Source organism: Lactuca sativa, chromosome 9 (assembly GCF_002870075.4).
Source record: "Lactuca sativa cultivar Salinas chromosome 9, Lsat_Salinas_v11, whole genome shotgun sequence".
NCBI lineage: Eukaryota > Viridiplantae > Streptophyta > Magnoliopsida > Asterales > Asteraceae > Lactuca > Lactuca sativa.
Window position 1 is genome coordinate 189,857,936 of NC_056631.2, and position 72,089 is coordinate 189,930,024.

The 72,089-nt window shown below is 37.1% G+C and overlaps 3 protein-coding genes and 1 non-coding gene across 6 annotated transcripts; 2 read left to right on the top strand and 2 right to left on the bottom strand.

Moving 5' to 3' along the window:
- The first annotated feature begins 5,875 nt into the window (after positions 1–5,875).
- On the top strand, positions 5,876–6,752 carry LOC111889748 (F-box protein SNE). The gene has a single exon (XM_023885904.3). The coding sequence runs from the start codon at positions 5,993–5,995 to the stop codon at positions 6,494–6,496; it is 504 nt and encodes a 167-aa protein (XP_023741672.1). The 5' UTR covers positions 5,876–5,992; the 3' UTR covers positions 6,497–6,752.
- Positions 6,753–21,667: 14,915 nt separating this feature from the next.
- On the bottom strand, positions 21,668–24,603 carry LOC111889755 (uncharacterized). 2 transcript variants are annotated; one of them, XM_052767413.1, is made up of 6 exons: positions 23,568–24,603; positions 23,225–23,432; positions 22,886–23,069; positions 22,585–22,791; positions 22,231–22,422; positions 21,668–22,051 (listed from the first exon to the last, which is right to left on the bottom strand). In XM_052767413.1, the coding sequence occupies exons 2-6, from the start codon at positions 23,305–23,307 to the stop codon at positions 21,920–21,922; spliced, it is 798 nt and encodes a 265-aa protein (XP_052623373.1). In that variant the 5' UTR covers positions 23,308–23,432; positions 23,568–24,603; the 3' UTR covers positions 21,668–21,919. The 2 variants fall into 2 exon arrangements, with proteins under 2 accessions (XP_052623373.1, XP_023741677.1); XM_023885909.3 differs by having other exon boundaries at positions 23,225–24,603.
- Positions 24,352–24,439, bottom strand: LOC111889814 (small nucleolar RNA snoR109). Its single transcript, XR_002849636.1, has one exon. It is a non-coding gene; the product is annotated as a small nucleolar RNA snoR109 (small nucleolar RNA).
- A 3,033-nt stretch (positions 24,604–27,636) lies between the features above and the next one.
- On the top strand, positions 27,637–30,640 carry LOC111889743 (uncharacterized). 2 transcript variants are annotated; one of them, XM_042898034.2, is made up of 3 exons: positions 27,637–27,827; positions 27,920–27,998; positions 28,595–30,640. In XM_042898034.2, the coding sequence occupies exon 3, from the start codon at positions 28,634–28,636 to the stop codon at positions 30,431–30,433; it is 1,800 nt and encodes a 599-aa protein (XP_042753968.1). In that variant the 5' UTR covers positions 27,637–27,827; positions 27,920–27,998; positions 28,595–28,633; the 3' UTR covers positions 30,434–30,640. The 2 variants fall into 2 exon arrangements, with proteins under 2 accessions (XP_042753968.1, XP_023741669.1); XM_023885901.3 differs by having other exon boundaries at positions 27,638–27,827; positions 28,614–30,640.
- The last annotated feature ends 41,449 nt before the right edge of the window (positions 30,641–72,089 follow it).

A 72,089-nucleotide genomic window follows, 5' to 3' on the forward strand; every position in this document is an offset into this window, starting at 1 on the left:
GTGTTTGGGAGGGTTTGGAGAGTGAGTATAGAGAAGAAGAATATGTTTAAGGTGTGAAAAATGAAGGAACTCTGAGGTGGTATTTATAGGCTGAAAGGTGATGAACTCGTCGAGTTTCTGGCCCAACTCATCAATTTTCTGTCCCCCAACTCATCGAGTTGCTGGTCTAACTTGTCGAGTTGGTGCCACGTTTCGTCATCTAGTGGGGAATAAGCAATGGCTAAGATTGCGCCACGTCACCCACTTCGTTGTAGCACCCTTTCGACTTCTAAACCTCGTAATTTTCGCATACGAGCTCCGTTTTCAAAGTTCTTTATATCCACGCGTAGGTATTGACCAGATCTACAACTTTCCTTTTGACTCCATCGGCTAATTCTTGGTCGATTTTAAATTTAACAGTATGAGAGTATTACACTATTTAACGACCATGTATAATTCATAACTTCTACATATGGACTCCGTTTTCGACTGTATTTTTATCTTTGAACTCCTATTAATGAGATATTCAATTCTCATTTAGGTTGTGTCGTCTAAAAATTGTTTGATCTAAAATTCGAACTCCAAGCTGCACATTGTTATGTCAAATCTTAGAAAATTCATAACTTCCTCATACGAAGTCAGATTTGGACGTTCTTTTTATGCACACTCTTGGTTTAATGTATACTACGACTTTATTTTAGATCGCTAAGGCTAAAAATAACTTTATAGTAAACTCATTTTTTATGTCACACAGCGGCGTGCTGGTTTTGTCGCGAAACTTCGACAAGTCATTACTTCTTCGTTACAACTCGGATTTCGGCGTTCTTTATATCTTCGGAATCCTTGTCACAACCACTACAACTTTCTTCATAGATATCGGGTTTATCAATATTTTTATTTTTGGCGCTTATTTTCATTCTTAATTTATTATATCTTATAATTAATTATAATGCACATAAAATCACGTAATTCACATAATATTCAAGTAATTTCTCTTTATTACTTCAAAATGAGTAACAATTATTGACCCTAACTATTACATCATCATATTAATGATTAGCCTAGAAACGCGGGCGTTACGTTATCCAATTAAAGATTAGGGAGTACCACCCAAATACTTCAATTTGAAAGTGTAATCACAATTCTCACAATTCCAAAGTGCTATTTCTTAGCCCATAAGTCTAATAGCTTAGGCTTATAAGAAGGATACATGTCTTTCTTGCTTACAACAATACCCCATATTTTCTATCTAAACTCCAAGAATACTCTATATTTGAATAGAAAATAAGAGAATTTTGATATTCAAATAAGGGAAATAAGATATGAAATGCATCTGAAAAAGTTTTGTAAAACTTGAACCTTTTATAATGAATACTACTTGGATGTACTTTGTGGGTAGTGAACTAGAGTCTTGAACTAACCACTTTATGTAGTAGATTCAAAACAAGAAGAATCACACATATCATATATAAGCATATATTAATTCTTACCATTGTGTTCATTTTGGTCATGAAAAATCCTTTCTTCATGAGACTTTTAGAGAGCCTATCCATGTCAGCTCCCAAAGATGAGACCTCACATCTATCTCATGTAGGTAATGCTAATTTGGAACAATCCGTACTATTCCACTATAAAAACTATCAACATTTTTAAGAATAAATATTCATCATATATCATCAACGGAAAACACAAATAAGTACGTATTATAGGAGTGAGCATACCTTTGTGTTAGTGCTACTTTGTGTCTTCCTCAACTAGTTTCCCTAATGAACCTAGACCATGGGATCTTCAATGTTGCTAGGTTAGGTTTCTGCCAGGTGGTGTCTCATTTTGTTGGCTTTAAGTTTATTCCCCTCGATGTGAAGAGAACTTGTTCTCTGCTAATGCCTTTTGTCAAAGGATCAACTATATTTTCCCTTGACTTTATATAACTAATGGAAATGATTCCATTCCAATTAGGTTAACCCAATTAGCAGGATACTTTATCCATATTGATAAACTAGGAAGGTTTAGGCTCATAAGAAAGATAAATTTCTTTCTTGCTTCCATTGTAGGACAAGTCCCATAATGCTCATTTTACTAACCAAATTTCCAACAAACTTAACATTATGACATCTAATGTTGAAGTATTTATTTATTCATCATTTCTTTAAAATATGTCAATAGTTTTTTATTAGTATAGATTGAAGTACTTTCTTGTTCATCATTTCGGTCTTATTTATTCTGAAAGTTTACTTTAAAATGTTTAATGTTTAGACATTTTCATTTAACTTTTTTTTAATAAAACTCGTATAATACACGAGTCTCACAACAACCAAGCAATAAAACCTCTAAAGCATTCCAAAATACGCATTTTAATCGGTGACGTACCTTAGTGGGAGGCCAAACTAGCTCGTGTTATCCTTCAAATTTTTTGGCGTAGGGAAATTGTTTTGAGAATTTTTTCGTTATGAAGCAATTTTTCCGACCTGTTACCTCTAAAATTAAATGAGCTACCTCTAACATTTTTTTCTGGACCAACCACCGATTTTAACATCTTAACTCATAAGTATAAAACTTTGAAAAATTCTCTCTCTATAGGTGTCTCTAAACTCACAATACTAAATATTAAAATTTTCATTTCTCTTTTTCTAAATGATGTATGTATCCATACAGATTTTTTCACCAGATTATACTTAATTATAAAATTTAACAAAACAATCAAAGGACGGGAAGCACAAAATTCATGGGAGTATCTTTAGATCGATCATTATATAAAAGGTAAACAACTTTTATCTGTTTTCGCATCGACTGGTCTTTTTCACCAAAGATAGAAAGAGGCTCAGATTCCAATTTCCGATTGAATTGGAATTAAATATTTGGCTTTGAATCCTTGTTTTGTTTCCCTGCTCTTCCTTTTGTTTACCTCTTTGTCTCTTGTTTTGTTCTTTTTGTTCACTCCACAGCCTCATTGACAACTCTTAATATATATATTTTCCATATCTTTTCTATTTAATACTTTAATCATCTCTGACTTTTTCTTATTATTGCCTTCGTTTTTTTCTATTTTGGGATTTCATGTGAAAACTACGCCATGCATCTTTTATCTTTTTTCACTTAAACGTTATTTGTTTGTTTATTAGCATTGTTACAAAAAACTAGATGTGCTAATTTAAGTATATAGAATTTACTTCATTTACTTGAAGCATAATCTATAATATTATTTATAATGTAAAAATAAGTAAATAACCATATATAATACCAATAAATCAAGATGAAACCATACCCACCTAAAATAAGACGTTGTACTCGATCCAAAAATTGGTTTGTGGCATGGTTGAGTTGGAAATGGTCCCAACTTGATTATTTACTTAAGTTTTTGCTTATGATGTTTAGTTAGGAAATTAGACTCTTCTTGATTCTCGTATTGTGAATTTTTAGTTATGATTCATTCCAACCTGGTTTTCGAGTGTTTCAGTGTTTGAGTGTTGTATAGACTAAGACTGTTAATTACTAAATAATCGAAACAAAAATACAAAATTGACGTGGATCGATTCAGTATAACTTTGATTTCAAATCTTATTTAATCAGATATAATCTAAGCTTGTTATAATTTTAAATATGTGCAATGATAAAGATGTCATTTCAAGTTTAAAAAAAAAATGTTTAGTCTTAATCGATCTAACCTTGGGTGATGGGTCTAAAGTCTAAACATATCTCATAAATATAGTGGTGTTTAAAAACCCTATGTTATGGGACATATTTGTGAAGTTCAATCACACACATGCACACCCACACACATGGAGTTTTTTTTTTTCTTAAATTTAAATAATTAACCCTTTAGATGCCCATAAATATAAATATATCTCACGAAAAAAAAAAGCAAGCCTAGTGAATCCGAGAAATCCAGAAAATGGTGAGTAGATATCGAAGGCATTTTGTCCCGTAGGATTTTGTAGGGGCCAAAATCTGAGCACTTTTGAATTGAAAGCAACTTAACCATGATCATTAGTTTTCTTTTTTTGGTTGGATCTTAACCAACATTATTCTTCTTGTGTCGAATGCATTTTTGTTTTATCCTTCTTTTATACAGTAAAACTACTATATGTTATCCTCTCAAAATATTATACTATATAACTTTTCAAAGTTTTTAAGAGTCTTGTTTAATCGTTTTTAAGAGAAAAAAACTCAAATTAAAGATGGAAGCACAGGTTTAAAGTTTTATTTTAAATAAAAAACTTATAATTCAAAAGTTTTATCAAGTATTTTTTTGAAGGTTTTTTAAAGTTATATATATTATGTTATATATCAATTTACATCTTTGAGAAGTTTATAACTATTTTACCAAATATTTATATATAAATAAAAACTTCAGCTATCTATATCAGTTACTTTTGTTAAACACATCTCATATATATTTGTGTTTGGTAGCTCTTATAATTTGTATATAATTAGTTTTGACCCGAAAATAATATGATAAACAAAATGTCTAGGAACATAATTTAGTAGCTCATCATGTTGTGGTTGATATCAAATTATCAATGCTTGGGAATGCCAACTTGATCTTTGTTCCTCATGGGTCAACCGTGAATGTTATTTGGCGGATCATTATGTTATTTATATGCATTTCTGTTTTTATGTAAATTTTCGTAGTGGCGTAAGCTTTTGGACATTTGTTATTTTCATAGTAAGGGATAATATTGTAATATACATTTGTTTACATTAATGAAAAAGGAATATAAATATCTCCAAACGATCGTATTCCTCATTTTCACCTCAACGGATCAAAAACAAAGCGTTGGAACCTGAAACAACGTAATGAAAAACAACAACAAAAGAACAATATATTCACTTTCCCCATAAACAAAGAAATTGACTATTTTCATTATTTGAGGATTTTTATCTCTCTCTCTCTCTCTCTCTCTCTCTCTCTATATATATATATATATATATATATATATATATATATATATATATATATATATATATATATATATATAGGTTTAGGTTCAATGGAAAATGAACAATTAGGGCAACATATGCTGGAACCAATGATCAAGTGACACGTGTCCATTTCTTTATTTATAAGTAATGTATTATGGAAGTTATTTATGTAGTTATTCCAAAGTGATGTGTTGTCATGCTTTCATTGGTTCTAACATGTGTTGCCTTAATTGTTTATTTTCCATATAACCATTCCCTATATATATATATATATATATATATATATATATATATATATATATATATATATATATATATATATATATATATATATATATATATATATATATATATATATATATAACTTTAAAGTTCAAATACAGTGGAAAAAACATGTTTGCCGTTGAACATATTTAAAGTCAAAATTATGTATTTTGACTATGTAAAAATCTATTTGATTTAGAAATATTCTAAAGCAAAGAGCTGCCAATTTACCTACTCCAAACTCAATGTTTTCTTTTAATAGTTAATACTTAATGCTACCAAAAGTTTGAAAAACAATTATAACTTCTTTAAAGCCTCTAAAACATAAATTTTTATGTATAAAAAAAATTAAATAATTTCTCAAAATAATGTTTTGTCCGCATATATGATGATGTTGGATGTTAATTTTGAAATATACATCTATCCAAAATGTCACATTCAACTTCACGTCTAGTAACTCTTGTCTCAACACAAATCCAACAATTCAATATAAACTTAATCGAGTCCGAAATTTAACATTCCGTACATAATTTCTGGAAATTACTAAAACATTGGTTATTTAAACAAATATGTTAACATTTATGATGTTAATTCTTTTGATAATCCATGCATATAAATGATAAAATGAACTTAACCCTATTTATTAAATGTAAAACACACCCTAAGAAATTGTCACTGTTCTCTCACGCCCCATTGGAATTTTGTGGGTTGTCATTTCCTCCATGTCCCATCGATACCCTTCTTCCTCCTACAAATACCCACCACCCTCAAATCCCAATCTCCGAAAACCCACAACTGTTTACTTTTGCTTCCTAATTAATCATCAATGTCGCAGATTCATGACAATGAAGATATACAGAGAGAAACCAAGAGGCAGAAGCAGTGTTTTCCCATAAATGATCACGTCGATTTGTTGATAGAGGTGTTGCAGAGGCTCGACGGACGGTCGTTGGGCGCGGCGGCGTGTGTGTGTCGCCAATGGTGTTCCATCGTCCGGAACGACTCGTTATGGGAAAATCTATGCTTCCGACATGTGTCGCCGCCGTCGGTTGGAGTTAGGTCGGTGGTTTTGGCTCTGGGTGGGTACCGGAGAATGTACATGGTGTGTGTTCGACCGGTGGCGAGTCGACTGAAGAGGAGGAGATTCTTTAGCGGCGAGTCCGAGGTGGTCCGGCGAGTGTGGAACCGGCATGAGGTGGAGCTTTCGTTGTCGCTGTTTTGTGTGGAGTATTACGAGAGACTGTTGGGTGGTGGCGGAGGGGTGGTCAGCGGTGAGTCGCCGGCGAAGTCGCTCAAGTTTCTATGCAAGGCCGTGAACGTTAGCTTCTGACTGTTATGAGGAATGGCTTCGTAAGAAAATACTACACAAACGACGGAGTCAGATTTTGATGTTACATTTTTTGTTCTTATATATTTGTTGCAATTCTTAATAAATTATTATTCGAACATCTTATAAAAAGTACTAACAGTTATTTCTATTTTTGGTTGTGGTCTAATATTAATCCACAATCTTGTAATCTCATTTATTGATTCCAGAGTAAATTACAAAAATGTTGCTTGTGGTTGGCACTTGCATTTTGAGTCCATGTTTAACATTTTGAGGTTATGGTGGTTAACTATCGCGTTAACAATCCAATCAAATTTAATTTTTTTATGAAAAATTAATTTTTTTTTCCACCTATACAATTTAATTTTTTAAATTCATTAGCAACTCAATTCAATTTATTTTATATTAAAATTTTATATTTATAAAATTATATCAATATTGGTCAGTTTTTTGTAGAGAAAATTAAATTAAGTTTTTTGGTATATTTTATTTTATTTTCTATTAGAGTTAAATTTTCCTTTTTAACAAAAATCGGTTTTTGGTATAGAATTAATTGATTTCCGTATAATAAAGTTGGAAGCGTACACATAAAGTTGTTACACAATCTCACGCCACGGAGGCCATGGCTTCAAACTAGCTCACGAATGATTGTCTAATTCTTATTTTCTTAATATTTTTTTTGTCATGAGCGGCTGACTAGGAACCCCCAATAGATTGGTAAAAATTGCATTGATGTTAAAAACTGTATTGCTTGTCCTAACTCTGATTTTACCAACACACATCTTCTTAAGACTCGTAGATGTAGTGTCATATATGTCACGATCCATATCAACGTCACATCATATTTGTCACACTGTTTGTCACATTTGCAATTTAAAAGGCATAGGTTGCCACATTTGTAATTCTTTTTTTTCTTAATTTTTTGTAAATTAATTATATTAAAAATAATTAATTTAAACAAGTTATTTTAAAACTAAATAGTATTATAATAACTAACTTATACTTTTGGGATATAATAATAATTACCTTAAATAGAAGGGATTTATTTAAATTAATATTGAGTATTGAACATTAAATGAAAGGAAATAAATCTGAATGTTAAGTTTTATAAAGTTAAAGGGTAAATATAATATTTTTATTTTAAGTTTGGGGTAAACGGTGTAGCAGAAAAGAATTTTTAGGGACCAATATTGTAACTTTCAATTCAAAAATGTTTCTCTCCTATCGGTAGATATATACCGAGTTATATTGCCGAGTTTTGTTTGTCATGGCCACGGCGCGGTCCGAAGCCATGTCCGCTTTGCCGAACCACACCCACCTGCCTACTGTGTTATTTTTAGTCTATTTTATAGGACAACCAAAAGTATTTTCGTGTATCTTTCTTACTAATTTTTCATATTCTAACAGTTTTTTGGATTTTAAATAAAAAATTATCTTAGAGTTTCAATAACAAGTTTAAAATCTCATAAATAATTCTGAAATTTCGAGAAAATATTTATTTTTGTTGAAATGGAACAAAAATCAAAAAAAAAAAAAAAACATTGCAAATATACACCACAATGACTTCAAATAAAACATTTGAACGAATATCAGTCATATTTGAAACTACGAAATGAACATTTCGGATATAACTAAAGAAAGCTTCTGAAAAAACTTTTCATGCAAACGAGGAAAGAAAACCACTCACTATAATATTTTTTTTATTAGTCCGGAATCACTCATATAGAACAAAGTGGTTATTTTTGCAAAAATATAAAACATAATTGTTTCTTTTTTGCAAAAACACAAAAAAAAAAAAAAAAAAAAAAAAAAAAAAAAAAAAAAAAAAAAACTTAGGTGTTTTTGTTAAAGCATTATTATTAGGGGTTAAATTCTAACGTCTGGTTCCTAGTACGTATTTAACTTAGATTTATTCCATTTTATAGAGCAACTCGACGAGTTGGGAACCCCAAAGTCGTCGAGTAGAGATCATAAGGGCCGCCTAACTTAAGTAAGATACTCAACGAGTTGGGAGGCCTCAACTTGACGAGTAGGCTGGCAGAGATGAAACCCTAATTTATGGGGTTTGCACCCTATTTAAACACCTTAAACCTTTCATGTTGGCCTCATTTCCAGCCTCCAAGTCCCAAACCCTAAATCTCGAAACCCTAATGTTATTGTGTGTGTTTGTGAGTTATTTCAATTGTTTTAGTCTGCGTTTTGAAGCCATTGGAAAAAGGAGAAGCTTGAGGACACAAGAAGAAGTTTGTAAATCCAGAACCCTTGCTTCCTCCATGACATTTTGCTGGTATAAAGCTTGAACCTTGCTTTGTGGTCAATAACACTTCAGATCTAGGGCCTTAAAGGGTTTTCATGGCATAAATGTGCCAACTTTATGGCCAAGGAAGTCTCATGCAACCTTTAGACCATCATTTTGGTCTTTTGAAGCTTTTATGGCCATGCATGTGGATAAAGTTTAAGACTTTACATGATCATTTAGTCCCTAGAGTCCAGATCTATAACCTCATGGTCTATCTTGTAGTTTTGGTGGTCTTTGGATGAAGACTTTGGCCTTTTGTGTTAAGGGTTGAGCTTAATCTCATTAGGAAGGGTATTGATGGGTAAAGTTGGAAACTTTACCCTTCTAAAGGCATTTCCAGTCTAGATCTAGAATATGAGATTTGGATTTGAAGAATAAGGACTTAATGCAATAAGAAGGGTTGACAGACTAATGAACTCGACGAGTCCATAAGGGAACTCGGCGAGTTGGTTTGGAAAGTTCTTGTTTCTGTTGAAAATGATGGAACTCGACGAGTTGTACTAGGAAAGTCTCGATTCTGTTAAGTAGGAGGAACTCGGCGAGTTGGAGGAAAACTCGACGAGTTGGATTGCGATTTTCACGATTCTGTGATTTATGGGAACTCGACGAGTTGGGGAGTAAACTCGACGAGTTGAGTCAACTCGGAGCGTGACTTTGAATTTGACCTAGACTTGACTTTGACCATAGTTGACCCTAAAGGGTTATGAGCATGAAATGGTATCTAAGGGGTTACTTTGGTTCAGGGAGTAAGTAGAGCTGATTCCAGACAGAGACGTTTCAGTTATCATCTGACATTTGAGGTGAGTTTCCTCCTATATTGAACGGGTCGAAGGCACCAATGATGTCCTGTGTATGCTATGTGTGATTATTAGTAGCTAAGTGTAGCCAGGGACTGTATCTTAGCATTAAGTGAGTATGTATATGGAATGGATTGGTAGATTTGGTTATACTTGTTGTCTGTGTGATACTTGTATGTGTTATTATTTAGTTGAGTGTGGGCGGGGCCCGAATCTCACTGTTAGCTGAGTGTGGGCGGAGCCCATATATCCTAGATAGCCAAGTGTGGGCGAGGCCCGTATCTCCTAGATAGTCGAGTATGGACGTGGCCCGTATCTCCTAGATAGCTGAGTGTAGGGGAGGCCCGTATATCTTTGAGTGTGGGTGGGGCCCGTATCTCCTAGTTGCATGTTATGTGTATGGTATGTGGTAGTTTGGGGAGACTCGCTAAGCTTCATGCTTACATTTTTCAGTTTTGGTTTCTGGTACTTCCGGTAGCAAAGTGAAGAGATCAGGATGATTGCATTGCACACACCATGATGTTTAGCCTGGGATGTTACTCTGATATATTTGACATGTGTTTTAATATGGATATACCAATTATGATATTTTGAGATACTATGGTTTCTGTTTTGATAAGATGATTTTAATAACTATGGTTTATTTAATGATTTAAAAATGAAATTTTTGTTCGTGATTTTTGGGATGTTTCATAAATAAATATTATAAGGATATTGATTAAGCTAACAATTATAATAAGAGAAATTGAGTAATCTAACCACTTTTTAATGATATTTCAATAATAATAATTGATGGGTTTTGAGCATTCTAACACTTCCTAAGTGTACATGCAACCCTAATAACCTTGAATCTATGTTTTCTCTATATACATGCAAATTTCTTTTTCAAGGTTATTTCCTAACTAGCATGGCATGGGGAATATATGAAACATAAAAACTAGTAGAAATACATACCTTGTTGTTGCTTGGATTCCTTCAAGACTTTGTGAGCCTAGCACCCCAAATGTTGTGCCTCAAATGCTTCACACAACACCACAAAACTTGGAATAACTTGAGAGAATACTTCTAGCACTCAAAATCGGTTATGCCCTCTCTAGTAACACTAGGTCACGATTTTGCTAGCCAAAGGGTTCCTTTTATAGTGGTGTCACAATTAGGGTTTCATTAAGACCCATAATTGTCATGACTCTTCATTTCTCATGACCCATGGGTTTGTAACTCCCATGGACTATCCATGGAGCTCCAAATGGTTACATCCATAACCCATAAACCATGGATCATTAATCCACCATAAAATAATTGATGATTGTCATAATCAACCCTGTCTATTTAATTAGTCTCACTTTGATCACCAAATTAATACTAGATTAATACTTGATCAATACTAATTAAATAACACTATTATTAATATATTAGAACTTATAATATATTAATAATCATAAGTGTCATATTCTCTCATTTAGTATATCCAAGTATTGCAATGCCATGCAACCCAAATGGACCATGCCGGGTCGGATCAAGTACATACCAAATAAAGTTATGGACTTAGACACTATATCCAACAATAATAACCATTTTTTTAAAACTAGCCACGTGGTCTGGAAAGGGTCTTTTTGGACCCAAAAACCGACCCAAGCTCAACACTATAGCCCAATGGTATATATATATATATATATATATATATATATATATATATATATATATATATATATATATGAGTCTCACACACAAAAATCTGGAATACATGTTCCAAAATTTGCAAATCTAAAGCACGATCTACAGGCATTTCGGACCTAATTTTCAGTATGGATTTGTTAAACCAAGTAAGTTTTACTCTTTAAGTTACTTTGCATTTGATTTTATAAACGCATTTACGTATTTCAGAATGGTCTGGAATACGAGGAACGACTCTAGAATATTATGATCGAATCAAAATTACCCTTTTTATGTTTTTCTCGTTGTACATGTATGTATCTCATGTAAGTATAGTGTAGTGTATTTCAAATCTTTTCTTTTAGTTCGGAAGTAGGTTTTATAGGGATTCCGGAATGGTATGGTAAGTCCAGAACATGAAGAATGTGGTCAGGAACCCGATGCACCTAACCCTAAGAGAAAGGTTCAGCCACCACCCTTATACCTCCCTCTCGGCGCCATTTCTCCCTCTTCAGCTTCCGGCCACCACTGCCTAACCGAGTCCCACCACCATAAGAATCATCCTCAGCCACCGTTGTCGTTTTCTACCTCGTCGGCGGAAGTTCGTCTCCTCTATTGCTCCAGCCGCCATGCGTAAAGTCGGCCGCCACCACCTCTCTTTCGTTTGCTTTTCCGACCAAATAGGGACACCTGCTGCCTCGCCAACGAGCACCGTCGACCGCTACACTTTGTTGAAGGTCGCCATTGCGACGCTGCTGTCGGATAACTGCTGAGAGTCGATGAAACCTGTTGTTGCCTTCGTTTCACGTTGCCATCGCCGTTTTGCGCCACTAGATGGGGTTGTGGGCTCGTCTTCGATTAAGAAGAGTGTGTGTGCGCGTTCTGATGGTTGGTGTGTGTAGCTACATGTTTGGAAACCAAAAAAGACCACTGCCACCACCTTACGGTGGTGGTTGCCATCGTGAGTCAACCGCCGCCTACCGTCGTGAGATTTTCGATGCATGTATGTGTGCTTCCGGGTTCAGCTCTTGTGGTTGCATTTTTGTGTTGTTGTTCTAGGTTGGTGTGCCTTGGCCGGAAACCATGGAAAACCCACCATGGCCGCCAACCATGGTGGCTGCCACCTTCTACCACCACCAACCACCACAGTGCGGCGGTGTGTGTGTGTGTGTATGTGTATGTTTATTCTCTTAGGTGTGTGTTTATTTTGGGATTAAAGATTATATAATGTAATTAGAAAATGGAATAATAAAAGAAAGCTCAAAACCACCACCATATTGTGGTGGCTGCCGCCACCGGCCGCTGTGTCGGGTGGCGGTGTGCTTTGATTGCGTTTGGACCTCGTTTGGGGAATGTTTGGACAATATGGGACCAAAGAAACCCTAGTGGGCCCAATGGAACCCTAATAGGCTAATAAGGCTCAATGTGACCAAAAAGCCCAACCAGTGGACTAATAGGCTAGCATTGGGTTGGATAACCCTAATTAAGGTTTGGAAAACCCTAATGGCATAAAATCCTAATTTTGGGGATTGATCGGGACACATGTAACGCCTGTAGATACGGGCTAGTCAATTTAGAGGCAATAGGGGTTGAAAACGACTTTCCGACAAAAGATTATTAAGAATAAATAATCTCAACCAAGTTTTAGTATATGTTACAAGGTTTCCGTACATATAAAGATCGTCGAAATCCGAGTTATAACGAAGAAGTTATGATCCGTCGAAGTTTCGCGACGGAACCGACACGATACCGGGAGGCGTAAATAGTGAATTTGCGATAGAGCGAGATTTAGCCTTTGCGATATAAATGAAAGTCGTAGTATATGTTAAACTGATAGTGTGCATAAAAAGAACATCCAAATTTGACTTCGTATGAGGAAGTTATGATTTTTCTAAGATTTAGCATAGCAGTGCACAGCCCGAAATCTGAATTTTAGATCGGTCGATTTTTAGCCAAAATAATCTAAACGATAAATGAAGATATCGTTAATAGGATTTAAACGATAAAAAGACAGTCGAAAACGGAGCTCGTATGAGAAATATATGGACGAAGCTTAGTCCCTACTCTTCGAGCGTTGCAAATTCGATACAGTTTTGTAAATCTGAGATAGAGTGAGAATTAGCCGACGAGATCTAAATGAAAGTTGTAGTACTCGTAAATACCAACACGTGGATATAAAGAACGTCGATAATAGAGCTCGTATGCGAAAGTTATGGACGAAGCTTAGTCTCTACTTTTCGAGCGCGGCGAATTTGATACAGTTTTGTAAATCCGAGATAGAATGAGAATTAGTCAACGAGGTCTAAATGAGAGTTGAATATCTCATTAATAGGAACTCAACGGTAAAAATACGGACAAAAATAGAGCTCGTATGCGAAAGTTATGGACGAAGCTTAGTCTCTACTTTTCGAGCGCGGTGAATTCGATATAGTTTTGTAAATCCGAGATAGAATGAGAATTAGCTAACGAGGTCTAAATGAGAGTTGAAGATCTCGTTAATAGGAACTCAACGGTAAAAAGACAGACAAAAACGGAGCACGTATGCAAAAGTTACGGACGAAGCTTGGAGACTACTTTACTATACAATTCCTATAAATAAGAGATGAACTCTTCATAATTTCCTCACACCTTCAAACCTTTCTTTCTCTCTCTAACTTCTCTCTAACCTCCCTAAACCCCTCCCAAGTCTAGGGAACCTCCCTATCACGAGAAGAAAGCCCCGGAGCGCCCGACGGCTCCGAGAAGAAAAGCTTTCGGCTCGAAAACGCTGCTCCAGCGAAGCCCGGTTTTTAAAAACCCGTTGTAAGTGAGCTACGTCTATACTATATTTAATATAGATTTTATTTAATTATAGTAACATTATTAGGACCTTAAAATAATTATTTGGGCTATTATTATGAGTTATATTGAGTGTTGTTTAACGCTTATATAATAGTAATAATAGCTAGACTATTAAATTAGTCTCGTCAAGCGTTTGACTAAACTCTAGTGGTAATGATACTAGGTTTCGTCAAGGGATAAGTGTTTTAAGAGTAACGAAGTGTTGTCCGAGTGCCGACTCACCACCTTTCAGGTGAGTGCATAGTTACTTTCATCTTACACATAGATATGAAGTATTTTATATAAATTACATGCTAAGTGTGCATATTATTTGAGTACTTGTTGTCTATGATGGATGAACGTTTTTATGCATGTTTTAAAGGATTTAAACTATATACGTATTTTATATATACGAATATGTTGGGTATGACATGGGTAGATGAACGATGAGAGATAAAAGATGATGTGAGTAAACATTGGCAGCTATGGACTTAGTGCCTATTGGACAAACACCGGTAGCTATGGATTTAGTACCTGTTGGGAATTGGTAGCTATGGACTTAGTACCTATTAGATAAACACTGGTAACTATGGATTTAGTACCCGATGAATAGACTATATCAGCTATGGAATTAGTGCTTTACGAACGAACATTGGCAGCTATGGACTTAGTGCCAGTCCTATAACCCTGGAAGTAAGGGACTTCGGAATAAACGAATGCAGGATAGATGACTCTTAGGTTAAATCCTTAAGAGTAAAGAAGATAATGGAGATGGGTAAACTGGGTTTATTGTTTGATTGTTTAAACATAATAATTATAATATTGTGGGTTGAAAACCCTATGTACTCACCAGGTTTCCCAACCTGACCCACTCAGTTTATTTATATCACAGGTGTTGATACGAAGTCACATTACACTAAGAGATTAAAGAGATGTAGATCACTAGTGTAAATAAATGTAATTTCCGTTTATGCTTATGTTTCTGTATTGACGATGACATCCCAAACATTTTAAAATGAATAAAATACGTTTCTTTGAAAATGTTTTGATAACGTATTTATTGTGTTTTTCTAGGAACAAATTCCGCAACATTTTTATGAAATGAAGTACTCTGATTTTTATAAAGCATAAATAAAATCGGTCTTTTCTGGCCGTGAAAATTGGGGATGTCACAACACACACGGGAATTATTAAATAACCTAAAATAATAATTAACAATCATTGCAAATTAACCTTAGATAATATGGGACTTAATGAATTAAGCCTTAATGGGTTAAGTAAGAAACACTTAACCCTAATTGTTATTTCATGTGGAAACCCTAATCTTACTCGGGCCTTGAATTGGGTCTTCCTAGTGGGCTTTGGTAATTGGACTATTAATGGACTAAATAATTATATGGGTTTTAGGATAAGGCCCATGTGAGAGTCTTGGGCCCAATTTGGAAAATTGGGCCATAAATGGGCCTTTATGATCATGTGCTATTGGGCCATGGGAATTGGATTGGGATAATTGGATGGGCCTTAAGGAAAGACCATGTATAGGTCTAGGCCCAATTTGGAAAGTTGGGCCATATGTTGGGCTTTGGCCCATCATTTGGGCTATTGGGCTTTTTATAGTGTGAGTTGAACCTTGGGCTTGTAACCTAATTATTAATTGGGTATTGTTTGATGTTGACAGTTCGGGAACCTGTCTACCAGCAACTGGAGTTTTATCTACGGGACTTCAGCAATGTCAGGCGAGTTATCCTCACTATACTAAGGGGTCTAAGGCACCAAGGCCGGCCCATTGGATGTATTATCCTAGCAGTGTTAGATGTTAATCATGAGTTAGTATTGCATGCTAGTGATGTATGTCAGTTGATATGCTAGTTTGGTAGGTCTGCAGGACTACCTGTGATATTGTTTGATTTCCTGTATGTGTATTTATCTATTACATGTCGACATGTTATGTGGGATGGGTTGAGGTTGTACTGCTCCGTGCGGTAGCCAACAAACCCTAGAGTATTCCAGATATGAGCTGAGGGCCCGGTAAGCATTCCAGACTCATACTGAGGACTCAGGAGCATTCCAGATACGAGCTGAGGGCCCGGTAGGCATTCCAGACTTGTACTGAAGGCTCGATGGCATTCCAGATTCGAGTTGAGGGCCCAATATGCATTCCAGAGTCGTACTGAGGGCCCAGGAGGTAAGCCAACTTGTAAAGTTGTGGACCCATAGCATGTTGTTCAGTTGTTATGATATGTTATTTTTTTCATGTGTTATTGGACTGTATGTGTATCGGTAGTTTGGGGGATACTTTGATGTTTAAACTATTTTGAAACCAAACTATAATAACTTAACGATTCTTAAATGTATTAAAAAGTTTTAAATTAGCTTCAATTTTATGGGTGTTACTGTAAAACCCCGTTTATTTATTAAACAAATTAATTAATTAATTAATGTATGACTCGTAGCCCTAAAATTTATAATTATATAGCAAGGTGTTGATTTTAGGAAGCCAAATGTCATAAGTTGGATTATTCGGGGGTAAAATGTAAGTTCAGATTTAAATTGTAAGTAATTATGAAGGCAGGGACTAAATGGTAACTTCTAGGATTTCATTTGAAGTGATTTTGAGGCTAAGGGGCTGTTTGGTAAATTTGGGATCAGATTTGTGAGGAATTATGGAAGCAGGGGTGAAATTGGTAAATTCCGTACCTAAGTTGTAATGAATTTTTAATGTTGGGGTTTAATGGGTAAATATAGGATTTGATTGGAAAAGGATCCTATGGGGAGGGACTAAACTTGTATTAGGAGCAAAGTTTTGAGAGGAGCGGGATTTAAACCCGATGTCCTTCCTTCCCGTTTAAAACATCGCTACCAAAACCCTAACCCAAAAACGTGGAGGCAGCCGTCATCTCTCCCAACAGCCACCACCTTTACACCTTGTCCCTCCGGCCGCCACTCCAATTGCTGCGATGTACGGCCGACGCCTCCTAGCCAACCGGTATCGCCATTGAAACCAATCGTCAAATTGTGCAGCGTCGCGGTTGCTGTCGTTGCTGTAGAAGAGGAAGTCGCCGACGAGGACAGATATCGCCGCTTGCCGTCATCGGTGCAATCGGGGAAAGCTGCGGTCGTTGTGTTTGACCACGTTATCCTCCGCCGTTAGCTGTAGCGTTGTCGACTGCTAGAGCTGCTGCTTCACTTCATCTTTTCCTTCTTCCTTAAATCGTCGAGACGCCACCAGCCATCGTCGTCGCGCCGCCGCTAACTTTGTTTCTATGGTCACTTCGTTGCGCCACCATCTGCCGCCCTCCGGGATTCCTCCATCAAGTTTCCACTAACCACTGTTGTTAGGCGATGCATGGTGTGTTAGTATTTCATGTGTGCCTTAGCTTCAGTCAATCATTTGGTGTTAATAGGTGTTTTTGGTGCTTTGTTTAGCCGGAAATCGCAAGGCCGCTGCCATGCGCCACCGCCGGCCATCACTAGGTGGCTGTGTGTGTGTTTTTATTTAGATTAGGATGTGTGCGTGTGTTAATCAGATTGGCAATGTAAAATGTAAAAAAAATGGAATAATGGAAAGAAATTCATAACCACCACCGTGAGGTGGTGGCTGCCGCCACCGGCCGCTGTGCCGGGTGGCGGTGTGGTTGCCTTGTGAGTTGATTCATTTGGGAGGGGTGCTTGAAACCCTAATGGGCTCAAAGGAGCTCTAATGGGCCCAATGAAGCTTAATGGACTCTAATGGACCCAATAAAACCCTAATGAGCTTATTAAGATTTTAGTGGGCTTAATAGGCCCAATAAAGCCCTAATTGACATAAGAGGCCAACAAATTGATAAGTGGACTAATATTTGGATTGGAAAACCCTAATGCCAATGAAAACCAAACTTTAAGAATTAATCGGGTCACACACACAAGAATTATTTAATAACTTGAGATATTAAATAATAAGCTTTGGCAAAGATTAATCTAAGCGATAATGGGCTTAATGGATTAAGTCCTTAATGGGTTAAGTAGGAAACTTAACCCTAATCATCATTTTATGTGAAACCCTAATTTCACTTGGGTTTATTGTTGGGCCTTTCTATTGGGCCTTGATGATTTGGGTTATTAAATGGACTATCCAAGATCAAGCAAATGGTCTAGAGTAATTTAATGGGCCTAGGGTAAGGCCCATGTATGGGGCTTGGGCCCAATTTGGAAAATTGGGCCATAGATGGGCCATAGCTTAGGCCTTAATGATTATATGATGTTGGGCCTTAGAATGAGACCATGTATAGGCCTAGGCCCAATTTGGAAAATTGGGCCATGTGTTGGGCTTTGATTCCTAATTGACTTTGGGCCTACGGATTGGGCCTTGGGCTTGAATAAGCCAAGCGAGGGGTAATGTAGTAATTACCCAAAGAATGTACATATGATTATGTATTGGGACCCAAGCCAGCAGCTGGGGTCGAGTCTGCGGGACTTCAACAAGTGTGGGATTGTGTCTTCGGGACTTCAACAGTGTGAGGTGAGTTACCTTCCAGTAGCGGTGGGTCTACGGCCACAATGCTGGCCCACCAATAAGAGTTGTATGTTAGATGATTGTCTTTGTGATATCATCTAGGTTTGCTACTACCTGATATGTTATATGCTGGCATGACATGTTATATGTGATAGTAGTAGAGTTCGGTTGTTAGGACCGAAGGGTAGGTCAGACACCCCAGATATGTCTGACAGTAGGTGATGATATGTTTATATGCTGGCATGATATGTTATATGTGATAGTGGTAGTAGGAGGGGAATAGTCCCCAAGTTCGGTTGTTAGGACCAAAGGGTAGTTCGGACACCCCAGGTATGTCTGATAGTATGTTTGTGTTATGATATATGTGATAGTAGCTGAGTGTGGGTGAGGCCTGTATCTCAGAGATAGTGGAGTGTGGGCGAGGCTCGTATCTCCCAGTTAGTAGAGTATGGGCGAGGCTCGTATCTCCTAGCTGAGTGTGGGCGAGGCCCGTATCTCCATGAGTGTGGGCGAGGTTCGTATCTCCTAGCTGTTCATTATATGATTATATGGTATGTGGTATGATGGGGGAACTCACTAAGCTTTGTGCTTACGGTTTACAGTTTTGGTTTCAGGTTCTCGTTTTCAAAGGAAAGGAGTCGGCTTGATCGCAGCGCATCACACTATGTTTTCCTCACATGAGATCCTTGGGGATTACGCTCTGATATGGTTTTATAATACTATGTTTTGAATTACTGACACTTGGTTTTTGACATGAGACGTTATTATCAATGTTTTTATACAGATGGTTTTATGTAATAACATAATTAAAACAAAATTTTTGGCCTGTATTTTTGGGATGTTACAGTTACATATTTTTGTTGCTGTGAAATAAAAATAAAAAATAAAAAAATTTTTAAAAAGACAAAGAATGGTAGGTATGTGCATCTGATAACACAAAGAAAAGAAAGAGATAAAACGAAGCATAAAACCTAAAAGAGGATAAGTTAAAGCGGAGCAACCCAATACAACCCTAAACCACGGGAAATACGACAGAATAGAAGAACATAAGACAAAGAAAAGAAGAAAGTCGGAAGAAGAACTTTCAAGATGGTTGTTGTCGGGGTCGGCAGCTGTGTCGCACGCCCTTGAATCATGGCACAATTTTGTTTGGTCCTGCTTCAGTTCAATCGACTGCACAGAAAAGGAAACCAATTTTGGAAGGCGGATTATTTGGAAATTAAAAGTTGGATGGTAATCAGAAGCCGTTGTTCCTTGTTGCATAACGAAACCCTAGACAGAGAGATGAAAGAGGTCACAAAAATTCTAAAGTAGAACCCTCCATTAGACGGAGCATCGGCTCCAAATTCAGAGATAGAAAGAATAGATGGGTGATGTCCGGTGGGGCGCTTAATCAGGAAGGAGGCGCACCATTTCCAGCCCGCATCGACTTCACCCTTCCAATCGATTTAAAGGCGTTGGGAAGGGAAACGATGGAAGATCGACATCAGCGTGTAATCGAATTGGATGTTGTCGGAAATCAGAAGCCGACGATGAGGAAAACGGAGAATCAAAAAAAGAATATATATATATATATATATATATATATATATATATATATATATATATATATATATATATATATATATAGAGAGAGAGAGAGAGAGAGAGAGATTAATAGGTAGGTTTGGAGATGCTTCCATGGAAGACAGCTGGAGTAGATGTGAACATGTAGTGGGTGGGAAGAGGATTGAAGCTATGACAATTGGCCAAGGCGAGGTGGTGGATAGGTGATTAAAGGTGGGAATTCCAAAGAGACAGCGAGCTGGAGTCGTGTTGTTGTGGTGGAGTAATTTGATTGGGTAAAAAAGCGGTGAAGCAAAGCAGAAAGAACACGTTCGCACGATCAAAAGAGATAACGACATAAAATGCCCCATTGGAAAGAACAGCCACAAAAGAGATGGAATTAAAGGAACGTATATAAAAAGGACTAGTTTTGCCAACTTGTTAGGAACTTTATTTGTTCCTAACTTGAGAGATTTTTAATATATACTAGGTGGTGAACCCATGCTATGCATGGGTTAGAGGGGTTTCATTTTATTTTTTTGGGGATTTGTTTGTTGTTGGGATGAAAAATGAAGAAATAGATAAATATACGATGTTATAATTCACAAACAAATGAAAGTGCATCTAGTTATGAAAGCAATTTAGTCTTCTATTATAGTTGAAATTGATAAATTACATATATCGCATTTTGGTATGTACTTTGTGAACTGTCTGTGTGAACAGTAGTAGCTTTTGACAAATATGTCATCTTATTTGCATTGTTTAATTTATAATTAGTTAGTTTATAAATTAATATGGCAAAAACTTAAATATGCAATACTTATTGAAACATTCGATAATAAAATTCATATCGCCAGTAAAAGTTCCAACATTTTAGCAACAAAACAAAATCAATCATATCTTAATCTTAGAAGATTACTTATGCTCAATATAATGAAAATTATAATGCTTCTTACACACAGGAGTATTAGTCGCATACAGTTTGTGTTAACACCTCTCTAGGAAAAAAGTCACAAGGACTTTCCCATTCTTAGAATATGAATATTACAACTGAAATTTCATCGGATCACACAGCAGAAGGCAATCTCTTCATGAGCATCATCATTGTGTCTTGTTCATTCATGACCATTGTGACCATACCATTCATCCTTACAACTTTATTTACACTCTCCCTTTTAAAAGGTTTGCATACTATAACCTACAATCATCAATCTTGTTTCTAACTTATGCATGGTTTTAAAAGACATAATAACGATTTGCGTTGCAGAAAAGAACAAGAGGAATATATATATATATATATATATATATATATATATATATATATATATATATTCTTTCCAACATTTTATCTTGCACCTATTCTTTAATGTAAATTCTATTCACCCAGAATCTAATTTATAAATTTTCTACCTTGTTGATGCTTGGTATTCATGAATCACCAGAAGTTAGATTATACACCATTACACACACTAAATAAACACGTAAAAACACTTGTATCTATTTCTTTTGTCGATATCTTTCTTATACATAACCAAATACCATCTTAAGTACAAATTTGATGGAGTACATAATAGAAACTTCTCAAAATTCATTATTTCTTACAAATAGGATCACATACATATCAACTTATAATTGATCATTTCTTTTTGTTCAAGGCACACAGTATAACTTTCATACCAAATAATATTAAAAAAAATAAGACAAGTTGCAGGAAATAGCAACATGTGTTACTTTTTATTTTTTTTACCCATAACAACGTACTTACTAACATATCTTTACCCATAACAGCAACATACTTATATTTCTTCACACATTAACCCTCACTTCATTTTCTCAATCATATATGTTTCTGTGTTCTCTTTCCATAACCCATTTTCAAGATGCCTTTCATAAAAGAATACTTCACCACTTGCTTTTACAGCCAATGCAGAAGTACTTCGTGTACCATAGTCCTGCATATCACCAACATTCAGAATCAAATATAAGTCTTAAGATCTTGAAATAGCAGCCTATTGTTGACGTGGCATCCACACGGGTATAAACCCAATATGTTTTCCCATGTCAACGCCACGTCAGCACCTTCAAATCTTGACAAAACGGAACAAAATAAGAAAGTTGGGAAAATTGTTACCTTTGGAGGTACTGGATTAACAAATACAGAACTCAACTCATACTCAAAATCTAGATCATAGATTCCGGGAAGTATGCTGATGTCATCTTTTACAACGTTTCTCATAAGTTTATCAATCAACTTAGTAATTGGAATTTCACCTTCACCATATTCATCCAAAACATCTTTAAAACCATGTTCCAATCTTTGAGCCTAAGTACAGAATTAGATAGATACAATACATATTAGGAAAAAAAAAAAAAAAACATTAACCTTTATGCAACACCTTTTCTTTTTAAGGCCACAATATTGTTGCATAAATAGACTAAAGAAGTGAAAATATGTTGCATAAAATAGGCAGCTGTAGTTGCTAACCTTAGGCCATGGAGTGTTTAGACTTGCATTTGATAGGACATGGACCCCAGGTGAAACTGAAGTCACATAGCACTTATCTCCTTTCAGCCTGTTGGTTACATAAACCATATTCATGGACAAAAGATCAGCAATTATCAAATTGAATCCATTGTATTCATCTGCTTCCTTTGCAATTTCTTCTGCAAACTCCATGGCGTTTTTCTTGCTCTATAATCATCAAAATTACCAAAATCATACCAACAGGAAAAAACACAAACAGTTGGTGGGCATGATTTAATACAATGTAAACTTAAAAACCAACCTGCAAAAAACGAACTGGAAGATCACCTCTACTCTTTGCAGCAGATATTGAGTTCAATTCACGAACGTTAGTAACAAAAGCCACCCTTCCTTCTCTGCTAGAGGCCAACCATGTTCCGTCGGCTGTCACATCTCTGCCACCCAATATTTTCCCACCTTCCCACCAATATAGTGGCTCCGTTGGTCTTACATATATAGCAAACCAATTAGTCAGATGTATTCATCTCCGATCATATCATATTTATAACAAGTAGTTAGCAGAAAAAACTCATCTGCCAAAGTTCAAGTATATTGGAACAAAATTGAGTCTGTAAATGGTTGAATTTCAAATTTAACTCACCGTATATGATATTCATCTCGATTGAGCAATAGAAGAAACGGGTAGAGTGGATGAGCTTGCCATAGAAACACTGATATACACATTTTGTCGTTTACACTGACTTAACGGTGATAGTAAAGGCTTTATATAAGGACATAGATCTGGTTTCGCGGTATTCACAGCTGTCAACCAGTGGCAAAGCCTCTAGGTCAACCAGTTTTAATTAGCCCGCCTCTTTCAAACAAATATAGTAAAATATAACATTGACTATTGAGTAAATCACACGCTTGATCCATGTGCTTTCACAGCTTTGTTACTGTTTTTATAATAAACAAAAAGAGAACAAATTACAATAAATTACACGCTTGGTCATGTGCTTTCACACTGTTTTTATAGTAAACGAATACAGTAACATATAACATGATTTCCTTCATTCTCCTCTTAATCTCTATTTCTCGATCCCTTCCTTCATCAACCTTCTTCGTTAGCAACAATCGAACAGACAAGCACAAAAAAATCGATTTGTATTTTTTGTTTCTTTCCCCTCTATCGATCTCTCTGTTTCAGTGGAAACGTGAAATCATAGATGACATGGTACCTTAAGTTTTTTCTTTGATGGAAGATCTATTGCACAGAAGGAAGTCGTAAATAGCAAATATCTCGCTTCTTAATTTTACAAACTACTTCAATTATTAGTTCAGATTTATTATCATTCGTATTAATTCAAGATCATTATTACGTAAATGATTTAAGAGTACTTGTGTAGCGATTTACAATCTATTGCAAGACTTTGTCACTCTTGTTATTGAAAATAAATTCATAATTGTTAATCGAATAACAGATAACATAAAACTATTTTGTATTTTATCAAAATAAAAATCAGAAAAACAATTATAGTAGTTAAATAAAGTAACAATATCTTATAATCTCTGAGATTTAATTAATTAACAATGTAGTCACCGTTAGACGCAAAGAGCTGGTGAGTTCGAAGCATATTGCCTGGAAAGTGACGCGATCGCTCTTTTTATATAACAGAAGAGATCATTAAAAAGGACAAAATAAAACGCCATTTTCGATCAAACAACTCTTCTGCGATTTTTCAAAGATCAATCAAAAAACGAAATGAAATTCAAAAATCGATTTTGAAAGAATATATGAAGTTCGGTAAGCAGATTTATCGACTGAGATTAACGACAACCGGCCAGTAAAACTTCAGAATGAATTTAGCTACAGCCGATTTGGCAATCAAGAAAAAGGTATCAATCGACCTCATTCTTGGTACAATGCAGCTATACTTGTTGAATGATAAATCAAACAGATGAAGATATTACTTAGATACAACTAATGCTCGATTTCGAGGAAAAGGATTCGTAGAAATCAGAGCGCCATGTGAGATGAGAAACCCTAGCTGTAAACGTTGGTTTATAAAGGCGTTTTGGGCGGATGAATATTGAATACCTACATATTTTGGGCTTACAGGCTTATTAGTTATTACAGGTTGGGCCTATCACTTACATGGATTTTAGTATGGAATAGTTAGGCATGTTTGATTTCAACAAATGATAAATACAAAATTTTAGTCGAGATAATTTTTGCCTTTTGGGTTAGAAAAAGACCACATACTAATTTTATGAGAGCTTTGTTATATTTGTGGTCTTTATGAATTGAAAATTGAAAACCTTGCTGAAAGTCTTTAAAATTTATAATTGAGATTGTAAAAAATAAAGATTAAGAATTTTTTTGAAATGACGAATATTTATTGTGTTTTTTTTGTCTAATTTTAAAAAGTTGGTTTTCTGGTAAACATAAACAAAAAGAATGATTTTTTACATGTCTTAATGAATATTGAAACCAAAACGATCGAGAATAAGATTGGATCGAAAAATAACCGGTCTAATCTCAAAAACACAGACCGCCCATGTTTATATGCATATCCTTCTTTTTTTTTTTGTTAATCACATATTACTAATCATGCATTATCCAACTTTTTTTTCTTATTTCTTTCATAAAAATTTAACGTATCATTTTTAAAAAATTTTAATGTAAAGGCGACTTGACCAAACAGAAAAGACCGAAATTGGTTCTATAAAGACCGATCGAGCAAAAATTGGTATGAAAAAAGACAAGATTGTTCCGCTAACAGTTCCAAAAAGATTAGATTGTTCTAATATTGAGACCCACTGCGGAGTCATGGCAATTGATGTATTTGTGTTGTTTTCATGCGTCAGACATGATTTTGACACACAACACGGATACACAAAGAGAAATATGTTTTATCACCATTTTCAAGATGTAATAACGTCGTGTATTCGTGTCACGTTGTGTCGCACACGATTTATGTATTTGTGTCTTGAATTTTCAGGTCTACGTATAACCCTCGCCTCATTGTTTCATCATGAGCGCCCCATGCTCCTTCATCTCTTTCTCCTTATTCCTCCATACCCAACAACACCATCGCCTCCCACCGTCCAGTCTTTTGTCTATCCACCGACTCCCATTTACATTGTCAGCGGTCACTATCACACACCAATCTCACCACCCATCCACAAATTCCTATTTGTGATGTTCCATTCTTTAAATATTAGTGTCATTTTCAATTGGTACTCGTATCCAATAAAAAACTTCAACTCGTCAAAAACCACACATATTTCTTCACCGATAGGTGTTTTATAAACCTTGGTCGAATGAAAATTACTCTTTTTTTCATCTGATATTCATTGTGAGCTAAGTTTTTCATCATACTATTCTATGTATGTCTTGTGATCCAATCATTTTGCCCATTTCACCTTTAATATTATCGAGATAGGTTATGATACTTATTTGGACCAAGAGTTGGATTTCGTGTCAAATAGGGTTGCAAACAAGTTGAGCCGAGCTCAAGTCTGAGTCTAGTTAGGCTCAGCTCAGGCTCATTTAAGTTATACGAGACTCGGGCTCGAGCTCGACTCGATTCGAGCTTTCTTGTACTAAGCTCGACTCAAACTCGTAAAAAGTTATGCAAGTTCGGCTCAGGCATGAACTCAACTCGTTTTTTGTCTAACGTTCCTTAATAAGCTTAAACTCGGTTTCAAGCTCGTCATGAATCTCATTTATTAATACCCTAAATCCCTAATTCCCCAAATAGTTTTTACTTTAATATATAAAAATTATAAATATATATATATATATATATATATATATATATATATATATATATATATATATATATATATATATTATATAGCCTCGTTTAGGATTACAAACCTAATCGAGTTTAGTGACATAGGCTCGAGCTCGAGCTCATTTAATAAACGAGCTTAATATTAAGTTCGAGTTTAACTCGGGCTCGTTTAAAATCGATTTCGAGTTAAGTTTTTAACAAGCCGGTCCCGAATAACTCACAAGTAGTTTTGCTTCTTTGCATCCGTAATGTCAAATTATGCGGATGAGTTATGATATTTGTGATGCTTACCATGGTTGGGAGTTGAATCTCATGTCAAACTAGTAAACTACTATCGGTGCAACATTTGAAAAGAAATTTTCCACGTGATGCAACATGTTAATTAGGTTTGAGAACATTAAAAGTTGGAGTCCGCGTACAAAAATGTAAGATCATGATCATCGTAACATTGACGGACTCCAAATTGGAAAGATACATTTCTTGAGTTGAGATATTATTTACATGTATACGCAACTTATTTAAATATTTTCATGATTCTCATTTCATGTGTTACCAAAAGATTAATTAGGAAATCAAAGTATGTTTTTAGTATATGGAATTGTTGTAATTAGATGTTACTATAATTTCTAAAACCATTTTTTTTGTCCGCATGATATTGTAGAAAATTCAACTTCAAACAATCTAATGTTTCAGATTATATATTTTCAGGGCAAATTTTACAAAAATCCCTTGTATATATTTTTTTGTTTAATCATTAAAGTTTATTTTTTTAAATAACTATTGTAAGTTTTTTATGGTAATGAATTACAAAATAAAATGTAGAATAATTTTTCTAACTGATTTTTTTTGGATTAAAAGTTTTAATTGTTAAATCGAACGAATTTAAACTATAATGACTTATAAAATTAAAAGTTTTATGTATTTAGTTTTTCCTTTTTTTCTAAATAAAAACTTTAAGTGATTAAATTAAAAAAAAAAACACACACAATAATAGCTTAATAAAACTAACAAAAAAAATTGAAAAGAACAATTAGACTAATAATAATTAAAAAAAAAAGCACAGGTACAATAATTAGCCTTATTTTACCTTATTTTTTTAACTCGTTATTCAATTCATCAGATGATTATTTAATGTGTGTAAATTTATAAAGTAAGATAAATTTATCAACTTTGTCTAGGAGGTCAAAAACTTTAATATATAATTTTATATTAAAATGTTATCATATTTTAGATATGAAAAAATGGTTCATTCGTTATTTGTATCCAATTAAAACATGTATTATTCACGTATTTTACATTTCAATATTTTTAATTTTTATTTTGAATAGTCCATGTGATCGGCGACTTGTCGGAATTGCCAAATCCTCCCGTCGATTGCCGGAATTCCACAATTTGCTTTTATTTTCGGGTTTTTAATTATGAAATCTACCCAATAATATTTATTTTAGTATAAATAATTACAAGGTATATTTATATTTATTTAAAGGTTAAGTTTTATTTTTTATTTTTCACTTTTCCTAAATTTACAAAAGTTAAGCTCCTTCCGTTGATCGTAGATCTGAAGCAGACCAACACGAATCCGCTAACGGATTTGAGATCTAGTTGCTGTTTAGTTGCTGTTTGATGCAGATTCAAGTAAGTTTCACTTTAATTTCGTGTTTAGATACTGTATGATGTTCGACTAATTCAATAATTTAGGGTTTTCGCTGTGTTAAAATCTGTTATTTAGCTCATCGGAAGTGAGATCTTACTGTTTCGTCAACGATTATGTTCAATTTGGTTGCTTTTTTGTGTTAATTCGTTTGATTATCAATTAGAGATAATTTTGAAATCGTGTTGACCTAGATGAACTTTCCTGAACTGGTAATTGAGTTTAATTTGGGGGAAATTAGTTAGGGGTTTTGTAATTAAGCTTCTAATTAACTTGTTATTGAAATTTGGTTGTAGATTAATCATGCGAATGAGTAATTTTTGATCCAATCTTGGTTAATTATCCGCTTCATTTCGTAAATTACGCAAATTTGAAGGACGACAAATCGAAGTCATCATAAACACGAGACTAAAATGTGTCATTTTTTATTATTTCTTTTGCAAACGTGTTATGCGTTTGTAGTTTTATGCTACCTGCTTCAATTCCTGTTTCTCTAGTTCCAATTTGAATGCATGCATCTGAGAGTTTTTTTTTTTTTTTTGTAATTTACATTTTCTAGACATGGTGGATCATGAAACAGTAATTCAATTGTCTTGTAGGGCTGAAAACATTTTTCAAAATGGACCCAACAATAGAAGAAGCTCTTAGAGCTAAAGAGAATGCAGAAAAGCTATTCACAGTAAAAGATTTCACAGGTGCAAAACAGTTTGCTTTAAGAGCTCAATCTTTATGCCCTCAACTTGAAGGAATAGCTCAAATGGTGGCTACATTTGAAATATACGCAGCAACAGAGACCAAAATCAACCGTGAAATTGATTTCTACTCCATTTTCGGATTAGATCCATCTGCAGACAAATCAGTTCTTAAAAAAAGGTACAAAAAGATGGCTGTTCTTCTTCACCCTGACAAAAACAAAACAGTAGGAGCTGATGAAGCTTTTAAGCTTGTTTCAGAAGCATGGGCTGTGTTATCTGATAATGTGAAAAGACACGCGTATGATCTTAAAAGAAATAAACACTTATTGGCTTCACTTCATTCATCTGTCAATAACACAACAACACTTGACACTTTTTGGACTGTTTGCACTTCATGTCGTGTCCAATATGAATATTTAAGAAAATACGTGAACAAAAGACTTTCATGTAAAAATTGTCGAGGTGTTTTTGTTGCTGTTGAAACGGGAACAGCTCCTGTGACTTATACTCCATGGTCATATTCATCTGAAAATGGATACGCCACCACTTATGTACCAAGCACATCCGTTTGTTTTGGAAACGGGTATGAGTACAACGGGAATGTGTCATTCCAATGGAATGGGAATGGATATTCCGATCCGAATCCGAATCCCAATACCAACGGTTTACCTTCCAAATCCATCGGTAAATCAAAAGGGAATGAAAAACAACAGACGAGAGGGAACGAGACGAAGTTAGGTAGGCCTCCGAAGAAACGAAAGATAGAAACCGGAGACGGACCCCGGAATGGAATCGGGGAAACCGGAATCAGAGATTCCGAGTGTGGTGACATTCCGACGAGACAATACTCGTTTGCACCGGCGTTTGATGCGAGAAAGATGTTGATTGAAAAAGCGAGAACGGTAATCCGCGATAAGTTGAAGGAAATGAAACTGGAATCCGGTTTGAAGACCGAAAAGAATGGAAAGACATTGAAAAAAAGTAATTCGATTCCGGTTCCGGTTCCGATTCCGATTACGGTTCCGGACCCGGATTTCCATGATTTTGACATGGATAGATCCGAAGAAGTTTTCAAACCAAAACAAATATGGGCGATATACGACGAAGAAGACGGAATGCCGCGTCTATACTGTATAATCCGCCAAGTCATCTCCGTGAAACCGTTTCAAGTCCACATCACCTACTTAAACTCAAAACCGGAACCGGAATCCGCAAACTCCGGAATCTCGAAATCCTGTGGAAGCTTCCGTGTTTCCCATTCCGACATCGTTGACCAAGTCAACATCTTTTCTCATCTATTGGGGCGGGAGAAAACCGGTAGAGGCGGATGTATTACGGTGTACCCGAAACGAGGCGACGTGTGGGCGGTGTACCGGAATTGGTCCCGGAAAACCGCGAAAGCGAGGCGGCAGTATGAGATGGTGGAGGTGGTTGATGATTACTCCGATAAGGTTGGAGTTTGTGTGACACCATTGGTTAAATTACAAGGTTATAAAACTGTGTATCAAAGGGGTCCCACAAAGAATTTGATTTCTAAAAAAGAAATGATGAAATTTTCACATCAAGTTCCGGCTTGTTTGTTGAAAGGTCAAGCTTTGAATTTACCGGATGGGTGTTGGGATCTTGACCCAGCGGCTACACCGGAGCAACTTTTGAAGGCGGCAATGGAGGTGGTGGAGGAGGAGGAGGGGAAGAGAGGAGGGTGTTTTGGTAATTTGGTTTGAGATTGATAGTGTATAGATGGAAAACAAATAGGGATGGGGGGCAATTGGTGGGAAATTTAGGTAGGTGGAAGTAAGTGGTTGGGATCATAAGGTGATCCACGGCAGCCGGAGCCGGAGCTGAAATTTGGGTTTTTAAGATGTTGGTTGAGAAACTTTGTACTAATTAATTACTTATTTTATGAGTTAATTATTTACCTTTGAGTTTTAGATGTGTTAATTATTAGTTTTTTACTTTTACTTTTACTTTTACATCCATGATGCAATTATTTTAGACTTCTTCGTTTTTATTTAGAAACACAATTCGTCGAAATTCCAAATATTGGTTTCTGTAAATTGAGGCTGACATTAGTAATTTAAGTAAACCATTTGCGAAATGCCGAAATTTGTTAAATTTACAATAAAAGTTTGTAGAAAATAGTACAAAGTATGAGAAAATAAGATTTCGTTGAAGAGCAACGAAGTTTTATAATTTTCTGAAATGTCAAAATTTTGGTTGCTTAAAGCTTTTTCATTTTATTTGGGAATCATTCTGTCATATATTACATCTGCACCACAAATATTTGTCTAAAATAAAGACAATTAAGTCATCAAAGAATGTCGACAAAGGGAAAGAAGTTGCATGTTCCTTCAATAATACGGACAAAGATAATCATCGCTGAGACGACGATTGCCATTTTTTTTTTGTCAACAATCAATTTTCTGAATTTTCTTTTCCCAATGAATAAATATAAGTGTTACACAATTAACACTTTCCCAATGAATAAATATAAGTGTTACACAATTAACACGATGATGTCCGATTATATAAAAACTACTATCGATAGTTATGAAAAAGTGTAGTAGATAGATGTGGAAAGTGCAAAGATATTAATGTATGAAATTAAAGAGGTGGAATGTTATAGAATAGATTGTTTAGAGTTAAACCTCGTATAAATAGTATAAATAGATATATAAAAGTGGCTTCACCTAAATCCTAAAGGTTTGAGCTTCATCCTAATCACTAACACCCCCTGCTGTTTGATCGGGAGGGGATGATTAAACTAAAAAAAATAAGTAAAAAGAAAACATAGATAAAAGTAGCGATGGTTGCAGAGCTCTGACGATGGCGACTAACAGTGATTTCTCGTTGGAGAAGAAGTGATACAGTTCCGTTGTAGAAGAAGAGAGAGTCGGTGGCAACGGTGATGGTCATGGAGTCGGCAGTAGAGGAGTCCAAAGAAAGCAGCGATAGGGAAAAGGGTTCGAGTTGCAGCGGATGGAGTTGATTCTTGCGAGATCGGCGACTCCAGTGTTGATAGATGGAGAGGGAGACGATTGTAGATCAGAGGTTGCTCGGAAGATAATGTCATCAGAGGGAGACAGTGACAACATCAGAAGAGGCGGACTCGGAAAAAGAGATTCGAAGAAGAAGAGGTTATCTGAGGAGGCAGAACGGGGCAGTAAAAGAAGTCGATGAAGGAGTTATCGTTTGGTATCAGCGGCTGTATTATTATTTAGAAGGAGAAAGAAGAAAGAAAAAAATATTTAAGTATAACGAAGGCACCTCCAACGACTATAAGAGAAGGTCGTCGGAGGTGGAAAGCAACGGTTGTGGGTTATTGTCAACAATAAGGTTTTAACTTAGAGCTCTGATACCATGTATGTTATAGAATAAATCATTTAATTAATAGTGAAGGTTAAACCTCATATAAATAGATATACAAAAATGGTTTAACCTAAACCTTAAAGGGCTTGAGCCTAAACCCTTATCACTAATAGAAAATTAGATATGGAATGTCAATATCACTTCATTTTTTCTAGAGTTCCCCCGTTGTTGAAAAATGTAACTAATATAGAAGCAACTTATTAATTAATTATGATTTTTTTTCAATAGTTCTACCATGCAAAAAAGATAATTAACATAAATCCTAATGAACTTTTAGAATAATGATATAACTATACAGTTTGAGCGAGAGATTGTGCTTCGTGCATTAATGTTGCACTAGATTGTTGGTCATGTGGATAACACTAATGTTATTGTAGTAGACAAGAGTAACAGTGCTCATGCTCGGTGGAAAGTGAATCTCTCAAAGAAGATTGTATAGCTATAAAATGCATGACATGTACAATAATATGACATATAGACTAATACATCTGATGCGCACATATTATATCTATCTGGTTTTAAATTTATAACCTAACGAACTTAACTATAGCTAGAATGCACCTAGGCAATGTACCTAGTCGAATTGTAGAATAATTTAGGTAAGTCGGATGTCGATCATAGGAAATGGTATTTAATTAATAAAATAACTATTAAAAACGAAACTAAGAAAAACAACTAAAATAAAGGTTTTTTTATCTGATTTTACAAGTTCAGAAAAACTTAAATTAAAATAAGAAACTAATTACTAAAGTAAACAACTAGAAAGACGATTTTAAATCAAGAATAAAGGATACTTTCGTTTATCTTTGAACCCCTCATGTTTCATATGGTTGATTTCAAGATAATGGATTAATTCTGTTAGTTACCAAATACTAGTTACTATTCATCATAGTCAGACTACTTAGCATAAGTTAATTTAACAACTTTAACCCTAATGATCATGCAAGTTAAGGATACTAAATTGATTTTAAAGGTAACTTGGACTCTGAATGATAGAATCTACAAACTATTATTCTCTGGTCAAGTCTAGTAATCAAGCAAATATTATGATCAAATAGTGCTCTCTAACACAGTTAAGCAACTAACTTATCACCTACACTAGGATATGATCAATCTCTAGCTCTAGTAATTTAATGGTCATAAACAACTAGGTAAATCGATTTTCATGTAATTAACTGCAGTTTAACTACATAAAACTTGAGACTAGGCAATAAAGATAGAAACTTTTATAAGTTAGGTTTAGATTTATCAAACAATATTTAAAGCAAAACAAACTTCACCAATCCATCAAACAATACATCAACACATAGTATTTAGGAGTTCATCTAATCTAAACGAAAGCAAGGGTTTTTAGCCCATAATCATAGTTGATGAACACGTAAACAAAAGGTAAACTAAGCTAAACATCATTAAACTAAGCAAACCGAATTTGTAGATGTGAATTCTTGCTCCAATCGACTTCCTAGTTTCAAAATCGACCCCAAAGGGTTCTTAGAAGGGTTTTTGTCACAATACTTCTCCAGAAAGTCATCTCCAAGTCCCCAAATTCGTCCTAATGGCCACCACGTCGTGGTAATGACACTTCGTCGTGGTACTCGAGTTTATCCCGTATTCTCCAAGTTAGCGTCAAGAATTGCGAAGATTCAATTCACCACGTCACGGTTATCGAGAATCAACATTTTCTCAAAACATGAAAGTCGTACGAAATGTTGTCTAGTTTTTAGATCATTTTGAATCGCCTTAATTGGAGTTACGAGTCATGAGATATTACCAAAATACTAAAGAGTGGTCAAACTATCCAGCAACATTCTTTAGTGTCTTCTACTTGCCTAAGCTCACATTTTACTGCTTCCAGCTTCCATATTGCTTCCGATCATGTCTTTTATGCTACATAACAGATATTAAACATAATAAGTACATTTTGTTCTATAATAAGCATAATTATAGCTAAAAGTATTAAGATATGATGTAAAATATATATGTAGATATGCACATATCAATAACCTTGCAGTTTGAGCGATAGGTTGTGCTTTGTGCATCGATGTTGTAATGTATTGTTGGTCATGTCAATAACACTAATGTTATTGCAGCGGACAAGAGTAACAGTGCTCAACGAAAAGTGTATAGTATATGGTATTTTAGGGAACTCACTAAGCTTCGTGGGCGGGGCCCGAGGTTATGTATGGTATATGGTATTTTAGAGAACTCACTAAGCTTCGTGTGTACGGTTGGTGGTTTAACATTTTCAGGTACTTCAAGTTTCAAAGGGAATGGTTCGGCTTAACTACTAACATCCCCTGATGGCTTTTCCGTACTAATTATATTGTTTTACTCTGATGTTTAGAAAATATTGTTCACTCTAATTGGTTTTGGAACAAGTGGTTTTATGGAATCAATTGTTTAAAATGAAAATTTTTGTTGGTATTTTGGGACGTTACAAGTTGGTATTAGATCATTGGTTTGAGGGATTTGGGCACACTCTTGGGTGTGTCTGAACTCAAACTAAGGAATTGGTAATCCTTTTGAAAAAAAGTAAGTTTTCTAAAAAGATTTTATAAATAGTGATGAGTTTTGGTCCTAAGAACATCCTATGTGCTCATACAAACCCTAATGCTTGGATCTAGGTTTCTCTATTGTACATGCAAGTTATCCAAGACTATAAACCCTAATTCTAGCATACAAGTAATCATATTAACATAAGAATGGGTTTAAATCATACCTTGATTATTATGTAGCAATAACAATCTCAATTCCTCCTTGTATTGACTTTAGAAAGCTTAGAGTCACAAATGTCACTCCTCTAATGGTTCACAAACACCAAGAGCAAGAGGATAAAGAGGAGAGAGGATGGAGGCTGCCCTAAAACGTGTGAAACCCTAGAAGGATGTTTTTCCACGTTTTTGGGTCATAAGGGATGTATATATAGTTAGGCTATTAGGGTTATCTAACAAGGAAACCCTAAATTGGATGCTTAAGCCCTAAGCAACCCATGGACCCCTTTCCTTAAGGCCTTTGACGATTTCTTATGGGCTTCCCCATAGAATTCGTCCACTCCTTAATATAAGGCAATCCATAGCCCAAATTGCAATTATCTTATAATTACAATTCCAGTCCCTTAAGTTTAATTAATCTCTTTTAGTCACAAAACTAATTAGTAATTAATTAAACAATATGATTTCTCCTTTAATATATTATTCTCATAATATATTAATAAATCATATTTAATCCTTTCTCTCCATAATTCATCCTATCAGGTTGCTTTGGTGAAAGCAACCCAAAAGGACCATGCACCATCGAGTCAAGTACATACCAAAATAGTTATGGACTTAGACACTAATCCAACAGTCTCCCACTTGGATAAGTCTAATAACTATTATGCGTATGACTTCAGATCCTGATCTGCAATCGTAGCTTTCCAAAGCCGCTGTCAACTCTGATCCTATCAGATATGCGTGTCCTTTAGATAAGGGATCATATATTCCTCCATTCTAGATATCGTATGAGACATGATTTCAAATCATTCTCTTTGTACTATTTCTCGAATTCCGATTTATAACGACTGACTAATTGAACAAATCAAATTAGCCCTAGCCCGGCCAAGCATTTACGTTTGCCATCACTAAATCATCGAGGGGCCCAAAGATATCGCTTTTATCCTACTTTGTATAAAAGGAACGGATAAACTTTGATGCAATGCTTGCTTGCACTTACTCACCTAATCACACACAATAATATGTTTTATGACACCAAGTTACTGGTGCGTTTACATATTATCAATGTGCAACCGATTCGCAAGATACAACGCACACATCTCGGTTTCAAGAATATAAGATGTTATCGTCTCACCAATCACTCGTGATACAATCCATGGAGTGATCCAAGTGAGCGTGGGTTTAATCTAATGCTCAAATTCATATTCATAAGCACTCATGAACGTTGTAGCAAACATTTGCTTATGTCTAATACTTTTTTAGACAATCCACACACCAATTCACGACAGTCTTTATTCATACCTACTTCCAACATATGAACGACTGTGGCCCGTTCGAATAATTTGACTGTTCTCAACCAATTAAATTATTCAGGAAGTCAAAACATGCAATGTGAAACACAAGAATAATACTAATCTCATATGGCCTCAAGCCTTTGAGCATAAATAAAACACCTTTTATTTATCACCATATCGATTACTCATTATTTGTTGTTTCGGGTAATCAACTTCTTACTCGAATTATTACTACACTTTTCCCATGCTCCTAGCATGCACACAATGTTTACCTATGGTTCTTTCTTTGTGAAATCGATCTAATTGAACACGTTTCCAATCATTCTCATTTCACAACTCCTAATCCTTTTCCATAAGTGTGAGAATATCAAATTCTTGCTACTTATAGAATATATTAGATTCTAACATTTTATGCAATGATTCTTTCGTAATGTCACTGCACTAAAGTCACAAAGACTATTGCCAATGATATTACAAAGTCCTCTATTGGAGATTGTTACAATACAATTCCTTAGATATGACGTCTCTCACTCAAATTACATTCCTTTGAACATCCTTTTGCATAAAAGTTTCTAATCTAGACATAGATTTTCAATATTCAATTCCCAATATGGACACGTTTCCATATTTTCCATATGACATCTCATTCTTAATAGAATCTTATCTATTCATAATAATGTCGATATGGTCCATCTAATACGGAAACATTTCCATATTTTCCAATACTATACTTCCAACTACTCACAAGCGACCAATCCTTGGCGAACTTTGGATTGTCCTTTGATAGTTGTTTAATTATTTAGTCAAAACCGATTCTTGTCCCTTTTCCCTCTAAATACGCTAGACATTTGGAAAATTTTAGAATGGTCAAATATTATAGCATTTGCAATCGATCCTATACCCGAAGCGTATGGGACACAATGCATAATGTCTTACATAAAGATTTGATACTTCATCAATCTTCTGCCATAATATTTTATTTGCTATGTTCTCAAAATTCGAATTGTAAAGAGGAATGCCGTAATCATAATCGAAATTTTAAGAACACACTATATACCTTTGACTAAATTATTAACATTCCACAACCTAAGCCTTTAGATTTGAAACGAAGCATAATATTCTCTCCCTTAATTATAGCAAAACAACTTTACAACCCTTACGTCTTTGCAAGGTATAACTCTTGTTTTCTATATTGCCAACTTGCAATACTTTCCTTAATAATCATACAATCATAACATTTATGCTCCCACTATCATGATGATTATTATAAAACATAACACTTATGCTCCCACTAGCTTCGACATGTATTCATAAACATCTTAACTTCCAGAAAAAAACAATACTTATTGAATTTCTTAAGTTCATGTTTCTAATACTTAGTGCTTTGATAATCTTTTATCAAGTCTTCTTGAACGTATACACCTTTGCCTTAGATAGTTCATGTGTGTGTCTAAACAACTAAGACTAATTGCCAAACCTTACAATTCAAATTATGGAAAGGGATACCGTAACCATAATCGAATTCGAGAATGCAATTTTACAATCACTATCTTCTTAAAATCTTTCTTAGTGAAAGCATTTCCTCACAATCATTTTCATGAAGGAGGAAATCTTATGACACTTATATTTAAACGGTGTATGTGCTCCTATCCATGTGAATTTGTTAAAACCAAAGTTTACGACAAATTCAAACTCATATGGATCGAACTTTCTTAATCTCGATTTCTTGCCTTATTGTAGCACAATTGCCCACCATGTCTTCCAAGTAGTTAAGCAGCTCACCTTTTCTTATCAATGTACTTTCCATTGATCAAGGTCCTTGCCTTTTATGCATTCAAATGAGAACTCATAGGACTCACATGCATAATTAACTCGATTGGATTGACACAGAAACAAAATAATGTCAACACGATAGGTTGTAAACCTCAACTCGTGTGCTAGTGATGATCGATAAGGTTTATTTGATTTGTTCTTGAAACCTTTCAAGACCATTAAGACTCCCACTTACTCCTTGACATATAAGATTCTCTTGTCAATAACCATTTCTTGACAAATAAATATTCGAGAGTTAGTGTAGTTTTTATCAAAACACTTCATAAATTGGTCCTAGTTGGTCTTTGTCTTCTCCAAGACATCACAACTTTTCCATATTTTATGAATGCTATAAACCTTCTTGATACTTATCACTCAATGTCGCAATCTTAACTCTAAGACTTGTTTTGGTACGCAGTATGATTGACCTCTTGATTTAACCATTTCTTCAATTCTTGATTCCTCTTCTTAGACATATAATTGTACTAAGACTCACTTAGAGGATCAATTGAGATATGGTTCTTAATCATTAAGACCTATCATAAAGCATAAAAGGTACTCTCCCTTCTTCTTAGAATGGAGAAACTTTTATCTTTCTGCATTCTTGATTCTTCTTATTCGTTTTGCTATTGATTTAAACCTTTTCAATCAATTCAGAATTACACTTAATCTTATAAGTATAATCATATTTACTAAACCTTTAGTAAATCATGACGAATATCTTTGTTACTCTTATGGTGGACTTGATCAACACGCAACTTTGTGTATTCGATCTCCTAGTCCTTCACTTGACACTTTGTCAATGAATTAGTCTAATTTCCAAATATGAAATTTCTCATTCATCGTGCAACCAAGTTGCATGATTCCAAGTTTTTGTCCAATTGAAACTTGGGTGATGAGAAACTTTCCTTATTCGGTAAATTCTTCGACATTTCCACAAATAACATAATAAGAACCAAATCGATTATTGCTAATAATAGAAACATTCAAACATCAATTTTTCATATACGCCATTGCAACGATAAATAAATAATATAAAATCAAAATTTATTTTATTGCGGAAAAATTTGTCCTTTACAATGCAATTCATTGAAAAACTATGCTAATACATCTTTCTTAGCAATCTAATTCTAACTCTAAGTAGTAGCTCAATAATCTAATCTTCGAGAAATGCGATCGAAATCCATTCCTTCACAGTTAGATTCTGCTCACTTCTTCCCTTAAGCTTCCTTTCTTTTCTTCGATCCTACAAAACATCAATTGTAATCTTATCACATTATGTATTAAGAATCTAGAATAGAAGATTAAAAGAGTTAGTTAATGGATTTTACCTATATTAGATCCATACGTTTCGACTCTCCCATCTCTTAGATCTCTTAGGTAAATGGGGCAGCTTCGTCTCCAATGCCTTTTCTCTTGGCAATAAAAGCAAATTGACTCTTTTGGAACATGACATGGAACTACTTCAGACATTGCCTTTCTCTTATGATCAAACTTTTTGATCATAGCATGTCTTTCGTTGCCATTGTCTATATCCATAAAGTTCTTGAAGGCAAATTCACCAATCAACTTTGCTTTTCTATTGCGCCAAACCATTGCTGATTCAACAACAATAAGCATATAGGTGAGATCTATAAGGGTCACGTCGCAGTTCATCATATAGTACTCTCTTACGAACTCACTATATGAGTTAGGAAGTGACTGAAGAACCCAATCAACATCCATTTCCTCATAGACAACGGATCCCAACATTCTTAACCTATCAATGTGTGACTTCATCCCTAGGACGTGTGCACGCACCGACTTTCCTTCTTTTGTTTACTTGCCAAAAGGGCTTGAGTGATCTTGAACTTTTCAAGCCTTTGAACTTGTGGGTTAGGGAGAATAATTGGAGGAGGTGGAGGAAGTGAAGCATGATTTCTTGTTCCTCGATCGAATCGTGGAATATCATCTTCATGTGGAAAGCTTGTTCCACGGGATTTGGGAAGACCATAGTTGTCGAACTTTGACATCTACAAAACGGGAGAAAACGAATTCAAGTTAGTTGATTGATTGAGTCCTTAGTAAATCACCCAAATGAGATACTAAGGCTAGGACCCAACACAATATTCTACAACTCGGGAGAGGGATGCCGTAACCCAAATTGCAAAACATTTGAAGGTAAGTGAATGACGATTCACTAATTTCCACCATGAAAAAACGAAAAAGAAATTTTAAGTTTTAAATCTATGAAAACTCCTAGATCCTATGAGATTCATTGAACATTTCAATGGCATGCTTAAATCTCGATATGCACCTCTTGTTTGTGACTGGGATGCTGAGGATCACAAAGCGGGTGTGAATAACCATGCAAACTACATGGTGCCCCCACATGTTACAGTCACCTATTCGATGTGCCGGTAAACCACACATGCTCCATCGAACTATGACAAACATTGAGTCACCCTTTGCTACCTTTGCTTAGAACCATTTAGTGTGCCGGTAAACCACACACGCTCCACTAACGTCTTCGCAAGGGCACAAAGTGTAATTTCATGGAATTGCATCAATTCACTTTTGCCTAAGTAACTAAGATTGGGAATTTGTAAAATATTTAGTTACTTGTGTATTTCATTATACTTATAATGGAAGGTTTTGTCCTATCCTACCCGTTCGGCTAACGACCCTCCACTAGTCAAGAGTGCGGTGGGTAAGAGTGGATACCCATTCAATCGCCATTTTATAGGCAATTTCCTTAAACATCCCTTATAGACCAGCTTTGTGAATGAGGCCTACTAACGGTAAGACTGACTTTACTCATACATATATATATATATATATATATATATATATATATATATATATATATATATATATATATATATATATAATGTTATACTTTTAATGTTATATATATAGTATAGGGTATATTTTACACTTTTAAAATACTAGGTGGTCAAATTTAATAATTATACCTTTAATTCAATTAAATTGTAAACCAAAACTTTTATGGATTTATTAAACCTCTTTTAATTATACACCTTAATTAATTAATAAAACCATAAGGGTGTGATTTGAATCTTTTTCAAAACAATACTAGGGTTTTAGAATTTAACATTCCTAAATTAAACCTTTAATCAACTTTTAAATTCCAAAACTTGAGGGAAAGTTTTGAAACATTTCAAAACATTTGGGTTTAGAATTTAAATATACATCAAAATTAAACTATTAATTCAAAATTTAAATTCCAAAACTTGAGGGAAAGTTTTGAAACCTTTTCAAAACATTAGGGTTTGAACTATTTAAATTTCAAAACAACAAAACTTTTGAATTCAAATTTAAACTATAAAACCTAAAGGGGAAAATATGAAACATTTCATAACACAAGGATCAAATAACAAATAATCTAAAATCACATAATTATCCATATTTGATTTATTTAATGATTTCTTGCAAAACAATTTACCAATTTAATCAAAATAATTAATCAATTATTATATAAGGAAACAAATATTTTATTAATTGATAAATATCTTCAATTAGATCAAGAATATACTCATATATATCTAAAAATCGGATTTATATTGATCTAATATGATAAGGCAAGTATCCTCAAGCAAAAACAGCAAGAAATCCCGGTTTTCCCTCATTCTGACCAGCCGAATCGTCGAGTCAGGCATGGACTCGTCGAGTTAGCATGAACTCGGCGAGTTCATCTAAAAAAAACTTGGCGAGTTCAGCCCCCAGAAACAAAAAAATCGAATTTTTTCAACATATAAAGCATCAATACAATAGAAACCAATCTAGGCTCTGATACCACTGATGAGTTTTGGTCCTAAGAACATCCTATGTGCTCATACAAACTCTAATGCTTGGATCTAGGTTTCTCTATTGTACATGCAAGTTATCCAAGACTATAAACCCTAATTCTAGCATACAAGTAATCATATTAACATAAGAATGGGTTTAAATCATACCTTGATTGTTATGTAGCAATAACAATCTCAATTCCTCCTTGTATTGACTTTAGAAAGCTTAGAGTCACAAATGTCACTCCTCTAATGGTTCACAAACACCAAGAGCAAGAGGATGAAGAGGAGAGAGGATGGAGGCTGCCCTAAAACGTGTGAAACCCTTGAAGGATGCTTGTCCATGTTTTTGGGTCATAAGGGATGTATATATAGTTAGGCTATTAGGGTTATCTAACAAGGAAACCCTAAATTGGATGCTTAAGCCCTAAGCAACCCATGGACCCCTTTCCTTAAGGACTTTGACGATTTCTTATGGGCTTCCCCATAGAATTCGTCCACTCCTTAATATAAGGCAATCCATAGCCCAAATTGCAATTATCTTATACTTACAATTCCAGTCCCTTAAGTTTAATTAATCTCTTTTAGTCACAAAACTAATTACTAATTAATTAAACAATATGATTTCTCCTTTAATATATTATTCTCATAATATATTAATAAATCATATTTAATCCTTTCTCTCCATAATTCATCCTATCAAGTTGCTTTGGTGAAAGCAACCCAAAAGGACCATGCACCATCGGGTCAAGTACATACCAAAATAGTTATGGACTTAAACACTAATCCAACAAATAGAAGGGGTGCGATTTGAGGTATTCAAATGTTGCTTGCTTTGTGTTTTTTTGGACTCATATTGATGTGAGTTAGCTATTAAACGAATGTTTTTAGTTACATGTTGCAAAGGTTAAATAATCTTAGAGTGATTGATTTGGTTCTATTACACAGCTCTTGTTTGAGTGCAATCATTGTAGGGTTGAGTCTTTTAGTCAAAAGGATTATCTAAGTTTTGTTACATGTATTATATTCATGTAGTAGTTAGCTGACACTAGTAGGAGTTTTTCAGCAGTTTATTGCAGGGTGAGGTGGGGATCCTAGGAGAGCCTAGGAAGTGCTTTAGTGCGAGTGGTGTGTTATTTAGCGGGTATGGGGACTATCATTATGAGAGGGAGAGTTAGAGGATTCGTGATGATTATTGAGGAAAGTATGGATAAGTATGGACTGTAGTATTGGGCCCGGACTACTGAAAGCATGAGATCTGTACTTGAATCAAGGAAAGTCACGAGGATTCTAAGAAGCATGGGGAATGAGGATTCTTTGGGTATGTTTTGATCATTTGTATGGTTGCTTTTCAGTATGGTGATGAGTACTCGTAAAGGAGGTTATGGTTATGGTTCAGGTTCAGGCTCTGGTACTGAGCCAATTGATGAGAGGATTCGTGAGTTCGTTTCGTCAGGGATTCATCGCAATATCTTGGATGCAACTGTTGTGATGTTTGGTACCATCAAGGAAGGGATACTGGAGCCACTGAATGAGCGGCTTGGGGCTTTTCGTGCAGAGATTGTGGTTGGTCAGATTGAGGCATGAACTCTCTCTTTTTCAGAGTTCAAGGCTTGCTGGCCCATGGCTATTGTGGATGTATAGCTTAAAATGTATTAAAATTATGCCTAAAAATATGTATAAATATGGCAATATCAGCCAGAAAGGGATAATGACTTAAAAGGGTAATATATTTTTCGATTTGTACACATTTGGTCACTGAGTTTTTTTTTCGTCCACATTTACCCCTTCAACCTGTTGAACTGTACACATTCAATCCTTATGACCGGTTACTCCAGGTTAGCCAAAAAATGATTTAATAGGGTAATATATTTCTCATTTTGTACACATTTAGTCCTTAATATTTTTGTACACATTTAGTCCTTAATATTTTGTTGTTTCAAAATAAGTCATTTTTGTTTTTTTGTACACATTCAATACTTATGAATGTTTTCTTTAAGTTTTTCTCACGACATCTTATGTAGGACAATCATTGATGAAGTGTGAGAGGCTATTGATGTTTATGTGTAATGTCTCATTTCCACAACTAAAAAATTTCATTTTTAAATAAGGCAAAACTCCCTAATTATAAATCCATTATTAAGAAAAAAACGTTTATTCAAAAATACATTTATCGAAAATCAGAGTAATATAAGAAATGCATAATCCTCAATATTGTTGATGAGTGTGTACAGTTATGCATTCGCCTTCCCACGACCAACGATAGAACATGAAAACATAAACAATTGGGTAAGCACAAAGTTTAGTGAGTTTCCCCCAAAATACCCAACACAACAAACATATTATCATGCATAACGGACCCACACTCATCAGATTGGTATACCTTGGCCCAATCAGTCATCGGACTGGAATGCCAACATGCAACAGGTCCAATCGGTTATTGGACTGGAATGTTGGCATGACACCTTAATCCAACTGCTCTTCTCGAGTCTTCGTGCCTACAACTTATAGTCGGCCCACACCAGGTATCTTAGCCTACAACATATAGCAGGACCACCTGAAACTATCCCACCACCATATGGCTATCCCACATAAGATGATGTGATAAAATCTAAAGAAATCATTCATAAGTACTGAATGAATACAAAAACAAAAATGAATTATTTTGCAACAAAAAAAATATTAAGGACTAAATGTGTACAAAAATATTAAGGACTAAATGTGTACAAAGTGATAAATATATTACCCTATTAAGTCATTTTTACCTGCTAACCTGGAGTAGTCGGTCATAAGGACTAAATGTGTACAGTTTAACAAGTTGAAGGGGTAAATGTAGACGAAAAAAAACTCAGTGACTAAATGTGTTGTAACACCGTGAAAATTTATAGCCAATTTAAACTTTTCAAAAACAACCTATATTCATTAAGTTATTACAAAAAGGTTTTCAATTCTTTTATTATTAGAGTATCCCAGAACATCAACATAAAACTGAGGAGCGGTACGATCACACATTCGCCTTGCCACGGTCTCCTGAAGTACCTGGAACAATACACTGAAATTGTAAGCCCAAAAGCTTAGTAAGTTACCCCCAAAATACCAACCACAATACCATACACATATCATATCATATCATAAACAGAACAACCATGCATATCGAGTCTACAATGTGACTGGTCCGCTTGCACCAGGCCTTCAGTCCACCCGGTCCACTCTCTCTCCAAGTCTACAGTATGACTGGTCCGCCCACACCGGGCCTTCAGTCCACCTGGTCCACTCTTTGAGTCTACAGTATGACTGGTCCGCCCGCACCGGGCCTTCAGTCTATCCGGTCCACTCTTCGAGCCTCGGCACGTCTGGTCTGCCCTCTTGGGGCCTTCAGCCTATCCAGACTGCTCACCGGGCCTTCGGTCTAACTGGTCCGCCCTGGGTATGTTGGCCTACAGCACAAAGCAGAACCCGCCTCAACCCAACCCCATTCCAACAACCATGTTCACATAAACATATAATCATATAGCAATTCACAACTAATCAACCGATCTAGCAGATCACATAACATAGTAACATCCTAACCAGGATACCGACCTAACCGGTCACTAACATAGCATCATCCTATATACCAGGATACCGACCTTAACCAGGTCTCTAACATATACCATCCTAACTACCAGGATGCAGACATATGTAACAACCCAAAGTTGTTCATCACTGAAAACCCATTCTACCTGTATAACTCGCCGTATGTCAATTCGTTCCGATGTCGTTTTTGGGTTAAATTAATTAAACTTATATGTTTAATTGATGCTAATGAGTGTCCAAACCTGTTAGGAACTCACGAAATTAGCCCAAATTGTATAATTTAGAAATTTTAGAAACGTCCCTGTCGAGTTACGGAAACTTAATCGGGTGCGACCAAAAGCCCCGTTTAGTGCCGGTATCGGGTAGAATTCCATCGTGTCCAAGTTTGGGACCTATTTAAACGTGTTCAAGCTTTCATTTGAAGCTTTTGCTTCATTTCACAACCATCTCTCTCTAACCTCTCTCCTAAATCCAAGTTTAAGGGTCCAAATCATCAATTTAAGGCTTCAAATCTTTGAGGTAACTTCCCTAACTTGCTATACAACCCCTCTAGCCTTCAAATTCGAGTTTAAACCATGGATTAGGACCATTATCATGGGTTTATGGCCCTAGAACTATCCTAGGCCGTAAACTCATTTAAAGGGGGTTTTTGAGCAACAAAACCCTTCCAAACCACAACTAGATTTTAGATATGGCTAAATGACTTCATGGATTGGACTTAGAACACTTTAGACATGGATTTTGAGGGATTATAATGAGTTTACAGCCTAGGCAGGCCCAGGAAGGTGCCTAGGCCGTAAACACTAAATTAAAAGGGTTTTTAGCCCTTAAACCCTTCCTAGACTCAAACAAGGCTTAGATATGAATTTTAGAATAATGGTATTTGCCTTAGAACATCATGAACATAATTTTTGAGGAGTAAATAGGAGTTTACGGCCAAGGCTCATGCTTAGGCCGTAAACCCCTCAAAAATGGAGAGTAAACCCCTTTTAACATGTCGAAATGCCTTGAAACTCAACCAATAGCCTTGTGGTAAATCCTAGAACCATCTAAAAATAGTTTGGGGGTCTTAAACATATCAAAATGCAACATATAAGAGTTTACGACCATAGCTCATACCCTTAGGCCGTAAACTCCCAAATATGTGTTAAAAGATGCCCTAAAATCACCCCAATGCTTGGAAAAATTACTAGAATCACATATGATTGTCCTAAGTGCCTTAAATCAATTATTCAAGACCATGGGAGAGTTTACGGTCGTAAACTCCAAGTTTACAGCCGTGAACTCCCTTAAACATGGTATAAGTCCCATAATTTTATTCCAAGGCATTTTAGAAGTCCATTCCAACATTTCCCAAGTCCAAACAAGCCATTAAGCACTCAAAATCACACCAACATGAGTTCACGGCCGTGAACTCATGTATGTATGTGTTTTATGGTTGTAAACTCCCTAAAATGTTTACTCTTGGGGAGTAAACTCAAATCCCAAGTCCTTAGTACCATTACACGTCCGTAGATGTCACCCGGGTCACTCCAAACACTCGTTTTGAGGTGTTTAATCTCATTGGAGTATAATGTTCCATATAATTAGTGATTGTAAATCTAATTAGATATATATGGACATTATTTCATTTTACATAGGGACATCGTGAGTAATCAGGCCCCGAACCGACGTTTAGTGTCCGAAATCGTCACATTTCTGCGTCTGGTGAGTTCATACCCCTACCCTTTTTAAATGGTTTTCAACGTTTTCAGGGGGGGAATACAAGCAAAAGTACAAGAAATCTTGTACTTAAATGTATTTTCATTTCAAATGTTTTATTTCATGTATGATTTTAATAATGAAAATTGTGATAACTAATGGTTCGAATTGTAGGCTAAACAGTTAGACTAAAGCCAGATTTCTTTAAAAAGTGTTTTGATCAATATTACTTTTTGTAAAAGAAATCATACTAATCATAACTAAGATTAATACTAAACGAATGCGAATACGAATATAACTAATAGGATAGAACGAATACGAATATAACTATTAGGTTAGTACGAATACGAATGCGAATACGAATATAACTAATAGGATAGAACGAATACGAATATAACTATTAGGTTAGTACGAATACGAATGCGAATACGAATATAACTATTAGGTTAGTATGAATACGAATGCGAATACGAATATAACTAATAGGATAGAACGAATACGAATACGAATCTAACCAATAGCATAATAGGACTACGAATGCGAATTAACGCCTTTGGATGACACCAAGACTTCGAATATACAGCTAGTGTACCCCTTGAGTGTCACCAGAGTTTCGAATTAAATACGAAAATACGCCTCTGGACCTCTACTGAGTTTTGAATATATCCGCCTCAAAATGTCGACAGAGCTTTGATTATACAACTAATGTACTCTTTTGGAACTCAACAGAACTTCAAAAATACTGTAATGTACGCTTCTGTGTGATTCCAAATATTCGAAAATACAACTAAGTTAGTAGATAATAGTCATTCGAATGTAGAATATCTAAGGGTTTAGAATACTTAACTAATACTATACACATGGTAATTACTAGTACTTCGAAATCAAACGTAAGAACCAACCAGTAACGAACTTAGATACAAATAGGCAACTCAACACATAGGAAAATATGGGATTTTCCTGGGATAACATAACAACCAGTAACGAACTTAGATACAAATAGGCAACTCAACACATAGGAAATTATGGGATTTTCCTGGGATAACATAACAACCAGTAACGAACTTAGATACAAATAGGCAACTCAACACATAGGAAAATATGGGATTTTCCTAGGTAGCACATCAACTCATAAACGGATAAAGTAACAAACGAATAACTAAAACTATAAGGAAAATATGGGATTTTTTTGGAATGACATAACCAACCGTTTTTGAAATTGTAACAAAGGAAACTCGATCTTTTCAAAACTAAACCGCTTATGACCTCACCAGCTTTATGCTGATTTTCAAACCGCTTGTATTATTAGGTCAGCGTTAGACAGGTACACTGCCACCTTTTGGAGAAGACGGAGCGTTCCGAAGACTCGTCTTTACTTTTGTTCATATTAAATATGTAAAACACTTGTACAACTTTACTTTCAAACAGATGTAAACAATATTATGTAATGTAATGTTTTGTGATTACTGCTTTACTATGTGCATTGGATTTGATACTCAACGTGGAGTCAACCCCGGAAATGTTTCCGCCTTTGGTTTTCGGGGTGTGACAACATAGCAAAGCAATAACATAACAAACAACTACCCGGATTCCCATCCGATAAAGGGCCAACCTTGGTGCCTTAGACCCTGTCGATATAGTGAGGATAACTCACCTGCAACTGCCGACTTGAAGAAATAAGACCACGCTGCTCCGACCACCAGCACGAACTCCACCACTGATCATTACCAAATAACCAAAACCAATAAACACCAATAATTACCAAAATACCCTTGGAAGTCAAACTGGTCAACCCTTGGTCCAAATCAAAGTCCTCAGTCAAAGTCAACCTTCCTGGTTGACCCTACTCGCCGAGTCAACCCGTTGACTCGTCGAGTTCCGATGCTCAGAAACTCCCGTGCCACGACTCAACTCGCCGAGTCGCCCCAAGACTCTTCGAGTCCAACAAGCTCTGAGTCCCTTCCTGCTCAACTCACCGAGTCATCCCTCGACTCACCAATTCACAGCTCAACCAGAAAAAGTTAGGACTTCTCGACCAGACTCGCCGATTCCAAGCATAGACTCGCTGAGTCCAAGGCAATCTTCATGTCACACCCCGGTCGTCAGCGGAAACACCGGGCAGTGTAATTTCATTTCTCGTATCATAGTTATCAACTTCCTGAAAACACATGCATTTAAAAATACGTCAACATAAAGTTGGTGAGTCCACAGGTTTTGACTCCATATAAAAATAACACATTTTCCAAGTTCAAAAGTATAGTTTTGAAAGTATTATTTTGAGTTTCCAACGTTTAGTATATATATCCTAGGTATAATGGTTTACTTATCAAATAAGTATATACCTATAAGTCTCATATATTATAAATATAAATGTTTGTAATTCCATACAAACTAAGTTGCTACGTATAAATCTTATTTCAATTCTATACTAGTAAAACCGCTACGTATAAATCTATTTCAATTCTATACGAGTAAGTAGGATAGGTATAGTGGTCTACTTAATATCAAGTAATATACCTACTAGATTCTTATACTTAGAGTATAAGTCTTTGGGAAACTTATACTTAACATTCATACTTGTATATCGACAAAGTATAATGCTTCTAAAGTTGTTCTACCATGAGTTTGTAGTTGCGTCTGTATGACTTAGTTTTATACCTCTTATTATTACTACAAGGATCACACATTGCGGTGGTACAAGGATTACACCTTGCGGTGGTACAAGGATTACACCTTGCGGTAGTACAAGGATTACAACTTGTGGTAGTTTCCGCACTTTCATCGACGCCGGAACAATAAAAAATAAAAGGATAGTTCATCACTTGCTTTTGGTTGACTGTAGCTAACAGTCACAAGTGTGGTGGTCAACCTGTATACTAATTATACACGACTTCCTCGCTCACACGGGATTAACGAATACAGGTCAGAGGACTTTCAATAAGATCCCCAATCTTAGATGATGAATACATTAGCTCAGGTAGACTTTGACGACGTTCTATAGTTCTAACAACAAAAGCATTTTCGTGTCTAAAACCCTAAGTTACTAGACTATGCTTTTAAACATTACTCCTAATTTCATAACATTTAGGCAGTATAACAACTATAACTTGAAGTAAAACTAGGTTTTATCTTGACATAAAACCAACAATAATAACATACTTAGAAATCAATATGTATAACTCTTGAGTATAGCATCGAGGCTATATCACACATAGAAATCAATATATTTACATTAGTATAATAACATGCTAACAAGTTTACGATAGTTGTATGTTTTAAAAATATCATCTATACTTTAGGTATATATGAGGCAAAACAACTATATCACGGTTAATATAACTATATATGTTGATACGAACATACTATCATATAAACATAATATTAACTTTTATTCAATATTTAGCATGCGTGTTCCCCCGAAAATATTAGAAAGTGGGGCCGTGAAACTCACCTTAGTAGCGTGATTATAGAATCTAAACGGTCAGAGGCTCGTCATTGTCAGGCCCGAGAAGGGAAAAACGGCCTTCGGAAACGAGAGAGAATGAAAGGAGAAGGTGTAAGGATTGAATGAGCTTTGATCGCTATTTATAGGGTGTTCTGGGGCCATTCACGTCGTGAACATGATAGGTTCACGTTTGAACTTCCATGAGTCATCCCATAGCCTTAATGCGTTTTTTCTAGCTCCGATTAGTGTCTGTTGACTCCTCACGTCGTGAATATTTGATGCTCACGTCGTGAGTTCAGTCAAATTAGGGTTTCTGACAGCTGCATCTTCGGAAGACCATAACTTTTGCATACGAACTCCGTTTTTGGCGTTCTTTATATGCACGCGTAGGTAATTACGAGTACTACGACTTTATTTTAGACTCCAATAGCTAATTCCAAATCTATTTTAAGTCCCTCTTGTTGTAAGGCATTATAGCGTTAGAATTTATCATAACTTCTTCACGCGAAGTCAGATTTAGATGTTCTCTATATTTTTGTAATCGTAATGAATGTATACTTTGAGTTGTATCATGAAAGTTCATAATTTAACATGAATTACATAGTAAGTTTATCACAGTACTAGTTTAACAAAATCACATTACATGATTGGCATAATCACATGTGATTGTTATTGACCTAATTTTGACGGGTGTTACATTTCAACAGACTCGCCGAGTTGTTCTTCCAACTCGCCGAGTCCATGCACATAATCATACAACTCGTCAAGCACACCTATGTGACTCGCCAAGTCTCTTCAGTTCTCATTCCATACAGAGGCTTTTCAAGCCATGCAGGGACTCTAATCCATAGATCCACTCTTCTACAATCTAACCCTCACATAAAGTTGCAAACTTTACGTGAAAGCAAGGAGATATAAGCCCAAAACACTTCTAGGGCTAGGGTTAAAGACAAAGGGCTTCACCAATAACTCTTAGACAGGAACTTTATGACCTTTTGGGCCATCACAAATCTAGATCTGAAGTAGCAACTTCAGATCTAAGCCTCACACTCGAGATAGCTCCCAAACAAGCTAATGAATCCCAAATCAACCACCATTCATGAATCAATAATGAAATAGCTTAAGCAGGAGGTTCCTTACCCCTGAAATGTGCCCAAATAGAAGTAGATTCCAGATATACCCAAGCCCCTTGATGATGGCCTCCAAATCCCCAAGCTTCTTACACCAAATTTCTCTTCCAAGCTCTAACTCTTCATCAATGGAGTCACACACACGAGATGAGGGTTTCTGGATCTCAAATGGGTAGCAAAGAGGCTGAAGGTGGGTTATAATGTGCTTTATATATGGAACAATCCCCGGATTAGGGCTTTCTCCCTTTAGCACTGTCACACCCCAAAACCAAGAATGGCGGAAACGTTCAGGGGCGGAGGACGTTATGTGAAGTATCATAACAGTGTAAAGTAGTAAACAAGCAACAACACCATCCATTGCATTAAAAGTAAAGTTTTAATACATGTGTGTTTTTTAATAGTAATAACACACCAAAATATGTAATCAAAATAAAAGACGAGTCTTGTCTGTACTCCGTCTTGTCAAAACCTGGTCATCGTACCTGTCTACTGGTGACCTGAGAATACAAGTTATTTTGAAAGAGTAGATCAGCATAAAGCTGGTGAATGCATAAGTATTTAAGTGTCATTACTCTGTTTTGGAAAGCTGTTATGAATGCCATGTAAATCTTTGAAAGATACATTTGATATAAGTGTGAAAACCCTAGAAAATCCCATATTTCCTACTAGTATAAAAGTAGTCTTCTACCAAGACTTGAATGTTTTGAAAGTAGTCTTCTACCAAGACTTGAATGTTTTGAAAGTAGTCTTCTACCAAGAGTTGAATGTTTTAAAAGTAGTCTTCTACCAAGACTTGAATGTTTTGAAAGTAGTCTTCTACCAAGACTTGAATGTTTTGATGTAACAAAGATGGTTTTTCTCCTGTATGACTACTATTAGCAATATATAGTCTACCTCATCGTTTATGTGAACGTAACACAAAATAAAAGTAATAGGGAAAATATAGCCATATAAGTATTATCCTTTTGCATTAGGATAAACCTGACATCGCGACTGCCGAATAGTATTAACCTTGAACCTCCATAGATGTTCATTTTCCTCTGTAGCTAACAACAGGTTGTAGGAATGGTTAGTCCCATAAAGGTACCCCTAGTATAAGTATTAACCGTAGGCATCCGTAGATGTTCATTACCTCTGTTGCTAACAGGTGGGTGCCGGAATGGTTAGTCCCGTATGATATCCTTTTGTACTAGGATAAACAGAACTAATCTACACGTATAATATGTAATAGTATCTCATCATATAGTATCTAGGTACAAGTATCCATGTAAGTGTATCCAAGTAAGTGTATCTCTTCATATAGCATTTAGTATAGACTCATGATTGAACTGACTCTGGTGTGATTCCTTGTAATAGGAATAATGTTTTGTATCCCCTAAACTATCCCTATGATAGTTTACTGGAATATATTTGATGTTCAAGAAGGTTTATACACCCGTGCTACTCAAGAGTGTGGGAACTGAATGAAGGATGAAAGCTATCGTATCAATACATATATATATATATATATATATATATATATATATATATATATAAACATAAGTGTATAGATATAGTTTTGATTAAGAAGATGAAAGAGGTTTTGTAAAACATTTAAGAGTTTTGAACAATTAATAACAATGACTTGATGTCATTTTATAAGACATTTCAAAAGTAATTCATTTGATAACAAAATATTTTAAGACAGAAAACCTTTTCATGTATCACATTTTGAAGTATGTGAAATCAGTTGGTTGAAAACACAGTTATAAATCACATGCGATTGAATCTATAACATGTTGTTTTCTACTTGTATCCCCCCCCATTAAAGCATCTAAAATCATTTAAAACATTGATTAAGGGATATGAACTCACCTGTAGATGGTGGTTTGGATGAACTGAACGATGTAGGATTGTTAAGTGTCAAGTGAAGACTTGCACACACTCAAAGATCCTAGTTAACATATAATCACACACATATATATGTATCTAATTACTCTTTAAACTACTAATTGACAATGTTAAGACATCCTAGGACATGCTAAACACCTTATATAAGTGATATAAGTCCCAAGGATTACATCTAAGTTGTTGTAGGACAACGCTATTGGGTTTAGGGTTGCAAAGGACCCCTTTCTTGAGTTTACTCCCCAAGGACCATACCCATTGAGTTTACGGTCGTAAAACCTTGATTTTACGGCCGTAATCTCCTAATCTTTTGATCATTTGATGGTTTGAAGCCTTACATGTCCCTTAGAAGTATTTCTACTTGATGGTTTAGTCCTTGGAAGAGATTAGGTCACCATTTCCCTCCTTTGAGGAGTTCACGGCCCTAGGACCAATTCCCTTTGTGTTTGCGGCCGTAATCTCATATGGACCATGGTATTTTTGTGCTTTCAAGTCCCATACACATTAAGGTATGATTCTAGGCTAGTTTCACAAGGAAAGGAAGGGACTAGGGCACACTTTTGGCCCTTAAATAAGGGTTTATGGTCCAAGGTGTTCTTGGGCCGCAAACTATTTGATCTTGTTGTTTCCTCGTGATTTCTTGATGTATAGACATATAACAAGCCCTATTATACTCTAAGATGGAAGCACTTATAATTTGGGACGAAAGGCTGAAGATCCTTGAGAGAGAATCGGGTTTTTCTCTAGTTGAAAATGGAACAAATGAATAAAAATGGCTAAGGGCCATATATATACCCCATGGGGTTTACGACCGCAAACTCCATATTTGGGTCGTAAACTCCAATTTCTTGGAGTATGGAAAGTTATTATTGCACAATAAACCCTAGGGCATCCTCTCTCCTCATATCTCTTAAAGTGTTAATCATAGAATACTCAAACTTATTCCAAATAGTCTGAAAATTAACAGTAACTGATCTGACTTCTATTGACTTGATATGTTGTACAGAATGGAAATTTCGGGTTGTCACATCATTTCCCCGTTAGAAGGAATTTCGTCCCGAAATTAGAATTTAAGCAAATAAGTAGTTACAAATAACTAAGAAAAAAGATGAGGATATTTCAGTTTCATCTGATCCTCTCGTTCCCAAGTGAATTCAGGTCCCCGCTTGGCGTTCCAGCGAACCTTCACTATCGGGATACGGCTCTGCTTTGTTTACTTGACCTCTCGTTCCATGATCTCTACTGGTTCTTCCACGAAGTTGAGGCTCTCATTGATCTCGATCTCGTCAAGCGGGATAAAAAGAGTCTCGTCAGACAGACACTTTTTCAAGTTCGAGACGTGGAAGGTAGAATGTACGTTACTGAGTTCGCGGGGTAGATTAAGTTTGTAAGCTACGAGGCCGATTCGGGCAAGAATCTCGAAAGGCCCTATGTACCTTGGATTGAGCTTCCCACGCTTTCCAAAGCGTATCAAGCCCTTCCAGGGTGAGACCTTTAGTAGAACTCGGTCGCCCACCTGGAATTCCAATGGTTTCCTTCGCTTGTCAGCATAGCTTTTCTGTCGGTCTCTAGAGGATTTCAACCGTTCACGAATTTGAACGATCTTCTCTGTCGTTTCCCGAATGATCTCCGGACCCGTGAGAGTGCTTTTGGGAACTCGTCCCTTAGCTAACTGGTTATCACCCACCTCAGCCCAACATAGAGGGGATCTGCACTTTCGGCCATAGAGGGCTTCGAAAGGAGCTGCCTTTATGCTCGTGTGATAACTGTTGCTGTAGGAAAATTCAACAAGGGGTAAATGAGTATCCCAAGCTTTCCCAAAGTTAATCACACAGGCTCGCAACATATCTTCTAAGGTTTGGATAGTTCTCTCACTTTGTCCGTCGGTCTGTGGATGTCAGGTTGTACTTATGTCCAGCCTAGTTCCTAGGGAACTTTGTAGCGAATGCCAGAACCTAGAAGTGAATCTACTATCTCTATCTGAGATAATGGATATGGGAACACCATGCAGTCGTACAATCTCCCTAATATAGGTTCTCGTAAGTTTCTCTATTTTGTCGGTTTCTTTGATGGGTAGGAAGTGTACAGACTTGGTCAATCTGTCGACGATGACCCATATGGTATCAAGTCCACCCGTTGTCTTGGGCAACTTGGCTATGAAGTCCATAGTGATCCGCTCCCACTTCCATTATGGTATCTCCGGTTTCTGCAGAAGACCAGAGGGTTTCTGGTATTCGACCTTCACCTTCGCACTAGTAAGGCATTTACTTACGAAGGTAGCAATATCTGCTTTCATGTTAGGCCACCAGCATAACTTTTTAAGATCCATATACATCTTATCTGAACCTGGGTGGACGGAATAACGAGTGTTGTGTGCCTCAGTCATGACCAAGTCTCTGAAGCCACCGTGTTTCGGTGTCCAGATCCGATCCATGAGGTATAAGGCTCCGCCACCCTTGACTTCTAAATTCTTATCCATTCCTCTCAGGGATTCACCTGCCACATTTTCAGGTTTCAAAGCGTCGAGCTGAGCCTCCTTAATTTGCGTGGACAAGTGTGAATGGATAGTTATAGTCAAAGATTTGACTCTACGACCAAAATATTCCTTCCGACTTAGGGCGTCAGCTACTACGTTGGCTTTCCCCGGATGATAACGAATTTCGCATTCGTAATCACTGAGTAGCTCGACCCACCGTCGTTGTCTCATGTTGAGCTCTTTCTGGTCGAATATATGTTGTAGACTTTTGTGGTCTGTAAAGATCGTGCTTTTTGTACCATACAGGTAGTGTCTACAGATTTTCAGAGCAAATACAACTGCTCCAAGTTCCAGGTCGTGGGTGGTGTAGTTAACTTCATGTGTCTTCAGCTGTCTCAAGGCATAGGCGATGAATTTACCTCGTTGCATCAAAACACATCCGAGTCCTTGATTTGATGCATCGCAATAGACAACGAAGTCTTCTATCCCTTCGGGAAGGGATAGTATTGGTGCGGTGCACAAGGCTCGCTTGAGCGTTTGGAATGCTCTCTCCTGTCTCTCTTCCCAGTCAAAGGCCACGCCTTTCTGGGTCAGTGTTGTAAGAGGTTTCGCTATGCGGGAGAAGTTCTGAATGAACCTGCGATAGTAGCCAGCGAGACCTAGAAATTGACGAATTTCTATAGGTGTCTTTGGTGCTGACCAGTTCTCAATGGCCTTGATTTTGGAAGGGTCCACGTGTGTTCCCTCTTCGCTAACAACGTGGCCCAAGAATTCGACTCGTCGGATCCAAAATTCGCATTTAGAGAACTTTGCATAGAGATTCTCCGATCGTAATGTTTCTAAGACTCTGCGGAGATGTTGACTATGTTCCTCCTTACTTCGAGAGTAAATGAGTATGTCATCAATGAAGACGATGATGAACTGATCCAAGTAAGGATAGCACACCCTATTCATCAGATCCATGAATACTGCGGGCGCGTTAGTTAATCCGAATGGCATCACTACAAACTCGTAGTGTCCATAACGAGTTCGGAAGGCTGTCTTGGGAACATCTTCCTCTAGCACTCGTAGTTGGTGATATCTGGATCGTAGATCTATCTCCGAGAAGTAGTTGGCTCCTTGAAGTTGATCAAATAAATCTTCTATGCGGGGCAAGGGATAACAATTTTTAATGGTAAGCTTGTTGAGTTCCCTGTAGGCGATGCACATACGAAACAATCCATCTTTCTTCTTGATGAACAAGACCGGTGCTCCCCATGGTGAGAAGCTTGGCCTTATGAATCCCTTCTTGAGAAGTTTGTTAAGCTGACTGGAAAGTTCCTGCATCTCTGCCGGTGCCAGACGGTAAGGAGATTTGGCTACGAGAGTAGCCCCTGACACTAAGTCGATTCTGAACTCGACTTGGCGTTGTGGTGGTAATCCGGTATGTTCTTCTGGAAAGATTTCGGGAAATTCGCGTACTTCGGGGATGTTCTGAATGTCTTTTACTTCTTGACTCGTATTGACGATGTGTGCGAGGAATGCATGATATTCCTTTCGTAAGCACTTCTGAGCTTGGATGCACGAAATGATGCGAAGGCTCGTACTAGGTTTGTCGCCATAGATAACTAAGGTTTCGTTGTTAGGAAGGTTAAGACGAACTACTTTTTCAAAGCACATGATGTCGGCGCGAAGAAGACTCAACCAATCCATGCGGACAATAACGCCGAAACATTTAATTGGGACCGACATGAGGTCTATCTTTAAAGTATGACCATCTAAAGTTAAACTACAACCTACGTATACGCAGTTAGTACCTTCCGTTTTCCCGTTTGCCATCTCTACTATGAATGATTTATCTAAGGCATGAGGTTTTTGTTTAAGTAGGTGTGCAAATTTATGGCTTACAAAACTTTTCTCCGCTCCACTGTCGAAAAGTATGCAAGCATATGAGTTATCGAGGAGAAACGTACCAGTAACTATCGTAGGATCAGCTATTGCTTCCTCGTGGCCCATGGCCATAGCTCTTCCTACTCCGCCAGCCATCCCCGCCTTAGGGCAGTTCCTCTTGTAGTGGCCTACCTCGCCACAACCGTAGCAAGCTTGGCCCACACCGGCGTTAGGAACTTGGGCGGTCGGCGCTGCTGGAGTCTTGCAGAAACGGGCAGTATGCCCCTTCCTGTTGCAGTTAGAGCACTACATTTCTTTGCAAGGTCCATGGTGATGGAAGTTGCATTTGTTGCACCTAGGAAGATTACCGGCATATGCTTTTGCTGGTAATGGGTTTGCAGGGACAACAGGGGTTACCGTGGCAGCATTGATCGCCACAAGTTGTTGTCTCTTTGAGGATTCTTGCGAAGCCCCTCTTTTGCTCTTGCGCCACCCCTTCTTCTTGTTGTCGTCGTTGTTTCCCTTTTGTGGCTGGGGTGTAGGGATTGTTGGGTTCTGGTGTTTCCCGTGATCTATGAGAGATTGTGCCAGATCCTTGGCGCTGTCAAAAGTGACAGGCTTGGAAGCTAACACACTTGACTGGATCTGGGGCGACAGTCCCCAGATATATCTCTCTATTTTCTTGCTCTCAAGAGCAACCATATCAGGGCATAGAATTGCCAGATCACAGAATCTATTTGTATAGGTTGATATATCGGAACCAACCATTTCTAGACCCCAGAGTTCATGTTCGAGTTTTTGTATTTCCCCTCGAGGACAGTACTCTCTCATCAGCATGGCTTTCAAGTTTTCCCAGCTGATAGAATTTTCCACCACAATAGTCAGAGACTTAACATGGCCATTCCACCAAGTTAGTGCTCTGTCAGAAAAGGTACAAGTAGCAAACTTGACCTTGTTACCCTCCGTGCAGGCGTAGATTTCAAAGAACGCTTCCGTCTTTTCGATCCATTGCCTTAAGACCATAACCCCACCAGTTCCATTGAATTTTTGGGGTTCAGCATTCGTAAAATCCTTGTAGGTGCATTCCCTGGGATGCCCATTGCTCTCGCGGTGGTTGGAAGGATGTGCACCTGTTCCCGATCCACTAGGGACAGGAGTATTGATGGCTGACACAGCAGCTGCTACGGCTGCTATGAAGGCTGCCTGGAACATGGTAGCGTCGAAAGGAGGAGGTGGTTGAGAAGGATGAGGTGGTGGTATCGGTGTTTCGTTATTTGGGTTACGCCTTGGATTTCTGCATGGCGGCATCTTTTAACTATATGTTTAAAAATATGGCAACATGGATAAGAATAAATGAATAATGAGAGTGACCCATGGACTAACTCTCCATAGTCCAACAGCACAATGAATAGTATGTTTGAATGAAGATGATAGCATTTGGATAATAACTTCCATATGATTAGATATCTATCAATAATACTGGAATTACAGATGTAATAAGTTTGGGAAAAGTGGCCTAGAAGTAGGCCTTACATCAACCAAAATAGGAAAATTTTGATAGAACTATGACTATATCAAGATCCAACGGGTCTAAGATTTACAAGGATAGGAAATTAAACCAAAGTTTTTACATAAACTAGCTTATATCCAAAAGATGAGTCGATGAGATTCTATCGGCGACGAGAACTACCAGCATGAGTTCTTGATCCTGACAGTAGGCGTTCTATGTCCCTTATATGCCTGTCAGCTCTCACTTGCTGAGCTCGAAGTTCCCTAACTTCAGCTTGGGTTCCAACAAGCTCTCTCTGTAGAGCTGCATTGTAGACCAGAGTCCTTTCCTGAGCAGACTCTAGTTGGCAAATGCAGACAGTGTTAACGCCAATATTGGCGTCAATCTCTAAGACTCGATTGATAGTTGATTGACCAGTATCGTGTTTCGAGAAATCCTACGAACCATGATGGGTAGGACCCTGTCAGCAGAACCTCCATCAGTGAGGTTGTAGAAGCTTCTGTCTCCATTGTAGGAGATAGGTTGGCCCTGTTCCTGGCTCCATGTATTCAAGTTTGTGGCCCACAGGGGTGTGGGTCCTTGAAATGCGGGACGGGGGTTCAGGTTTGGGTTTTGAGTAGCTGGAGGTAGGTTGTTGACTTCAAGATCCGAGTCAGAACTATCAGAAAAACCCTCAGCATGGTGATCATCCAAAGGGATTGGGTGATCATCTTCTGGTTCTTCCTCTAGCAATCCAGTGTTGCCTTGGTTTGGGAAGTACGGGTCGCCGTGGTGAAATCCAGCCATTAAAATCTATGCGAGAAAAGGGATATAAGAAATAACTAAATATACGAACTAACTAAGATAATTATAAGATGATCTTTATCAGTTGCTTCAATACTTGTTTAGTGCATACCAGTTATATGTATTTAGGATAGGATAGACCTTCAAATAAGTGACCCTAACCCTAAGCCCCCAACCCAACGAGGACAGGACATAAGGCAAAGATTTCACAGATTCTAAGTCTATAACATCCTAGTACATATAACTTTTGTGTATCCACTAAACAACTATTGACATATTAATAAAAATCTATTTAGTTCTCAAATAGGTAATTACCGTAAGACCAAATACCCCTATGGTATTTCTTTGTAGTTGTGTTGGTAAGTTTTTAGACTTGTTGCCACATCACAACCATTCTTGGGCATATGTTAATCACTCCTCAGACCAGCATAGTTGATCAGGCTATGCCACTCCCAAGACTGACCATACATCCCCAAGCTTACTTGTGATATTCAACAATCATAATACTTCTGTTCTTGTCATTGTGACACTGATTTTAGTATGAATGCAGGCACGTATACTTACTTAAATATTTTATTATTTAAAAGTATAAACTCTTAGTCAGAGTATTTTAATCCCAATGTATTTGTAGTTAGTATATCTTTTATGGGTTGATATACTATATTCACTATAAACAATGCTCTGATACCAATCTGTCACACCCTAAAACCAAGAACGGCAGAAACGTTCAGGGGTGGAGGACGTCATGTGAAGTATCATAACAGTGTAAAGTAGTAAACAAGAAACAACACCATCCATTGCATTAAAAGTAAAGCTTTAATACATATGTGTTCTTTAATAGTAATAAGACACCAAAATATGTAATCAAAATAAAAGAAGAGTCTTGTATGTGCTCCGTCTTGTCAAAACCTGGTCATCGTACCTGTCTACTGGTGACCTGAGAATACAAGTTATTTTGAAAGAGTAGATCAGCATAAAGCTGGTGAATTCATAAGTATTTAAGTGTCATTACTCTGTTTTGGAAAGCTGTTATGAATGTCATGTAAATCTTTGAATGATACATTTGATATAAGTGTGAAAAACCCTAGAAAATCCCATATTTCCTACTAGTATAAAAGTAGTCTTCTACCAAGACTTGAATGTTTTGAAAGTAGTCTTCTACCAAGACTTGAATGTTTTGAAAGTAGTCTTCTACCAAGACTTGAATGTTTTGCTGTAACAAAGATGGTTTTTCTCATGTATGACTACTATTAGCAATATATAGTCTACCTTATCGTTTATGTGAACGTATCACAAAATAAAAGTAATAGGGAAAATATAGCCATATAAGTATTATCCTTTTGCATTAGGGAAAATATAGCCATATAAGTATTATCCTAATCTTTTGATCATTTGATGGTTTGAAGCCTTACATGTCCCTTAGAAGTATTTCTACTTGATGGTTTAGTCCTTGGAAGAGATTAGGGCACCATTTTCCTCCTTTGAGGAGTTCACGGCCCTAGGACCAATTCCCTTTGTGTTTGCGGCCGTAATCTCATATGGACCATGGTATTTTTGTGCTTTCAAGTCCCATACACATTAAGGTATGATTCTAGGCTAGTTTCACAAGGAAAGGAAGGGACTAGGGCACACTTTTGGCCCTTAAAGAAGGGTTTATGGTCCAAGGTGTTCTTGGGCCGCAAACTATTTGATCTTGTTGTTTCCTCGTGATTTCTTGATGTATAGACATATAACAAGCCCTATTATACTCTAAGATGGAAGCACTTACAATTTGGGACGAAAGGCTGAAGATCCTTGAGAGAGAATCGGGTTTTTCTCTAGTTGAAAATGGAACAAATGAATAAAAATGGCTAAGGGCCATATATATACCCCATGGGGTTTACGACCGCAAACTCAATGTTTGGGTCGTAAACTCCAATTTCTTGGAGTATGGAAAGTTATTGTTGCACAATAAACCCTAGGTCATCCTCTCTCCTCGTATTTGTTTAAGTGTTAATCATAGAATACTCAAACTTATTCCAAATAGTATGAAAATTAACAGTAACTGATCTGATTTCTATTGACTTGATATGTTGTACAGAATGGAAATTTCTGGTTGTCACAAGCACCAACTCACCGAGTCCAGCCGCCGACTCGTCGAGTTGGTCATTTAACATGTGGCCAGATCGCGACTCGACTCGCCGAGTCTACCCATCGACTCGCTGAGTCGACCTTCCTTATTTACACTAAGAACCCTGAACTTGCACTTCTGAACTCGGGGTGTTACAATTCTCCCCCACTTAAATTAGGCTTTGTCCTCGAAGCCTGTAGCAACACATTTCCAGATAATACTCCCACATTACAGCTCCTGGTCTCAACCGACTCAGGTTCCTTCAAATACTATTAACAAATCTCAATAAAACCCAACTCTTCCGTTACAAAGTCATGAAACTTGCTTCAAACCAACCACCGACTTCTTCCTTTTAATGATAAACACATCAACTAAGTATCAGCCGATGATACTTCCATCATTCTAATTCACCCAATCACTTGCCTCTTACAAAAGTTGGGCATCACTATAGACCACCGGGTCCTGACCCGGTACCAAACTGCTATCCCTTTCCTCGACTGACATAACTTTTATCGAATTTCACTGCTAGGACTCATTCCGCTTCCTTTATGAATCCTACTCTTTCCTTCCCACGCTGACAGGATGATACATCCTACCGCCCCTGAGCAGCTCCCATGAGCTCCCATCTACACTCTCATGCCCATATTGTACCTGATCCAACATCCTCGAGCTGGAAAACCCGACACACTGACGATACCTCCATACATCCCCATGATGAATTACCACTACATACATAACCTCCTGATCACAACCATACAGAAAATCCAAGGCTCCATCCTTGCATCACTTCCGAACTCCTCTGGTTCTACACTACCTAAAATTCTTCCGCAACCTCAACAGACACCCAATCCGGATGTGCTTCCATACCACTGGGACGATCACAGTGCTCGACAACCATAATTGAAATACTCTCAATCATCCATTCTCACTTCTGCTTTCACTTCTGTGAACCAACACTCCCTCCCGGAGTTACATACCTTTCCCTCTCCTTATCCAAGGAAGTCTACTTGAACACCTCGTTACTTCAACAAGTGCCACAATGCTCACACCCCACTCTACACTATTCCCTCGTAGAGTAACCGCTATTCCATGCATCACAAACACTCTGAATCTGCTCGCAAGGACTCTCGGGTCCATGTGCTGCCTTCCACTAACATGATCAATACTCGGGGCCAGACCTACTGTTTGCTATTGCATCGCAACATACTCAATCCATCTCCTCATATAGATCTATCAACACATACAGAGTCTTCAGCATGACTGGACCGCCTTACCATGCCTTCAGCCAATCTGGACCACTCTCAGAACCTTCAGCATGTATGGATCGCCCTCCAGGGCCTTCAGCCTGTCTGGACCGTTCTCCGAGCCTTCGACCTGACTGGTACGCCCACCGGCCTTCAGTCTCCCCGGACCGCTCAGACTATCATACATCATCCCGAACTATCCTTCCTGGGAATCTCTCCCGTATATACTGTTATAGCCTTCTAGGGGTTCCGAACTCTAACTCCATTCCATCTACTCAGATCTCGGCCTAATCCTAGGCCTCACAACAACCAATCACCTTTTCCGAAAACCTTGGTCTGTATCCCGCCCCATTTGTCTGTCACTTACTCATACCAGCCCACACTCTTGGCTGAGTGAAACACTGCTGAATCCCAAACAGCTAATCAACCTCGAATGCTTGTCGATCCTCCTGAGAATTTTCCAATTCTCCCCACTTAGAGCACTGATTACCAACCACCGGTGACTCAACCAACATAAATCAATCATCCCTACTCAACATACTCCTCTTATCCATGAACTGATTTCTTCTGAAACGAGCAACCTCCACAAAATCACTTCCCGGCATCGCACATCACGAACTCTAAGGGAGTTCGACTCTCCGCTGAACACTTCTCAAATCACAATTGCTATACCCAACAACAAGACCATACAACCAAATTCTGACCATCAATCCCTTAGATGCTAACCGCCTACAACTCCTAGTTACTAACACTCCCAACCAAACCATGAAACACGCAAAATGGCAAATAAAATACAACACCACATAAATAACCAGACAACAACGAAATGAAAACATACCCGCAACTGCATCCGACTCTGCCCTGACCTCCTTTGATGTGAGCTAAAAAGCTCGCCGCTGAGCCCACGGAGGCTCCGCTCCACCCTGACCCCCACCAGTAATCCTCACAGTAGACGGTGCTGGAACCTGCACCAATCTGGAAACAAGTTGTGGACAGTTGGCCCTCAAGTGACCAACCTGATGGCAATGATAACAAATCCTCAAATCCTGAACCGGGGCTGACTGACGGTAATCCCTCGCATAATACCCCTCTTTCCCACACTTGCGGCACGCACCACCAGACCTACAAACTCCGGTATGACCCTTCCCGCACTTCTCGCAAGTGCGGCTGCTCTAACTTCCCAAACTAGAATCAACTGTCTTGGACCATTTCGGCGCCGGCTGCAACTGCGTCGGGGCCTACCTCTGCTCTTTCAACTGCAACTCAATCTTCAACTCACGCCGTCGAGCGGCCTCCTGCAACTCCAGTAAGGTCTTGCACCTCTGCGTAGACACAAACTGCTTGATATCCCTCTTGAGCATACTCATATATCAGGACATCTGAGCCTACTCCGAAGCAAACTCAAGGCAAAACATCGCCCTCTCAGTGAACATCCTGGTGATCTCCATCACCGACTCCGAATCTTGCTTCAGTTCCAAGAACTCCTGAGCCAATCTCTCCCTCTCAACCCGTGGAAAATAACGGGTATTGAACATCTCCCGGAACTGATCCCATGTAACCACAGACCGCTGTGCATCCGAATAAAATCCCATTGTCAACCTCCACCAATCCTTCGCCCCGAGCCTCAAAAGGTTCAAAGCACACCTCACTCTATGATCTGCAGGGCATGAACACGTAAAGAAACACCCCTCCACGTCCGACAACCACCTCATAGCAACGATCGGATCCTGAACCCCATCAAAAGTAGTGTTGGATAAGGTGTCTAAGTCCATAACTATTTCTGGTCAGTACTTGACCCGACCCGGCATGGTCCATTTGGGTTGCATGACACCATGCAATTGGATAGACTAAATAAGAGAAATAACACTTGGAGATTATTAATATATTATAAGTTCTAATATATTAATAATATTATTTGATTAGTTTGATCAAAAAATTAATTTAGAATTAATTAAGTGATCAAAAGATAACTAATTAAATATATGGGTTGATTATGTAAATCATTCATATCTTGTATAGTGGGCTAAGAGGCTCCATGGATTATCAAGTTGGGTTCCACCCATAGGATGCTCCATGGATGCTCCATGGGAGTTACAAACCCATGGGTCATGGAAATGAAGAGTCATGACACATTAGGGTTTACATGGTGTAACCCTAGATGTGTCAACACTATATAAGAATCCCATTCTCCACCAAAATCGGCTACACATATGAAACAAGAGGGCTAGGCCGATTTCAAGAAGTGTGTATTCTCTTAAAAGTCTTTCCAAGAGCATTTAGTGTTGTGTGAAGCATTTGAGGCATCACACTTGGGGTGCTAGGCTCACAAGGTTTCAAGGAACATAAGCAACAACAAGGTAAGTTATTCTATCTTTCATTCAAGTTAGAAATTGTTCCCCATGTATGCTAGATAGGAATATAACCTTGGAATTCAACTTTGCATGATAATTAGACAAACATAGATCCAAGGTTATTAGGGTTGCATGTACACTTAGGAAGTGTTAGAATGCTCAAAACCCATCAGTGGTATCAGAGCCTAGGCTTGTTTGTTTGTTATTTGTGCTTAAAAGTTGAAAAAAGTCGAAAAGCTTGCTGTCTGCCTGATGAACTCGCCGAGTTCACTTGTATCTTCAACCTACTCGCCGAGTAGGTTCATGCACTCGGCGAGTAGGAGCCATAGAGGGCAGATTTTCGACTTTAGTTGCTAGAAATGGACTAGAAACATTACCCTAAACTGTTTTGGTACTTGAAAACTTGTTTTAGATGGTGTAATGTCTTTGCTAATCCATCTACAACAACTAGTTATCAAAATTACAAAGTTTGAAGTGTAGTTTTGATTCATGAAAGTGTTCATGTTCATGTTCTTCATCTTATGATGTTTAGATGATCATAGGAATTATTTATAATCTATGTGGTAGTTTAATTCTTGATCATAATGTGTTTTAATGGAGTCCATAACTTGTCCTCTAGTTATGGAAAACCAAAAGTCACTTGAGTTAAAACCATTAAAAGAACACAAGAGTTAGAAAAATGAAGAGTCTTCATTTTTATTACTCTAATAAACTCATAAGTTACAAGAAATGAAAAGTTTTGAAAGTTTACAAAACTTGCCCTCAAGTTTTGGAACAAGTAAAGTCATGCTAAAACTTCAGTTCCAACCCTTAGAATTTTAAAAGTTAAAATTCTACCCTTATACTTATAATATTATAAGTTAATATATATATATATATATATATATATATATAAGATTAAAGTCGTCTTACCGCTAGTACGCCTCATTCACGAAGCCGATCTATAAGGTGGGTATAAGGTTGTTGCCTATAAAATGGCAACTTAATGGGTGTCCACTCTCACCCACCGCTTGCTTGACTGGTGGAGGGTCGTTAGCCGAACGGGTAGGACAAGGACTTATAAATTCTCATTAAAAGTATGATGAATATTATAAAGTAACTAAATGTTTTATTAAATTCCCAATCTTAGTTACTTTAGGAAAAATGTGAATAAGGTGCTAATCCATGAAATTACACTTTACACTTTGTTTAAGTCGTTGGTGGAGCGTGTATGGTTAACCGGAACACTAACTTGGACTTAACAAGGTAGGTAAAGGGGGACTTAAGGTTTATTATAGTATCGGTGGAGCGTTTGTGGTTTACCGGCACATCGATTGAGTGATAAACTTTAAGGGTACCAAGTGATTTGCATGGTTACTTCACACCTCGTTTTGTGATCCTCGGTATCCCAGTCACAAAACTTGGAGGGCACACTCGAGATTGAAACATGCCTTTGAAAAGTTCATTGAATCTCAAAGAATCTAGGAATTTCTAAGAACCAATCAAAAACCTAATATTTAATATTTCGTTTTTCGTGGTGGAAATTTGTGAATCGTCATTCACCTACCTTTCAAATATGTTATAGCTTGGATTACGGCATACCTCTTCTAAGTTATAATATATTGTGATTGAATCCTAGCCTTAATATTACATTTGGGTGTTTTATTAAGGACTCTCTTAATATCTAAACTAATATTGTCCTCTTCCTTCAGATGTCTTCAAACAATGCTGCTTCTGGCTCTAATCCTAATGGCTCCTTTACCCTTATGAACTTGTGTGGGAAAGTCACTTTTGATGGATCCAACTTCAATTAATGGATCAGAAACATCAGGATGATTACCCGCTACGAGGACAAAGAATATGTCCTTGACAAGGAGCTTAAGGAGATTGATGAGACCACTACAACTCCCCAGGAGATCGCTGACTTTCAGGCACATGAAAGGGATGCTACCAAGGTGGCATGCATCATGATGGCCACGATGACAGTAGAACTCCAAAAGTCTTATGAGCATTTCTACCCTTATGAAATGCACCAAGATCTGATGGAAAGATACCATCAAAGTGCACGACAAGAGAGGTATGAAATCATCTGCTCCATGATAACAACCATGATGAAGGACGGGGAATCCGTCACTAGCCACATGCAGAAAATCCAAAGGTATGTGGATCGATTGTTGAAGCTTAATGTGAACTTCCCTGAGGAGCTTGCAATAGATATCATTTTGCACTCCTTACCATCGTGCTATGATCAATTCCGCATGACATATCACATGAATAAGGAAGAGGTCACACTCAACAAACTTCAGGGACTTCTCAAGACCGCAGAAACAGGTCTTAAGGGGAAGTCGGTTGTTAACACTCCTACTACAAACTCTACTCCGGTTTTGGCAATCGGGAAAAGTCGAGGGAAGAAGAGAAAGAGCTCTTCAAAGGGTACCAAGGCTCGAACCCTTGATGGCTCTTCTTCAAGTGGAACCAAGAAAGGTTTCATCACTCCTTCTTCTGACCCAAAAGAGGCTGAATGCTTCTATTGCCATGAAAAATCACATTGGAAGCGGAACTGCCCAAAACACCAGCAAAATGTGAAGGATGGGAAAGTTAAACCCAACCATGCAGGTATTTACACTATCATTTCTAATAACTCACCCCATTCTAAATCTTGGGTCCTTGATACCGGTTGTGGTATTCATATTTGTTGTGACTTGCAGGGACTAAGAAGAAGTGAGAATGTGGAGCAAGGAAGAATAAACCTAATCATGGGGAATAGGAAAGCTTTACCTGTCACCAAGATTGGAGTTTATACTTTATCGCTAAGTAGTGGGTTTAGTTTAGATTTGAATAAGTGTTGTTATTCGCCAGAAATGGCAAGAAATATTATTTCCTTTCATGCATTATATAAACAAGGTTTCACATTTTCATTTGATAATGAAGTTGGTTCGATTAATGCTTTCTTTAATAATGTTCTTTATTTTAAAGCATTACCTTGTGATGGCGTGTATGAAACAGTATCTGTGGTTGATAACTTAGGAAATAATGTATTGTGTATTGATTCCGTTAATAATAACTTGGATAAAGCATCATTATGGCATTGTCGTCTTGGACATATAAGCAAGAAACGCATAGGCCCAACTCCAAAAGGATGGAGTCTTGGAGTCATTTGACCTAAAGTCAGATGATAGTTGCGAGTCATGCTTACTTGGAAAAATGACAAAGTCACCCTTCACAGGTTCTTGTGAGAGGGGTGAAGGTTTGTTGGACCTTGTACACACAGATGTGTGTGGACCATTCAAACATGCCACAAGGGATGCTAATCGTTATTATTTGACTTTTACTGATGATTACAGTAGATATGGATATGTCTACTTGATCAAGCATAAGTCAAAGACTTTCGAAAGGTTTAAGGAATTTAAACAGGAAGTCGAGAATCAATTGGGCAAGAACATTAAGATGCTTCGATCCAATCGTGGTGGTAGGAATTTAAACAGGAAGTCGAGAATCAATTGGGCAGGAACATTAAGATGCTTCGATCCGATCGTGGTGGTGAGTATCTTAGTTCAGAGTTCCTTGACTATCTAAGGGAATGTGGGATAGTCTCACAATTGACACCTCCAAGGACACCACAGTTGAATGGTGTGGCTGAGAGGCGTAATCGAACCTTGTTGGATATTGTTCGTTCCATGATGAGTCGAGCTTCGCTACCAATCTCATTTTGGGGGTATGCCTTAGAGACTTTCGCCCATATCCTTAATCTAGTCCTTACAAAGAAAGTTGCCAAAACTCCTCACGAGATGTGGACTGGTAAAGTGCCTAAACTAGACCACATCCAGATTTGGGGTTGCGAGACTTTCGTGAGACGCGAGACTCATGATAAGCTCGAACCTCGAAGCGAGAGGTGTATTTTCATCGGCTACCCACAACAATCCTTTGGTTACCTCTTCTACAGACCTAGTGAAAATGTGGTCTTTGTAGCTAGGAGGGCTTTCTTTAGAGAGAGAGAGAGAGTTCATAAGCCAAGGAAACAGTGGGAGGCAAGTTGATCTTGAAGAAATTCAAGAGTCAAGCGGTGAAGGAACTTCAAACCCTAGCACTCAACTTGAGGAGGAAACTCTTGTTGAGCTAATTGACAAGTCTGTATCTCTGAGGCGGTCCACAAGGGTCAGGAATGCTCCTGAGCATTACTATGGATTCCACATTACTGCAGAAGGTGATACGCTTATCAGTGATGAGACACTGATAGGTCTGGATGAACCTAACAGTTACGCGGAAGCCATGGCAGGCCCTAAGTCAGCCAAGTGGAAAGAGGCAATGGACAGCAAAATACAGTCCATGTATGACAATCAACTTTGGAACTTGGTTGAGAATGTATCTGGTCGTAAGAAAGTAGGGTGCAAATGGGTCTTCAAGAAGAAGACCGACATGGATGGTAAAGTACACACTTATAAGGCTCGACTGGTTGCAAAGGGCTTCTCTCAAATTCCTGGAGTGGACTATGATGAGACCTTTTCTCCAGTAGCCAAGATTAAGTCTATTTGGGTTCTGTTAACCATAGCTGCATTTCGTGACTATGAAATATGGAAAATGGATGTCAAAACCGCTTTCCTTAATGGAAAGTTGGTTGAAGATGTTTACATGAGTCAGCCAGAGGTTTTTGTTAGCAACGAGTACCCTAATAGAGTGTGTAAGCTTGAGAAATCCATTTATGGATTGAAGCAAGCACCTCGCAGATGGAATCTTTGCTTTGATGAAAAGGTCAAGGAATTTGGCTTTTCTAGGAGTGAAGATGAGTCTTGCGTGTATGTCAAGGCCAGTGGGAGTATAATTAGTTTTTTGGTTTTGTATGTGGATGACATACTACTCATAGGAAATGACATCCCAACTCTACAGGAAGTCAAGTGCTGGCTTGGGAAGTGTTTCTCTATGAAGGACCTAGGAGAAGTTTCCTATATTCTAGGGATAAGGATCTTGAGAGATCGGAGTAAAAGACTAATTGGACTTAGTCAGAGTACCTACTTGGATAAGGTGCTGAAGTGATTCAGCATGCAGGACTCCAAGAAAGGAGAGTTACCCATCCAGAGTAACGCCAGATTGAGTAAGACACAAATCCCTAGCACTGAGGCTGAGATAGCAGAAATGAGTCGAATACCTTATGCTTCTGCTGTAGGATCGATCATGTATGCAATAACGTGTACTCGACCTGATGTAGCCTTTGCACCGAGCATGGTTAGCAGGTATCAGGGGAACCCTGGCAAGGCACACTGGACTGCGGTAAAGAATATCCTCAAGTACCTACGGAGGACTAAGGACTGGGTCCTTACCCTCGGTGGGAGTGATGACTTGAGAGTTGTAGGGTTTAGTGATATTTGCTTCCAGACTGATAGGGATAATTTCCGCTCTCAGTCGGGCTGGGTCTTTACCCTAAACGGAGGAGCAATTTCTTGGAAGAGTTCCAAGCAAGAGACAGTGGCTGATTCAACTTGTGAATCAGAGTATATTGCATCTAGCGAGGCGGTAAAAGAGGCGATATGGCTGAAGAAATTCATTGGAGACCTTGGAGTTGTACCAGCTATTAAAGAGCCAATGGAAATTTTCTGTGATAGTGAAAGCGCTGTTGCCTTAGCCAAGGAACCAAGGGATCACGGGAGATCCAGACACATCGACAGAACATACCATCTTATCAGACATCGGATAGAAGAAGGACTCCTCGTGGCAAAGAGGGTATCATCGGATGAGAACCCAACAGATCCCCTCACGAAGGGACTGACTCGGGTTAAGCATCTCCAGCATGCTCGGAGCATAGGGCTGAAGGATGATATTAGATTTAGTAGTTAGATAACGTAGAAATTTGTAAAGTGTAATTGACATTAGATGATGAATAAAAGGTGTTTTATTTATGAGTAAAGTGTTGCTATCTCTTGTCGATCGTTTACTATATTTCTTTTGCACGTTTTGACTTCCAGAATAATTTTGTTTGGTATAACATATTATTCAAACCTCCACAGTCGGTCATATGTCGGAAGTAGGTATGAATCAAGACTATCATGATTGGTTGCAGAGGTCTAAGGTGTTGGACAAGGCTACAACAATCATGAGTGCTCATAAGTTCTGAGCATTGGACTCAACCCACGCTCACTGGTATCACTTCATGGAATTTATCTCGAGTGATCGTGAGACGGTAATATCATATAAGTCTTCAAACCTAGAGATATGATTTGTTACTTACAAGTTGGTTATGCATTGATTGTACTAAAACGCATTGGTAACTCGATGTTATAAAACGTGCTTTTGTGTATAATTCAATGAGTGGTAGAACAAACATAAGAGTCGAAGTTTATCTGTTCCTTCTT

What these genes read in the sequence shown, in the direction of transcription:
- LOC111889748 (XM_023885904.3), top strand. Translation starts at nt 5,993, where the DNA reads ATGTCGCAGATTCATGACAATGAAGATATACAGAGAGAAACCAAGAGG.
- LOC111889755 (XM_052767413.1), bottom strand. Translation starts at nt 23,307, where the DNA reads ATGTGTATATCAGTGTTTCTATGGCAAGCTCATCCACTCTACCCGTTT. An exon ending in CGAGATGAATATCATATACG is followed by an intron (nt 23,070 to 23,224) that starts GTGAGTTAAATT and finishes TATATATGTAAG; the next exon opens with ACCAACGGAGCCACTATATT. An exon ending in TAAACACTCCATGGCCTAAG is followed by an intron (nt 22,423 to 22,584) that starts GTTAGCAACTAC and finishes TTCTGTACTTAG; the next exon opens with GCTCAAAGATTGGAACATGG.
- LOC111889743 (XM_042898034.2), top strand. Translation starts at nt 28,634, where the DNA reads ATGGACCCAACAATAGAAGAAGCTCTTAGAGCTAAAGAGAATGCAGAA.